We start from the raw sequence: 72089 nt of genomic DNA on the forward strand, positions 1-72089 counted from the left end.
CAAATAGATAGTTTTGTTTATTTTTTATTGAAGATTCCAAAATCGTATACTTCAACCAGTTCAATGCTTTATTTATTTTTTGTAATCAGCCTATGCTTTTTATTCTGGAAGATTAACTATGATGGTTGAATCTTGAAATTGAGTGAGACTTTATTGGTGTGTAGTTTACTAAATATATTGAAATGTATAGAAAATTAACACGGTTATGTCATTAAAGATTAGAGTTCTCTAATTTGTATTTTTTACAATTACTTTTTTGTAGTAAATATTAGATATACATCATTGATCGTTTATTAATCATTTGGATAGTTATTAATAATTTATTAAGTTATGTTAGTGAGTACCATAAACAATAATTATTGCTCGCTACGTTGATGTTAAAACTTCAAAGAAATAACCCCTCGTGAGATCATCACAGTAATGTGTAAGTTTATAGTTGCACTTATCTACCGGATAATACTTGTGAAAACACAATTCTGATTAAAATACCGCGCTAAACCAACACTTTAGAGTCAAGATTACAAGTTAAATAAAACAAATATGAATAAAAGTAATAAAATCAGATATTATCAGAATCAGTAGCTTGTGGAGATAACTAACCACAAAGATGGTTCACTCTCAATGAGCAGACAAATCAAACGGAATTTCCGGTTATATTTTTGTACCGTTTTATCTTTACAATATGTTTTGTTAAACAAAGTGTGGTTGAGTTCCTTGCATTTAATGATTGATCAATTTTACTTTTAGTATATTTTTTGTAAATTTTAGTCAGATAACGAGTTTTTACACGATTTTGGTTACAATTTCCCCCTTTCTAATTTGTTTTCGAACCACGCAATAAAAAAAATACAAAACAATTAATAAAAACCTCAACTACAGCGTTCAAAAAACGCATTGTAAAGACCACAACGGTCTAATTTTATTTTATGGGTAAAAAATACAATTTTATTGAATACAAAATATCAATTAATTTCCCAAATGCAATAACACGAAGGCAGAGCCGGAATATAAATAACACATAAGATGAGTCGCTCTCTTACAGGATATTGGCAATTCCATGGACGTTGCCTTAACTTCTTCATCTCTTTAGAAACTAAAATTACCCACCAGAACACGTATTAAGAGCGACTTTAGGCTTTGTAAGGATTGTAAAGAGGGTTTTTTTCATAACTGGAGACATTTAAGGCTAACCTAATGTAAGTTGACTTAAAGTCTGTTGTTTCATACTTTGCCATGACATAGTGAACAATACTTGGATTTTATTTGGGATTCTTGAACGATTCAGAATATGGAAGAAAAACTATAAAAAAGGCAAATGAGAACATGAATTGTATTTGATATGATTCATCATTAAGTAGAGACAAACATAAAAAGATAAATTTCTGGCTTCCAGAGTTAAAAATATAAAACTATTAGCCCTTACATTGTCTTACATTGTATACATCAGGTTTTCAAATATAGAGGTCCCAATTGCCCAATGTATTTCATCTTAAAAACAATTTTAAAACTAAAAAATTTATAAGAGGGAGGTCCATGAATTATGTAGAGTAAACGTACACAGTATGTGTCCATTAGAAAACAAATAGTTTTATCTTCAACTGCTGAATAACCTGTCAGTTACTTAAATTGAAACACACTAAATAGTTGTATATCAATAGGATTGTATCTAGAAAATCCCCTGTTAAACGAAATGTGATATTCAATTTAAAAACATGTCCGTTACTGGCTAATGACATTTTTATTGCTAACTGATATGATCGCTTTGGCTTTGGTAAGCGATCTCATTGCTTTCTGTATAGTTCCAATACAATACTCGTATTTTGAACGTTTGAAATCGAAATAAATTTAAAATATTTGTATCTAAACGTTATTATCTACTTTTTGTAAAAAAATCATGTATTGTTACCTCCTAAGTACAGGGCGTTTATAAAAGTATCATCAGGTTATAATGGCATGTACCTCACTCAATTCTTGTCCCACATTAATATTTGAAACATAAGGCTTAAAAAGCATGTTTCCAAGTTTTTTAATCAGCTGTTCAATGACCAGTCTTGTTTTTTTTCTTGGACGTGTTTACATTATTTTCAAAATGATTACGATTCAAGAAAGACACATTTAGACGATAATGACTTGATCCTTCTCAAATGGCCCCTTAGATCCCCTGATCTTACGGTGTGTGGGTTTTCTATGGGGCTATGTAAAAGGCAACGTTTATGTACCGCTAATTTCTCAAACGCTTCAAGAGCTCCGTGGACGGATTCGCAATGCCGTAGAATCAATCAACCTTGCGATGCTAGCCGGTGTATGGGGTAATATACGGCATATATTGGACGGCACATTGATCACTCGTGGGGTGTCTATGAAACATTTTAGAGTTCTCCTTTCTGTTTTATATTTTATATCCGTATTTGTATAACAATAACGTCAATAAATGGTTTAAAACCTGATGATTTTTTTTTATAAACGCCCTATTTAAGGCATATTTTATCTGCAGAACGTTATAAGCATAAATAACGGTAAATACATTATTTTATTATAAGTAAAACAGCCCCAACCCAATTTCAATCCAAGCTTAAAAAAGACATCATCATATCATAAGGTTATCAAAAAGTAAATTATTTTGAAAATAAGTGAAATATTGCTATGACCAGAAAGCATTATAGTATACAATTTGTGGATAAAACTCCATTATCCGCCTTTTGACTTGCCGACTACGACATCGGTTCTTCATTCCGTTTTATCTCTAGCCACTAAATACTTTCCCTAATGGATCAAAGAGAACTCTTTAAAACTTTTTTTCAGGTGAGACGTAGTCAAGGAAACTTCCAGAATATTTCGTTCCTAAGCAGTGAAAGCGTTATTCTGTTTTATCCGTACGGCATTGAATAGAAGAATACGCGATTGAATATATATATATTTATATATATTATATATATTTGTTAACGCATATATGTAACAGATTACCGATATTTTTTCCTAACGGTAAATTGTGCAAACTCTGTAGATAATATCACACTCTCAATTCCTAAAAACTTTAAACATATTTGATAACGAGTTATCAATTTCAAATTTAACAGTACAGTAGACAAACTGAATTGATTATTAATCTGCCATATAAATACGATCATATCCGTCAACATACTTGTTGAAGCTGAATTAAGAGCTCTGTAACGTGTAGCTTTTAATTAGGTTTTGTTTGTTTGGGTATTATTTCCACACAAGGCAAACAAATTAGTATTGTTTATACTTCGTCAAAAACGATGTTCATTTTTTGCTCTCACATGAAAAATATCATACACATGTTTTTAGCGAATTTCCCATATAGGGAATAAGCTATTACCGTAGTACTCATGGTAAGACCTGGACCCGAGACCGATCTAATTTTTCATTTTGAGGTCCCTAGAGGCCAAAAACACCATCCGTTCAAATTCATATATATATATATATAAATATATATATATTTATATATATATTTATATATATATATATATATATATATATATGTGTCCGTTAGCGCGATAACTCGAGCAAAAATGATCCGATTTTGATGAAATTTGGTACAAACGTGTAAACCTACGTTTATTCGAACGAGTTCGCGATCCAGCATAATTGGACCATGGGAACGGGGGTTTATGGGGGGTTTTATGGGGTAAAAATGGGTTTTTCCCATTTTTCAACCTAAAAACAAAAAATTTTGCGATTTCTTTCTAAACCGTTTTGTAGAGCTTAAAAAAAGAAATAATTTAGTATATTGAAGCGCTGTTGTATGCCTAACGGTCACGGAGAAAATTCAAAAATAGTGTAATTAAAAATTCCCATGTTATTCTTATGGAGAAAATGAAAATTGTTGTAGTTTACTTGTTTATGGGTATATATTGATAAAATTTGGCAAATTTATTTATTTCATCCTATACTATTGACGTATGGTCAAAAACACTTTTTACCTTCCCCGTAGCAGCAAACCTAAGCACTCGTTAAATCTAATGTTATTTAAATAGGGAATAATATGTCTTATTTATGGAAATATTTTAGTAAAAATGTAATCAGACGAGTTGAAATTCGCTTAGTCTGCAGGTTTGCTGCGGCGGGGGTATTTTTTATTTTTTCATAATTGTACATATTTTCAACTCTGGCTAAAATAAGTGAGTAAATATTTAAAGTAATATTCAATTGTATGCTTAATTTGTCTATAGGCCTACATCTATTTTTGGCGTAATAGCCATAGCGGAAAAATCATAAAAAATTGATGATAATTTATCACACCAAATTATCATCAAGATTCACTCTGAACCACGTTCATTTATTACTTTTAATGCACAGCTATCCAAAGTAGTTTATTTATAAGATTTTTTGACATTGTTAGATTTTATAATTTACGTTCGAAAAAATTTAAGTTAATCATTCTAAGAAAACAAATTGTATTTTTATATTATGATTCAATTTGTGTCCTATGATTCTTTTATGTGATTGTTCAGCATAAGTAACGCAAAAAAACGCCAATAAAAAATTGAAAATTTTTTATTATATCTAGATATATTAAATTGCATTTTGTTTTGAAAAAATAAAGCATTTACGTATGTACCGAATGCTGACTGCTATAATAGCAATAGTTATCGTACTTGACCCGTTGATATTGAGCAAAATCAATGATCTTTGTTTACCTTTCCTTGAAACAAAAAATGCATTTGTCCTTCAGATTGAGATAAATTTTTCCCTATTACCCAAATATCACTTAAGAAATATAGGTAACCAAGGTAAACTAAGGTAAAACCATGAAATATAGGTAGGTAGGTAAACAATGGATATTCCACTCAATAAATACCTCATTTTGCCAAATGAGTAAACTTTATGGCAACACATATTGCTTGTTCAAATACTGAGCAAATCAGGAATGTGTATTTTTAAATGAAAATATTAAATTCAAAACCAAGACCCAATTAGGATGTAGAAGCCGTTAACTGCAGAATCATTAGCTGGCTGAGTCGGTGGTGTGGAAAGTTCACTCCACAACGAGCAAACAAATCACACTGAATTTCCGGTTTTATTCGAGAGCATTGCGGCCGTTACATTGTATTTTGGTCAAATGAAAGTATAAAAAAAACTCAAGAAAAGAGTGGTTGGGTTTTAATTTTGGTATTCTTTAATCGGCAACTCTTATGTTAGTGTAATATGTTTGTGGTTATATTTATAAATATATTGATGAAGAAATTTTAGGATTAAGTAAAGTAATCGGTTACCCTTAAATATTTTCGGGGTTATATTTATATACAGGGTGTCCATAAAAAACGTTTCAGGACTTTAAGAAATGAATCCTCATACTAAAAGGAAGAAAAAAGTTTATGGGTAGGTATGTCCGAAAATCCATATTTACCCAGATATCCGCCATTTTGTTTTTTATACAAAAATATTTTTATCTGTGAAGTTTTTTATTCGATGATTATGAAACTTGGTAAACATGTTACCATACACAAGACATATAATAGAAAAAATAATAAAGTTGTTCCGATTGTAAATTTCAAAATGGCGGCCGTTTGAATTTTTCTAACTTAAATAACTCGAAAACGGCTAATTCTATGAAAATATGTCAAGAATACTTTTTTTTAGCATTTTTAATTTCCTATCAAACAGTACCAAAATCAAAAAGATCGGACAAAAGATAACTGAAATATACCGGTTTTTGTATAAAAATAAGGCAAATTAGTCGGGGAACCCTTAATTTTTGCCTTATTTTTACACAAAAACCGGTATATTTCAGTTATCTTTTGTCTGATCTTTTTGATCTTGGTATCATTTGATAGGAAATTAAAAATGCTAAAAAAAGTATTCTTGACATCTTTTCATAGAATTAGCCGTTTTCGAGTTATTTAAGTTAGAAAAATTCAAACGGCCGCCATTTTGAAATTTACAATCGGAACAACTTTATTATTTTTTCTATTATAGGTCTTGTGTATGGTAACATGTTTACCAAGTTTCATAATCATCGAATAAAAAACTTCACAGATAAAAATATTTTTGTATAAAAAACAAAATGGCGGATATCTGGGTAAATATGGATTTTCGGACATACCTTCCCATAAACTTTTTTCTTCCTTTTAGTATGGGGATTCATTTCCCAAAGTCCTGAAACGTTTTTTATGGACACCCTGTATACTAGAGGTCGTCCAGTGGTTGAAAACTCGACCAAAAATATGTAATTTACAGACTTATTTATTTTCCTACAGTTACCTAACAATGTACATGTTCTCTCACTCATTTGAGAAAGCAAAGTGGCCAATTCGCTCATCAGTGAGACAATGTCAACATTGTCTCACTCTAATTACTTTGTCTCACTCCAGATTTGCAACGTGAAGGCGCGAAATAGTGAGCGCGTAACATGCAGGCAACGTCGTATGCGCGCTATATACGTTGGCAGCACTGGCTGTAAATCAGCTGGTCAGCTGTTGTACTGTTGTATTTGTCACTTCACATTAAATTTTATATTAAAAGTTCACTTCTGTGTAAAAATAGGTTATGTTTCTTCACAAATGTATTTGTTTTATGGTAACTGTAGGAAAAGTATAATGTGCAACTCGAGTTCAAAGTACAATTGCCTCACTCGAGAAACCATTCCTCACTCGCCTACGGCTCGTGAGTAAGGATTTCTCTCGAGTGAGTCAATTGCTCACTTTTCTCACTAGTTGCACAAATAACTATTTTCACCCTACACTTTAAATAAAACATTTGATTGGAATTTCTTCCATTTGTTTAGATTTCATGTTTATATTGCGTTGCCATTTCGGCAACCCATAAAGTTCATGTTATTTTTTAATTTTTTTTAAATCATTTTTTGTGTTTATTTTTCTCAAAGTAATACTTAGGCCTACACATTAAAATAATGTTACAAAGGATGATAATTGCACAAAAATAAGAATCTAGACGAATTTAAAAAGACATTTTATGTTTGTCTTTTAGCTTCATTTTTTACGTAATTTAAAACCCAAAACTTAAATCGTGAATAATGTGTAGTCATTTTACATAATAGTAACATGGGTGGTTTCACTATTTTGTTTAGAATTATAAGGACTATAACGTACTAATTTAAACTAAAATGACTTTTTTTCAAAACCTGATTTTCCCCTAGCCCTATTTGCCAGAAAATAGCATAATCTACAATACCCTATGAAATGTAATTTTACAGAAATGAGATACCATTGTGTTCAGAATTTAATTGCCTATAAAATAAAAATTTTGTTTTGAAATCGTTTGGGTCATTTTCGAGAGAATTAGATTTTTCCGGCATTTTATGAATTTTTATGGAAGAATTACCATTAATAAGCTATTTTATCTACATAAAAGATTTTTTTTCAAAATTAGACCACAGTGATGTGGTCTGTAGCTCTGTACACCTCCACACATACATACAGACAGACAGACACACTCACGGACAGACATCATTTCGAAAACCACTTTTTTGGATCCAGAGCCATTAAAAACTGATCTATCCACTCAAACCTTAAACTAGAAAGTGTTGACAAAAACAATACTTTCTCCATATATGCTAACTATAATAGCCTACAGGGGGGGGGAATAAAAAAATATTTTGTTACTATTTTACAAATAAATTAAAACATGATGACTCATTCTGAGAAACCGTAGTAAAGGGAATAATGCATTACATTTACCCGGACAAGACACTTGGGGGTGTATAAGTTAGTTGAAGTGTAAATTATCATTAACTCAGCCAAGCGGTAGAAAGTGTAACCGTGTTTTGCTCATCAAAACTCACAACTCTCGCTTATCAAGCCAAACTTCAATCCTTAATGCATATCATACTTTTGCTTCAGTGGATTACAAACTTAGTTAGTTTAAGGTATTTCACGCTTTGATGGTTCTGTGTAAACTAATTCACACCTTTTGGTGTTTTACATATGTTTTTTACCTTTTCTTTTCTATTATTGACCAATCTGTTCACTTACACAAATAGCAAAAAGCGAATTATTATGTTTATAGTGCTAAATTAATTTTTCAAAGAAATAAATTATATATACTCTTATTATTGTTGTAATGTTATACTTAGACACGTTAGGTTGTTTTCGCCATACATGTGAAATAGTGTTTGGTTATTTTGTAAGCCTTGCTTGCGGCCATCAATGTATACAATTCAAAAATATTTGCAATACATTATCTATGATTTAAAGGTATACTAATAAAAATTTATACGAAAAAAATCTAGACTAAAATCTAACCAAACAAGATGAGCATATCAAAATGGTCGAAAATACATAAGGAAGATACATTACTACATTATTTTAAAATAATATCACTGTTACCTTTGCCTTTTATCAATTAAACAAAGGTATTGCATTAAAAACTGCCTTTTAAAATCAATAAATGTTATTTCCTACTGATCTTTTGTAATATTGTACATAGCACTACCAATTATTTCATTAAGCTTTGACACTCAAAATCCTCTGATAATCCTCATAGATTACAAAAACAGTAAACGACTGAATTTCAAAACTAATAATTTATTGTTTATATGTTATTTGTATACTCTTAAATTAGTGTATATGTACAGGGTGTTTAAAAAAACCTTAAAACTTCAAACAACTATAAAATCCTTATCTTTCCACTTGAGGCTATGAAATAGTAATTAAAGTTCAGAAAATAATTTCATGTTTTGGAAAATTGTAAGGAGTTTGCCTAACTTCAACGTGTTTTCCATTATTTGCACACAAATAATTAAGTCTTAAATCCAGTTATTAATTTTTACGGATGATAATTTTATTTATTTATTTTAGTTAAATTTAAAGCGGCTTGACAAAGATCTCATGTAAAATAATAACGTAATATTTTATTATACATTTGTTTTTGCTAATTTATTTTTATTATTGCTATTATTTTAATCATAAAAAATATATGTTTTATTTATTAAAAATATAACTAGTCATTTGGCTCACATATAAGTATTTAGAAGAGAAATTGAAGGGTGTGTATTAGGCCTATATAAAAATATATTACTCCCACAGATTTGTAGCTGCAGGCTGATTTGAAATTGGCTTGTGTTAGAATTAAAACTGATAAATTTTATATTTAATTTGACTTAACAATTGAAGATAATAAGCAAATATATTCTTAGGGTGTATAAATTTAATACATAAAATATTGTCCGATCAGACTGCTCATGATCGTAAGCAATAAAGGAAAAAATAATATTTATAAACTTTAGATTCTTATCAAAAACTGAAGATGGACGGAATTGTAATTATTTCAAACAGTTATAAATTAAACATACAAATAACAAGCAACTATACGTGGCTTAATAATACATTATTGATGTATAAAACAAATTAAATGCAAAATTTAAAGTGGCTTAACAAAAATCTCATGTAAAATAATAACGTAATTTTTTATTATATATTTATTTTTGCTTGGGTAATTAGGGAAACTAACAATTTGAAATTATGAAAAGGTTTTTCAAGAAATCATTTGAATGCACGTCCATTCTGCGTACTACGGTATTATTTGTAAACAATTTAAGAACTAAGAACGATCTAAGTTTAAGATGGGGACGCCACTAGGTGCGTAATTTAACCCAAATATGGGTGAAGGATGAGTGGCGCGATCTTGAGTCTTATTAGTCCACTATAAAAGGAATTACTTTGTTAATTGAGTATTTTTTTCCTGCTACAGTAATAAAGGATGTAAAACTATTTCGACACTCGTTTACAATTTGCGTATATTCATATCGCTTTATAATGTGAAATAATACTTTTATTATATAAAAATACAATCATAATTTTTACAAATCTATTTACTTAGGAGTAAGTTTTACATTTTGCACTTATCTGTGTACTCATGTTTATAGCTTTATTAAATTAGTAACAATACAAGTAGGTTTAATATTTACTCATTGACATTTTAATAACTAAACAACAACATTTTCATTTGCAATTTAAGCTAAAAATCGTTTTTATCTAAGTTGACCTAACCTAATCCTTTTAAAGTCTAAAGTAGTCGTTAATACAATGTCTAAAGTGGTGATTTAGTCTCTAAGGGGGATGAAGAGCTCAAAAAGAAGTTGAGGCAACGTCCATGGAATTGCCAATATCCTGCAAGAGAGCGACTCATCTTATGTGTTATTTATTTTCTAGACTCGTCTGTTGGTTTATCACGTTGTAGAGGTTGTTTTGTATTCTACTTAATAACATGTTATGTTTTCCTCAAACTCAAAGTGTAAAAAGGTTAACAATGCATAGGCCTACTCCAATATTTTAAAACATAGTAAAATAAATATATGTTAATATTACATTATAATACTATATCTTGGAATAATATTTTGTCGATAGGGTAAATATTTTGTTGATGGGTATTTTGTTGATAGGGTAGTACCTACATTAGGTTCTGTCAATTACCATAACATATTTTAATAACTAAAGGGTTGAACTTTGACTTTACTACCAAAGAAATTGTTAATTAGGTACTCGACTATGGCTGGTATGAAAGTGTGTTAAAACTGTTTAGGCCAAAATAGTATTATACATTTTTTTATCACGATAAAAACTAACTTTCAAAATATCGCCCTTTCAAGCATTTGGTTGGGACCATGAGCTAGCTGGCGGAAAGCGTGATTATTGAAAGGGTCAAAACTAAACACATTATCACGAAGTAAATAGCCAATCCGTATAATACACAAATTAAGCAGCAAATTGAGCACACATGGAGTATGAAGAGTAAGCTAATACGTTTTATTTGTTCGAAAACACATACTTTTAACAGTGTCCCCAGGATAAAGCATTAGTTGGTGATTTGTTTAAATAAAACTAATTTCCTAGTTGTATATCAATTAGAATCGTAGCGAGAAAATCCTCACTTAAACGAAAATGTATTATTCAATGTCGAAACATGAGACTGATACTGTTGTTGACTAATGTTGTTTTGATTGCCAACCGATGCGATTGCATGGGCGTTCATTTCATATGTGTCATGTATTTCTTTATGTCATTTTACACAGTTTCAACAAAATGAAATTAAGACAATTTCTTACATTAATGTTCAACTATATGTATATTTTGTTTTTGCAAAACTTTCATAATTTATATCTTTTATATCTTTAATTCGTAGAATATTCATCACCGAAGAATAAGGCTGGACAAGTCTTTAACACAAATAACTCAAGTATGAAACTAAAATAAATTCATTACCGGTTACAAAGGTCTGTTACCTTAAACCCAACTTTTGACTTGTCGACAAAGACATCAGCAAACTCATTCCGTTTTCTGCGTAGCCACTAAATACTTTCCTAATGCATCAAAGAGAACTCTTAAAAACTTGTTTCAGTTGAACCAGCCTCTTTGAGATGAAACTTACAGAATATTTTGTCGGTGAAACGCTACTGCATTTCATTAATCCAATATTTAACCGAACCACACACACACACACACACACACATATATATATATATATATATATATATATATATGCATATATGTATATTTGACACATTTATACGGTTCTTTGTAAGTCTATGAATAAATTCTTAATATTAGACGTTTTAAACTTTTAAAAGTCGAAAATCTATGAATCCTATTTTTTTCCCTATAGCACTTAAACAATTGAATAAAATGTTATAGTGTTTTGAATAACTTGTCAGCAAAAGCACCTTGTATAGCTCCAATGCAATAGCTTGTTAAATTACCAACAATATAATAAGACGGTTTAAGAAAATGTGGTTCTTTTAATTTACAGTATACTACTGTATAGTATAACACAAAGACCATTTAGTAGCCATCATGTTTTGCCACTGCACATAAACAATAGAAAAAAAATAAAGTCGTCATCGTGTATCACAGCTTATGGTTTGTAATCGGTAAATAAACTCTAGAAATTGTTGTTAGAGAAAGGTGAAACATTTGATATATTAACGCCAATGCACGAATAGCAAGTGTAGAAGGACCCATAGTCCTACCTTTTTAAAGAGTTGTTTAGGATAAGTAACTCATAAACATTTCTGTGGAGACTATTTTGAGTGTAAAAAATTCTACAAAAGATGGACGTAATATTATAGATAAAACATACTGGTTAGTCTATAGTAATGTGCATATTCTAAGTACGAAATATTTTTTTTACGTAAAAATAACAAATGTTTGCTTTTATTCTTTGCAAATAATGCTGGAGTTGATTCAAACAAATGATGAGATAAGGCGAAGCTGCTACAATTTCATTTCACTTTTCAACTACATTTCATGAGTCTTAAGCCCGAGATTTTTGTCACATTACTTCAAGTGAGAGGCCTAGAGTTTCGACGTTATAACTTGTACATTGGTGAATGGTGGGACTTGAACACGTTACCTCTAGATAAAATTTCGCGCTACTACTAGAACAGTAAAAAAAATATTAATTTTCAATTTTAATTGGTCATCACTTAATTTAAAAGAAAATGTGTTTAATGTATTCAAAATATATTTTGTTGGTCATTATGGACTCTAAGCAACATAATTTATGATAAAATTAGACTTATTATTTATTTATAATTTAAAAAGTAAATTTAAATCTTGTTATGATAATTTACCAGTAAGTGTATAATAATAGGTTTATAACGTATAATTACGCTATAATTATAACTTATGGATACACTATAATTAATTATTCCTAAACTGCTAACTTTAAACAAATTTTGTTCATCAAGTAGTATCAATATATAATAATTTTGTTTGTGTTTTTATATTAATTGTTCAAGTGATGTGTTAACTTTTCTATAAAAAACATTTTTTCACTATTTAGACTGATACGATTTTGTAAGAATAAAATGCAGTGTATTTTTTACATTAGTAAATGTATTCAAGACACTAAATATTTTACCTCCTACATTACTGTGGATCAGTTCAATTTTTAAGCAATAAATTTGTTAACGGATATATTGTAATATAAGTTTGAAATATACAAAAACATTAATGTTATACCTTAATATAATTTAAATAATCACGTTTTTAATTTGTTCAATAGTTTAAAAGTATACAATAAGTAGCAATAGCAAATCTTACTTTTATATAAATTTCAGTAAACCCTTTTTTTTATTAATCTACCATATAATATATTAAATCCTGTTATACATTAAGCTGTTACGGCAGAATTAAGAGCTTTGTAATGTGTGGCTTTTAATTAGGATTTGTTTGTGAGGGTATTATTTTCACCGCTGATAAACCAATTATCCTCGTTCATTTTTGCATCAACGCCCTTTTCTCTTTTTTTTACAAAAACAGTTGTACAACAGACCTAAAAATACACAGCTTACAATAATTGATTATTTTGTTCTATCAACACTTGATACTTTTATCATGGAGTATCAAATTTGTAATTCATATCACTTAAGCCCTAAACAAAATTCATTATAAAATGTATGGTTTTTTTTATTTATCACTACCACCGCTTAAGCATGTCTTGCCCTACGAATTTCCTGTTAACACTCTTGAATAATATTTAGATCTACCTCTACATTTGGTTATTTATCTTTTTACTATTATTGTGTTACCTTATTTATAAACAAATCTTTCACCGCAATCTGATTTTATCTAATTGAGTCTAAATATGAACATTACTTTCGTTTATATATGTTGAAATATTTTTATAAATACTCTTTTATGATATTATCTTTTTTAACGTAATCTTTGCCGATAACAGTTTGTATTTAATTTTTTTTTTATAATACGAGGTTTAATGACCATAGCGAAATATATGGATTGCAAATTAAAAACCATAAGGACTTTTAACCTAAGAAGTCCGAACTTAAAGTTTTTTTACACATTCCTTATCAAGTTAGGTCTGCATTTATAGTAAGCAGGAAAAATGTATCTCTTAGGAAAAAGTGCTGTTTCCCTTATGGTTAATCTTCTCCTCTACAACTCATGGCCAAGATAAACTTATATTATCACATCAACAACTTAACAATACTTATTATTTTCACTAATATGCGAAGAGTCCACTAGGTATTCGTCTGCATGCGATAAAAACATTAAGATGGATTACATTACTAAATAAAAACTAGTATTTTACATTAAAAGTGATGGTAGCATATAAGAAAAGGCTTTTAGATTTTAGGTTTTAAGATTCTTAGGTTTTAAGATATAAAGGCTTCTCTGAATATCAAATGTTTATCTAACATTAGTGGAATATAGAAGACATTTAAAGCCCAATCCCTCAAACGTTTGTGAATGTACCGTGAATTGAACCCGTCTCTCCCTGGAAATTCTGAGACGCCAATCATTAGGTTATACTAGACACTCAAAAGTAAATTCACTTTGTGTTATTTTTACTTGTACAGTATAGTAGTTGACGCAGCTATCACTTAAAGATAATTATGCATATTTGCAATATTTGTAGAGTCCAAGTAATACTATACTATTTTGGATGTACTGGCTATCATGATTAGATCCATAAAAGATAGTCTTACAGTGGTCACTCGGTCACTGTACCCAGCGGACGTAATCAACCTCAAAGACATCTTCTGAAGAATCAAGATGTCTTGTGCTGCAAATGTATGGCCCCAGAGTGATGTCATAGCTGAATGCTATTCAGAGATTACCTACCAACACAAGTCACAATGAAGAGACATTACTGTTTTGAATACTTACAATTTTTAAATGCATGTGTTGAAAGAATGCGTTAAAATTCCAAACAGAGATCCAATTAGTATGTAGAAGTCGTTATCGTTAGAATCATTAGCTGGCGGAGTTGGCGGAGTGGAAAGTTCACTCCACAACGAGCAAACAAATCAGACCGAATTTCCGGTTTTGTTTGCGAACACTGCGGTCGTTACATTGTGTTTTGTTGAACCGAAAATTCAAATATGTCGAGAAAAGTTTGTTTGATGTTTTAGCCTCGTATTCAATAATCATCAACTCGTAAATATAGTTGTAGCTTTTGGTTAGCTTCTTAAAATGTTAAGCTATGTAAAGATGTATGAAAGCAAATTATAAAGTTAAACAAACCAAACGTTTACAAAAAAAATGAATCTCAAGTATTTTTTCAAATGGTTCTTTCTTGTATACCTCTAAATATACACACTAATAGTTATTGCATTGTTGGCTGTATTAAAACTAGTTGCTCTGCTCGTGTTTCGCTACGGGGTGAGAATACAGAAGAATAATGAGGGTTTTGAAAACTATAACTATAAGAAACAGTTAAAACGCACTACCATGGGTCATAGAGGCAAAGCTCAATTAATTGTACTTATTGCTTATTTCAATGAACACCTCTTATGTTTATAAGCTGTAAAATGAGCTGTTTGGCAGGAAAAAAAATGTTTTATTAGCATAGGCAATCTGTAAGAATTACACGTTTAACCAAGGGGAAAATAAAAGAAATGAAAGAAAAAATCTAATGTAACTGCTAAGTTAAATGCAATATTTTAGATGTCATAAAACAACCCTTTAATTATGGTACGTACCCTTAAGAGAAGGTTTATCGAAAAACTTATACATTACGGGAAGGCTTCACATATACAGGAAGGCCTTTCATACAAGTATTTGGTTGATAGCTCTACGGCTTACAGTTTTCTCAAAAGAGCATTGTTAGCTTTATATGGATATATAAATTTGTACCGTGTCATATGTTTAATGGGATATTGTAAAACAAATTTAACAGTATACAGTATTTTATTTCCCTTTAGTATAATCTTACATACATTATATTGCGAAACATTGAAACTTATTCAGCCCGTATTTACAAAATATTTTGATACATTTCAATGATATAACATATTATTTCTCTGTCACAATAAGGAACATGGTTACAAATAACTTATATACATTCTAAATAGATTGCACAATATTAGTCAATGTTTGTCAGTGTTTTGTTTTTAATTTTTGGACAAATACTTTAAGGAACTTTTTCTTTGAAATTTCTTGAAAATGATCCACAAGACTAGGAAATAACTGGGTTAAAAGTAATTAATATTACACAGTTAAGGTTTGTTAATTGGACATCGATGGAGCTTGTTACAGTGAAGTTCTGCGTTAGGCTACAATAGAGTTAGCTAGCACAATAGAGCAGATTTTGATAGGCAAGTTTACTTACAATATTACAATTTATCCTCTATGATTACAAATTAAATCATGTAGTAAACCTAAGTCATAAAACAAATTATATACCCCAAAAAACTACACTTAATATAATATTAAAAACTATATTTCTCAAAACAGGTACATTTCAACTGTTAACCTTTTTTTGAATCTGTACAAGTAAATCCTAACTTTTAACAAAATTGTCCAATATAGGTTAGTATTTTTTTCCAATTTGTTTTTCAATGGCATTTAGGCAATAAAGGATTGGATTCCAAAGCCAAATCTTATTTTTTAAGCTTAATACATTAACTACCTTTAAGGTTATAAAAAGTATATACTATCATAAATATTCAATGTGTACAAATTTTGTACGTGCTTATACAACACAATATTTATAGTTGGAAATAACAATCTGTTTATGTGCATATAGTACTAATCGAGTTATAAATTCAATAAGGTTATACAATTTAAATATTTTATGAGCTTACGTATCTTACATGGGTTGAATATACAGTAGGCTCAAATCTGTGAGAAAGCTTAAAAAAGACGTATAAAATAATACATTAAGTGTCTTTGTACATTCCGGACTTAAATTGGCCACTATTTGGAGAATCTACAAAAAATATAGGCCAAATAATTTATGCATGCATATGTTTAACAATTCAACAACAATTTAAGAACAGGCAAAACGGACAACATTCAGAAAGTTGTTTTTATACAATTTCAGATAAAAAAGAAATCTTTCTTCGCATTTTAATAATGATTAGTCTGAACGTACTTCTGGAAGATAATTATTTTATAGCTAATGTCACGTTGATATCAGGATTGTAGTGAAGACCAGGACAAAGATCTCTGACCTTGAAGCACCAGCACCTGAGAGAATAAGTTGCATGGGTAAAATAGAATTATAATTTTATTTATGTATATGCAAGCTTGAAGTTTTATAGAGTCAATGAGAAAGAAAAAATAAAAATATTGTCCACATATTGTCTATAAGGGTATTTTCAAATAGGTAAAACATTAAAATTAATGTTTAAAATCTCCAACTTATTTGAGCTATGCAACTTAGTCTGAAGTAGGTTTAGTTTTTAAATCATTTTTGACCCTCAATGTTATTTCTTTCTTCTTGTAATTTGACTTTGAATATTGCATTGGTTAAAATGGTTATTGACAGTTAAGGTTATATGAAGATTTTATATTCAGGTCCTGACTCTGATTCTGATTCTGTATGATGTCTTAAGTAATGCCAGGAAGAAAACATAATCTCCTGAATGAAATAAAATTTCAGCCAAAAAACCGCTTATAACGCATTGTACCCTTAGGTATAAGCTATCGAAGGAATTGAAACCTTGTAAACCCCTTTAAGATGCTTAGGTATGTATAAATATCAAAAATACTGTAAAATATCAATAATCTCAAACCCTATTGGACCAGGAGGGTAACATAGTATATAGTTTCTAGTTTTATATGTTGAGGTAAAAATAGGTTATACTGTTTTATACCTGTTTTGTCTGTGTTTACCTGTTTATAGTTTTAGTTTCAGCACTTTAGGCTACACGCCTTAAACAGGGTTAGAAACAGATAAATTTAATCTGAAAAATTAATACTGAAATAACCCTAAATCTAAGAAAAACAACTGCTGATTCCAAACATTTACTCAATCACAAAATTGTGTACAAAATTAATCAGATTAGGCTTATTTGAAATTAAAATGAATTATTATAGAATAAAAAAAATCTAATACTATAAACTTATTATCCCACCCTTACAGTTGTATCTCCAGAGTCTGAAAAGTTAAGCACTTATTCAGAACCTCCTTATTCCACAACTGTACATAATTTAATAAATCCAATGTTTTAAGTTGGCAAAATCTAATAAACAAAAAACGCAGTTATGTAATTTTTTTCTTTTTTCAGGACGCTAGGGACGAGCCCGTAATTGTTTTTCACATTACTTCAGGCTAGACCTAGGGGTTACGGTATTATCACTTAGATAAAGTCCATTGGTGATTTGGCGGGATTTGAAGCTGGGACCCAAGGAACCAGGAATCCCGTGCTCTACCCACTAGACCAGCTCCCTCCCCAACGAGTTATGTACTACAACGCGGTTATGTACTAAACCCTAAGAAACATAGTATGCGTGACTTCTGTCTCACCATCAAATCCCAGCATTGAGTAAATGTCTATCAACACCTTTTTAATCGTGGCGCCAGTTTACCAAACTTAAACATTCCGGCTATTATTGCATTCTTGAAAATAAACTGTATTTTTGAGATTTCAAAATAGTTTTGTAAAGTTTGCATACCAGATTCCCTCTTCTGTTGAGCAAGCATCTCGTTCAGAGCGCCCGGCAGTCGTGCCTCCCTCGTGGTGGACTGTGTCTGTATGTGAGGTGCCTCGGCGTCACACCGGAGAGACAGCAGTTTGCCGGGGCCCAGGAAGTGCTGCCTCTGGAGGACGAACTTGAGAGTGGCCCAGGTTGTAGAGGTGTTGTCAGGATACCTTACTGGATTGTCAGGAGAGTCCACTAGGTAGTCGTCTGCCTGCAAAGAAAATCATTAGAAAGATTAGTTACAAAAAACTAGTATTTTACATACAAGTGATGGTAGCTCATAAGATAAGGCTTTTAGCATAAGTTTTAACATATAAAGTCTCCGAGTAGCAAATTGATATCTTTCTACATCAGTGGTATATATGACATTTGAAGCCAAGCCCCCTAAACGTTTGTGAAGGTGCCGTGAATTGAACGCGTCTCTCCCTACTAAATCTGAGACGCCTATCATTAGGCTAGACTAGACACTTTTAAGTATAGGACGTTTGTTAGTTGTACTTGTACAGTTATTATTTAAAAAGACAAGAGGTCAATATTTATTTATTTTATAAAGACAAGAGCACAATATTGATTTATATTTAAAAGACAATAGGACAATATCCATTTATACTGTAAAAAGGTTATCATAAAGGTTATCGTTTTCGTTCGCACAATGGTTATCATCAAGCCCAATCCGTGATTGATTATCAAATAGCAACTTTGTTTATGCTCTGATCAAAGTACAGTAATCAATATCTATTGTCCAGATACGGTAGGTTGAATGTATTCAATACCTCTTGACCTCTTGCTGATCCTATATAGAGAATACAGTAATGGATAAACAAATATCTGTAACGTTAGTAAAGGAGTAATGTATTTTATGATTTAGTGGAGGTGCATATGTAAAGTAAAGTTAAATGCAAAAAGTGAACTTATATTTTTCTTGATTCTGCTGAATTACGTCAAGGGTTGTTTACGATACTGCTAGTGGACATCAAAGCATTAAGAAAAGAATATTCCCCGTTAAAATATCCAAGTAAAATTTAAAATAAATAACCTACAGTTAACCTTCTGTTAATGTGACATTAAATAGGATAACTGTGAATTAAAGTTTCATACAACATATAATAAAGTTGGATCCATGACAGGCTGATATGAAGACGTTGCTGAAATTGCCAATATCCTTTACCCGCCATCTCATATTTCACAATATCTTCATCTCTTGATATTTTACCAAGGTTCCAGATTGGTTAAATGCCAATCGTGAGGATTAGGTGGCCTCTTTGGTTTTTAAATTCATAAACTAGTAGAAAAACATCATGTTATGTTTTCTTAGTTTTTTTACAGGCAACAACTTATCACAGGATTATAAAAAAATGCTTGATATGACTAAAAAAAACCATTACCATCTTGTATATTTTACAAATTTACCGTCTTGTCAAAACAGTAGTGTAAATAGAGTATGTTTCAAGTGTTATTAGACGTATTTTAACTTACTCTCCGTAAATAAAAGACGCAGGTATATGAATGAATTATCTAATTTATTTATAATATTTTAAACATGTTTTTGTGTATGGCTGGACGTAGTACATTATTATGTATGTATAAACTCTTTGTATTCCTTTACGGTAAGAACCTTTTTTTTCTACAAATAAATATAATAAAAAATCTATTTAGCAATAGGATTATTAAATATAATATTTTGTCATATAGTTCTAGTTAAGTAGGTAATGTACTTTACACGTGTATAAATAAACCATCCACATTGATTTGATAGTAAAATAGGAGATTTAAATGATAATTTACAATCTAATTTAAAATGAGATTATTGTTATATAATCTCACAAAAATAAATAAACAATCTCATTTTCACAAAGATTTATGAATTACGTTTATAACTATTCCGGTTGTCAGCTAACATACTGAAAACAGTAACATTTTGCATTCAACAGAAAGCCAAAATTACATTAATCTTGGTAGATTTGACAGCATGGAAATTTTGCAGTGAACATCGTTGTAACGTTTTCAGGTAAAACATACAATACCTGGCATATACATATTTTCAAAATTATTTACGTATACTCATCATCTCATCATAGAACGGCAGTGTCAAGCCCTGAACTGTTTCACACATTGCTTCAGGATGGTACTAGAGGGTCGTGGCATTATCAAATAACTACACGCCATTTCGTTGTTGGCGGGATTGAACCCGGGACCCTAGTGACAGAAGTTCAGTGCTCTATGCATTTACCTTCTTGCTCCCTTGATATGTTACGATTTATAATAATTCCATGACGTACGTTTATCATGAAACATATTGTTTCATAATATAATTCATGTTTCACTGTATAGTAATAATTATACAATTTAATAATTGTTATCAGGTTGTTAATATACGTTTCAAACTGCTGCACCTTCAAGAATAATTTTGTTTAAGGGGTTTCCATAACCTTAAAAACATTAAGTTTGTTATATGCCTTATTATGTGTCCAAATTGTGTGGGTAAGAGTTTTCAATGATACAAAAGGTTTCCTTCTCTGAGATAACTAATCTTACTTAATTTCTAAATATGCATGCTTGCAGCTTAAATTAGATTCTGAATCACTGCATCAAAGCGTGATCGCTTATCCAAACACACTTGTCCCATAAGCCTATATTTAGTTAGGCAAATATTTACCTTAAGGTTGTTGATGTACCAGTAGACCCTGGGCGTAGGGTTGGAAGGGGCCGCTGTACAGTTGACCGCTACCTCATCGTGTACTGAGTATGTCTCCTCCATCCCCTCTATGATTGGGGTGTGGCGCGGAAACGCTAATGGAATAATGATATTAGAAATGGTAACTTGCAATCAACCTATAGCTTCTAGCACGATGTACATGGAAACGCTGACGGAATAATGCTATTAGAATTGGTAACTTGCAATCAACTTATAGCTTCTAGCACGATGTACATGGAAACGCTAATATAATAATGCTATTAGAATTGGTAACTTGCAATCAACTTATAGCCTCTAAGCCGATGTGGGGCTATATACTAGAACCTATAGCTACATGATGTATTCTATAACCCCGATCATGAGTGCACGGAAAAGATAATAGAATAATATTTTTGTAATAAACCTCTAACCTTTAGTCCGCTTGACTTGATTAAGAAAGTATAAACATTTTTGTTTGTTGGTGGACATATCAGGGAGTAGAACTAATTAACTTAGTTAATTGAAATACAGTGGTATCTGTAATTCGTACCATAAACCAAGATTAAATATTAATTTACTTAATTAGTTTCTAAACTTACAGTAAAAAAATTAGTTTTTATTCCTCCTATCGAAATGTTTAAACCAAATAAGTTTAATGTTTTTTTTTCATACAAAAGATAGGCAAAAAAATCTTATAATCTTTAACTTAATTGTTCGTTGCCAATAAACTTGTCAACAGATGATTTTTTTATTTCATAAATCTTTAGGTATTTCCCTTTTATTTTTTATGTCTATTAGTAAGACCATTAGTGATTTCGTTTCTTGCAGTTTACTTGTGTATATTTGGCCTACCTAGGACGGTCATATTGTGGTTTTGGAAGATAGTCTCGAAGTTTGGAGCTTCTGTGGACACTTCACATCTATAACTGCCGCTGCTGGCGAAAGTTAAGTCTGTTAGCATTACTCGGTCAATCCCCGATCTGCTCTCCTGAAAAAATATAAAAATATTTATTTCTTTAATGGTAAACTTATAAAAAAAACTAAACTTTAAAGGTAAACTTATTAAAAAACTTTATCTACAAAGCCTGAACGTTATTGCAATTTAAGATTCGTTAATATCCAGCTTATGAACGTTGGGCTTTTAGTAAGTTTGCGAATAACTTAATAGAAAGTTTCCATTAATGATTAGCTGCAACCAAACCAAATACTAGTGGATTTCATTTTTAAGCCACTGTCTATTAACAAAAACTACTAACACCTCACTTTGTGCGTAATAAGTAGAATACAATATCATGGAATGTATTATCCTCCGTTGGAAATCAAACTTGCCCCTCAGTATAAAATAGAAAAAATCACCCCACCTTTTTTTGAGAGGAGCTCTCTTCGTCCTAACATAAAATTAAATTTATCACCTACTTGTGGAAACCATCCAAACCTAAATAAATTTAAAGCAGACTATGGGGATTTTTGTATTTATCATAATTCTACTAATATGTAAATTTCCATAGTATAGTTAAATAAATACTTACTTACACGTAGTATTGCACGAAATACCACTATACTTTCATAAAGATTTTTGAAAGAGTTTTAGTATCATTTCAAATTAAATTTTTCAACAAACGGAAAGACAAGCGCACCATATGTAGCAGAAGTGTTCAGCCTCGTTTAACTTGCGATGTTTAGATATCAAGCATTACATTAAAAAATCAAATGTATAAGCCTTGGATGGAATAGTTAAGAATAAGTTGCCAGAACATAACACACAAGTGTTTAGTAGCCTAAATGTGAAAGAAGAACCGGCGATTGGCACTATGCTCTGAGCGTCTGAACAATATCGACCTATTTGTAAGCTATGTATATAGGTGAAACCGGTAAAGAGATTGGGCTGCATTGCATAAAAGTGTATGCATTGCAGAAAAATGTATAATATGTATGTTAATCTGTTTTGGCCTATAAGAGCATGCAAACTAAAGAATTAATCTTAAAGAAATACCATCGGAAAATTTGTACAAAATAATCCACTAGTGGAATATTTATAAAATATACCTCAGGATCAATCACACTTAAGATAACAATTCACAGAGCTTTTATTGTTTAATTAGATTGTCCCAAGCAGAACACTACAGTTTTCATGAGTTGTTTAAAGAAACTTTGTTATTTTATCAGGGCTAATTAAGTTTGACTAGGACTAGTCAATACGACCTGGATTGCATCCACAGTGAATCTACTGGCTGTAGAATCAACTTAATTACACGATGTTTCAATTTAAAGAAGTAGATTAAAAGACAATAGGCTTACTTCTATTTACGGTCTTACAAATAATTCGCATACAACCATTATACATGATTTGCTTTACCCAGTTGTTTTTATACCCAGGTTGATTAATCGACAACTCATATTCAGTACAACTCTAATGCTGACTATAATTTTTTCTATTTTTTCAAATAGGAAAAATTAAACAACAATTTATTTTAGTCAAGCAACAAACATACATGACTGTGTTTAGATTTTTACAAATGTATACAAATAAGGATTACAAATTGGAACATACAAATAGGAAGTTAGAAATATGATTAACTACTCTATTTTTTTGTATTTACAATTAAATTTAATAAAGGTTTCTTAGAAATTTAGCCAAGAAACTTTGTGATGTCTTAACTTTTTAACTTACTTATCTATACTGTATACAACTACAGCTGTATGATATAGTTACACATGTATTATTTACTTTAAATAAACATTCAATTGCTTGATTGCCATAAACTGTAACCAGAAGTTTGGCTGTATCAATTTAATAATATAATAGATCTTTTAAATTATGGTTGCCTAAAGATCAAAGATTATCTACTAGTAGGATATTTATAAATATACCCCAGGTTCAATCACACCTAAGCAAACAATTCACAGAGCTTTTATTATTTAATTAGATTGTCCCAAGCAGCCTACATACACAGCTGATCAAAGAAATTAAAAGGGTAATTGTATTCCATCGGATTTTAAGTTGAAGACACCCGCCTATCATGTCTCATGACGGTTCGAGTGCCCTAACAAGACTGATTACCACTTACCATTTTTTAGAGTTAACAGTATAAATGTAAATATCTGTTTCAAGTGTTGAGAAATATTCTTTCTATAAATTCAATAACATGTTCAATGCTGATCAAGAAGTTATTTAATTTCATTACTTACTTATTTATTTCCTAAACATACTATACGTTATTGCGATACATACAGTAGACTAATTAAATACTTACATCAATTGAGACGCCAGGTACAGGGAACACCTGACTGCTGGGATGGCTGTCCGGCATATATCTGTAGAACTCGAACTCATCTTTGTACCACTTGACAGAATACAGTTTAGCAGCTTCAGTGTCGAACTTGCATTCAAGCTGGGCATTGTCACCACGGTTGGGCCAACTTGGGCCTTGTAGATCTGATAGTCTCAGCCCACTGACTGCTGTAACAAACAAAATAATGAACATTAGTTTTATTTGGTACTTTCTTCTTAAAAAAATATTTGCGTGTCCAGAGATAATATAAGAGCCTAAGGTATTAAAATTATATTTACACGCCCATGATGCTCAAGGCATATGCTTGGAGCATAGCAAAACATTGGGTGAGCTGTTACTTTACAAACATGTAATGTACTGATACATTACAAGTGGAGGAAGTATACAACGCAACTCAAGATTTTGCTGCTATGGTTTTACTGTCTAACAGCCAACTGAGTCACTGACTAACTAAAATGTGTTTTAATTGAAAACCCCACACCTAGAGTTCACTTAATTACAACCATGATTGCAACAATTCAATAACTAAAAAAAAAAAACAAAAAAAAACGGTATGGCTGTCAGTTAACCTAAGTATGACGTTAAAGATAAAAAAGTAGAAAAAAAAGTAAAAAAAGTAAAAAAGTAAAAAAAGTAGGTAATTGGGCATTGATGTACAGGCGAAGTGACTGGAAGTACAGGGGAAGTGTCATAACCATGATATCAGTCAGATGTCTTTTTGACGATCGGACGAAATGATGTGCTTGGCATAATTATCTTGAGGAGTACATACTCTTGTCCTATATATAGGGTGTCCCACGAAGGGGCTTAAACGTTTGATTTTATATTACGCACCCATTCATGCAACGAACTTTTTGAAACTTTACACAGTTTACAAAGTAGGTTCTTAAAATATTCTGGAAAAATTTCGACTCCCTAACCTCAGTAGAAACAAAATGGCGGCATATTAAAAAACGTTACTTTAAAAACATTAAAAAATTTATTTTTGGTTTTATAAAATATTTGTATTGTTCCTTTCCAGGACAATATGACTTTAAAATAAAAAAAAAACTAGAACATAGCCTAATGGAAAACTAAAAATAACTAATAAATAAATAACTAATAATAAATCATGAAAGTGGTTTTTATAGAAAGCACATTGGTAAATATGTCAATATGCCACCATTTTGTTTCTACTATGGTTAGGGAGTTGAAATTTTTCCAGAATATTTTTAGAACCTACTTTGTGAACTGTGTAAACTTTCAAAAGATTCGGTGCATGAATGGGCGCGTAATATAAATTCAAACGTTTAAACCCCTTCGTGGGACACCCGGTACTTATCTATTGAAATTGCTTTTCCATTGACTTAACACAGAAAGTATCGAGCTAATGCCGCTTTTATGCATATCCTATGTATTCAAACTGCGCATATCGATTGCATTCACCCAATTGTAATAGGTCAAATATTTCTTGGTACCACACAGCATTACTAATACATTCTGCTACATGTGCAAAATACACAATGTAAGTATGTAAATTATTTTAAGAAATTTACAAAACAGTATTTTACTAAAATTATATTTATGAACGAAACTGTTAAGGGAGGTCCTGAAAGTTTTGAATGATTCAAAAGTAATCAGGAAAGGAAAAGTTAGAATCCCAATTGTGGTCGAATAAAAGCATTAACATAAAGAAGCCTTTGGCTTGTCTGTAAAGACATCAAAACTTCCCTTCATTTGCTTTATATCAACTGGACGCTTTTCTAATGGATCAAAAGGAATTTTCTCAGACTCTTTCTCGTGGAATTGTTTTCCCGAATGTTTTCACATCATATTATGTTTAAAAAAATAATCTTATGTCAGGTTAAGTAAAATATTTCAGTAATTTGATGTTACCAAACGCATTTAGTATTGGATGGCATAGTTTAATTGACAAGAATGGCTGAGCTGTTATTTTCCCATAAACCCTTTAATGCTGAATACACTTTTATTCGCATCAAAATGAGAATATATTTAAAAAAAAAACTTAACCGTAAGACTAATCCCTGTGGTAAATTCTGTCTCATTTCTTTTTTAGAGTTACGAGGATATTTGAAATCCAACCATACAATACCCCACAATAGGAAGAAAATCTTCAGACTGAAACAATTTGAATTTGTCTGGCTAGATTTTAACTCTAAACACACCAAAATGAAAAAGTAAATCAGTACAAAGTTTAGGCCAATCTATGCCACCTACGGTAATATCCTTTTCCCTATAAGGACATTCGCTTATAGGGAACGCCCTATAGACATTCGCACAAGGACTGGTGGTGTTATTTAATTACTTGATACGACATTTCAGCCGTACGCATTCATAGTACTTATCAAAGACAACTATTTTAGCGGTCACTGTCAGGAGAAATTTAAATCTCATTTCAAAATGTCATAGAAGGATATTTTCTTTGTATATTGGATTCAAACGACAAGAAGGGGATTCTCCAATATCTGAACGAGGTACAGACGAATATTGCATTATTCAGCAACGATACACGAGATGAGAGCCCGACACTAGCTAATGTCATTTTGATTGCCAACTAAATGGCATACATTACGGGAAAATTATACACGGGCTTATTCATAATACTGTACAACATTTGATATTAACATCAACAAACTATACGTATATAACAGTTCAACATTGTCAAATTCCTTAGGTATTATTGTGTTTTTTTTTTTTTTATCTTCTACGGCAGAAATAAAAATGTAATTCGCAGAATGCTGTTTGAATTTCTCAATTTATTGGATTATAATACTTAGTGCACAACAGCATGACTCATGAAATGTGACCAAAATATATATGTTTCTTCATAGTTTGAAAGGCAGGCTAATATAGAGAAAAAATCGTGAAACCAATGATATTTTACACACTATTTTATTTTAGGTTTGGGGGAATATCTCCTCTTATGTTATTTTATCATAGCTGATATGATATTTTATAAATATGAATTTGTATTTAAAGTTGTGCATTTTTTTGTTATAAATAGCTTCTTGATCAGCATCGTACGTTTTATAAAATTACCCGAAAGAACATAAATATGTCATTAACTATACACAGGACAACTCATTAAATGTGACCAAATAGGTTTTTCTTAATAATTAAAAAACCAGGCTTATCTAGAAAAAATTCATGTAACCAATGTTATTTCACACGTCATTTTATTTTAGGTTTGGGGGAATATCTCATCTAATGTTATTTTATCATAGCATATTTTAAAACTAAATTGGTATTTAAAGTTGTACATATTTTGTTATAAATAGCTTCTTGATCAGCATCGTAAGTGTTATAAAATTACCCGAAAGTACAAAATTACGTCAAATAGATTGGCCTATTGGGTCTGATGATGATTGGATTGTCAATAGAAATCGATCAACACTTACCATATTTTATATTTATTTACCGTATTGTGAGCACAGTACAAGTGTAATTAGCACAAGTGTTATTTGACGTATATTTGTACTTTCATATATTTTTTGTATGTAAAGGACCTCAGTTTAGTCATAAATTATAGCACAAAATTTATTGTAGTGTCGATGACACAGTGCCTATGTAAATACCTCTTTATCTCGTGTCTTTAGTAACTTGTAGTAGTATTTGTTAATAGTATGATTGATGTAAAAACTGTTGTATGAATGCTATATTTTTCCTTATATTTTAATTAAAAAATTCAAGCAAGAAACTAACAGATAGTTTAACATTGATAAAACTTTTAATAAAAAAATAACACTAAACAAAAATGTCTTTATTGCATCAATGAGGAATGAATCAGTAGTATTATCTGAATATAAAATAAAAAATCGTAAAAGAGAGGTGGTTACAAAAGAACTGTCATTATTTAAGAAGTAGAACTCATATTTTCAATACATTTTACTATCATTTTAGAATGTAAATGTGATTTTAAGACATTAAGATTCACCTGCAGCATTTATTCTCCAAACTTATTCGTATAGAAGGAACAGGATGCAGAATGTAAACAGCGAGCTACGTTTTTCCAAGAAGTAGCACAATGCAGCTCCTTAAATAGACCATTAGAAAAAAAATCTAAGAATAAAAACCATTTAGATTACATATAAATTCTTAAAAAAAATCATGAAATACAAGGTGTCTTATGAGAAATGTTAAAATACATTCAGAAATAGCAGCCCTTTTTTAAAAGTAGAATATGCATTGCTTAATTTCATGAAAATTAGTTAATGTTCTCCATTTGAAGTGTTCTCTAAATATTATAGTTTCTGAGATGCCATTGTTGGCACATTTAAGCTCTGCCTGTCTTTCAAATGACTAGTAAATATTTTTTTATCGACTTAAGTCGGTATGCATATCACGAAAATGTACTTTAGGTTGACATTACCGATATACCAAACATTGCTAATGACTCATCAAACCTCATACAATCATGTTATTACGTAATACACTGGAAGAATTGCAAAGGAACAAAGTAATAAATCGTGTTATCGGAGAAATATAGTTTCGAGGTAAATATCGATTCAAATAACCTTTTTTATCTATATTGTATATTTTAAAAACTTTAAATTATATTAGCCCAAATAAATCGATCTTGCCATAAAAAATCTACCATTTTCCACAATGGCAGAAGAAATAACAAAGAATTCACTATATTTTCTTAAACTATTAAAGTTTCTATCATAATAACCAATAACTAAGACTAAATTACTCTAAATGTTGTACCAAGGGAAATAACCACAGTTTTTAATTAGAACAAACAAAAGCTTTTCCAGAAAGCTACCCCTTTGGCTCTCTGATAAAGACCGCAAAACCTCATTTCATTTACTTTAACGCAGCGAAATGCCATTCCGCTCTGGGTGATCAAAGGTACAATTTAAAAGATTGTTTTTGACTTGTTGCTTTGTTACAAGGGATTGGATTCGGTACTAAAGCAATCGACGCCAATCGAAATTTCAATAATTACCAGGTAGGCTACTAACTATATTAAATTTTTGAACAAAATATCTTTTGGTATGAATGCAGAAAACGTTTTACTAAAACAGTTATGGGTATTCATCCTGCCCACCAAGTTACACGGTTATTTACATACACATTATGAAACTGTATGTAATTGCCTTAATAAATAAAAAAATAATATACGCCTGCAATTTTGTCAATGGAGTAAGCATTAAACGTAACCAAATTACATAGACAAACACAAGAAGTGCGGACTTTGTCTAGTTAAAGTTTAAATATTGCTATCAAGACCCCAGACCACTTGAACTATTTTCATTGACCTTTATTAAAGTGGTTGGCTAAGTGACCCTCCCGTCTGTATAATACTGCACTCCATATTCAATGTCAGCTAGTCACAGCATTGAGTATCAAATATCACTAAATTTCTTAGTTATTAGGTTCCGCAGTAGTAAAGTTGTATAAACTGATCTATAAACACAAGATCAAATCGATTTACATTATTTTTATGTTTTAAAAATTGTTGAAAATAAATAGGCTTTTTATTTGTTTGACATTTTTATGGGTAGTGGCTGACGAGACAATCACAGGAAAAGAATTAGAAATGTAAATCGATTCTAACACAGCAAGCTGACTTGTTTAGAGTGACTGTCTGCACGAAAGTAAAATGAAGGGCTGAAAAATAGGTCCTGTAAAATGGTGCTGCTATAATTGATTTAAGTAGTTAATTTGTATATAAAACTTAGAGATGAGGGTGTCCATAAGGGTTTATATTAATCAAATGTCTACCCTCTTATTTTTGTCTAACATATTGTGACTGAAAAAGTGTTAGAGCTTGGGACTTTGTTCTCGGAGGTCCCGGGTTCAAATACCGCCAAATCACCTATTTATTATATTTAAGTGATAATACTGCAACCCCTAGGTCTATCCTGAAGTAATTTCTAAAGCAATCCCAGGTAAGGTCTAGTGTCCTATAACAAATAGTTATTTAGTAAATAATAATAAATAGCTCAGATATGTAATACAGTATTTTGTACTAAAACATTTTAAATAAGAAATTAAAGTTTTAAACGCTTTATATTCATTTAATTTTTATTTTTATTAACCATTTAAGGTAATAGATACGATAATAGATGTATTAACAAGTCATAGGCTTTATGCTAAACATTTTCTCGTACAACACTGTTTATGTTTTTTAGCTAGAAAACAAATTAAATATCTACAATGCATTCCTTATATGAGAAGAAGAATATATGTATACTAATTATTAAATACCTTTTTAACTTAGAGACCAATATGAATTAATATACCAATTAATTTGAACATTTAAATAACAAATATTTATAATCGAGTTTTAAAATCGAGATTATTAGGTATTGCCAATAGAATAACATATTGAAATGTATCAATGCTGTCTAAACGTAAAAAACAATAAATAATTCAATGTTAAAGCTGGATTAAGTCTTCCACGAAATAACAGCTCAATTGCAATACTTGTATCAGATGAATGAAAATCCGCTTAGTTGAAACAAAAAATACTCCACTTTAAAGTGCAAAGCACCGTATTTTCCCATAGGTGCAACGGGTTTTCTATAAATAAAATATCAGGGTGCGGTACATTACTGTATTTTAATGGTTGTAACAAATCTATTTTATATACGTTTAGTAAAGTAATAAAAATGTGTTATTTAATAAAATCTAAAACGTGTCACGTTTGTCATTTTATTCCGATGTGTTCTTTTTACAAAGATTGCAGTACTAATAGTTTTGTAATTTAAATCAAACTTTCGCTACACTCGAATTTACAGAGCTTACTCATACAAAAACTTACTTTGGAACAAAACACTTTCCTAGGCAAAATATAAACTTTAACGTTAGCTGTATAAAGTTTATTTTTGAAAATAAAAGGCTATATTCTTCTTAGCAATTGGTTTACTGGACGTATAAACTAGTTACAATTTATTAACACGTATTTAATATAAAATTATAACACGAAAAATCTTTGCACCCTGTAACTTCTGTAACACAGTCGTTTTTAAAATCTTTATCATTTTAACCAGCAAGTTTGTAACAGATGCATTATTTGATAGGCCTAATTATGTTTTGGAACTAAATTAATGTAATATTTTTGTAAATAACTTTTCAATAAAAAGCGTTTTGGCGAATTTCCCTATTTAAAAACGTAATTTAACCATCTCAAACGTTTATATGCCTGATTTACCAGGCAACAACTACTGTAGTGAAAATATGCACGTGATTGAACTATGAATATTTAAATATTAAATCTTAAAAAACGTTTAGTTACTTGATTAAATGTTATCTTGACATAAAGTGGGTTGGCATCAAAAGTAGGTAAAGCTGATTATATTGCATTATTCAAGCAAATACATGAGTATAGGTGAAATCTGAGGTAGACTGATATTTTGATATGCATATTTTGTTTATAAACTTGGAGACATTTACACCTGGAATATAACGCATCGATAGGAAAGATATATTATTATCATTGATGAGAATACATATCCAAATTGATGGTTGCAAAATCCATAGTGTCTACACTGGTGTAAAATGCACCATTGCTTACGAAGATGTTATCTTAAAATAAAAAGGTAGGTCGAGTTTTGCAAGTCATTGTGCAGAAAATAACATAAAACGTACATAAGAAAATCATGTCTATTAATATTTTTACCGATCTTAGATACCAGAACTTGTTATAACTGTTAAACGGGTAAAACTTCTGCTTTTTCAAACTTGTTCCACTAAATTGTACTTGAATTACAGTCCAATTGAATGTTGGCCTAAAATACAAAATCTTTGTAACACCTATAATGTAAATTATACTAAAACCTATCTAACTACTGTACTATTGCTAATATTCCCATTTCAGTGGTTTACAAATTGTATTTATTGTAAATCATGACATTTTAACTATATCATCAAATGATTATACACCTTGTAAAAGGACAATGAATTACAAACAAACCCATGTTCACAAGCATTTATTTATGTATTGCAATCAACACCTAAATGTTGCTGAAGCCATTAACGTTTTAAAGCTCTATGTATGAAATGGAAGTGTATCCAGGCAGACATGTTGGATGCAGACCTGAAATATACATGAGTTGGTGAACATCCATTATGTTCCTGACATACACATGTATCGACAGCTGATAATGGGATACATTCCTGTTTCGGTTCCACCAACACATCCAGCATTTCCTACTACCGCATACTCTAGGAGTATATTTTATATGTATATATTTTTAGTTTTATGCAGATTACTACGTCAAAAAAATATTTTCTAGTAATTCGATTACTTCCCTGGCGTTTGTAGTAAGATTATTTAAATTTTTCGTAAATTTGTTCATTTCCTCAGTGAATGAAACGTTTATATCTAAATTTCAAGCAATCTAATTTGTCATTATTTTTTATAAATATTAATTGGTGTATATTTTTGTAAAGTTCAGATTATGTGAACAAAATCAATTGTCCAATTTTAGCCTAAAACGAATTTTTTTATCGGGATATTACTAGAACAATTCACCATCAAAACTCGAGACCAGTGAAGCTAAGTGGTGGATCGGTAATGATTTTGAATTTCCAATTTCACGTACTCTAACTTGTATTTTACTTTTGCTTCTCGAATTAGATTTTAACTGATATGATACATTACTTACTCCTCGTTATTCTTTCTCCTGTTTTAATATACGTGACGTATATTCGTTCAAGTATATTATGTATATGAGAAGCTTTTTGATGGCTTGAAACTGTCCCTTATCATTGGGCTTTAATAAATTACACTTACTGATAAAACAGATGTTCTTAGCCAATAATACAGCAGCACAGATAATCTTACCCAATTATAACTTCAGCTACCTTTGTTTCATATTTAGCTTAGCTAATATTTAGCTAATATGTACCTAAATGTAAGTTAATGTCTCCAGAAATTCATAATTTATATTACTGTGTAACCCTACAACAATGTATAATTTCGTGTTTACGGTATGTTAATAAGTCCCAAAAAGGTGAAATATTGAAACTTTATAACTAATGTGTAAAATTCTAATAAATCATATGTATGAAAATAAATGAATACAACAAAACCATTCATTTAATTTATTCATTTTTGTAACTCATATTTATTTATTTAAAACTAATATAAAATTATGCCATTTATTTTAATTTCCACATATTTAAGATCTTATAAGCAACTAGAGCAAAGGTTTAGAAAACGTATTTCTGAATGTAACATCCATAAAGGAAAACATCCACATTTTTAATTACAAGAAACAAAAGCTGTCTAGAAAGCTACTCTTTTGGCTCACTGTATACCGCAAAACCTCATTTCTTTTTATTTATCACCACGGAATAGCATGCCACTCAATCCGAATGATCAAAGGTACAATTCGGAAGATTGTTTTGACTTTTTAATTACAAATAAAAAGTTGTTTTATTTTTCTATGTTTGACCTTGGAAGCGATTTGAATCACAAGAAATCGCTCTACACATTGTTATTGTGAACTCAATTGCATCTGTAATAAATATAGGATTTATTTACGGTTTAAAGCCATACATTTTCTTAAGTATCTATTAAAAGTTTCAGCGGCCACAAAGAAAATGAAAATGAGCTTGAAAAAACGAAATTGGCCCTTACTCATTTCTAGTCTTTATAGACATGTAGGTACTTTTAAAGGCATTAGTAACCGCAGTAGTGGTTGGAGGCAAACAAATAGTAATATGTGGTGTATGCTCTTTAGAAGTTTATTATACCTAAGAAAGTAAAACAGTTTGTTTAGTTACCGGTAGTCGTGTTGCTCGGTAAAAATGTTATTTAATTTGAGCTAGATGGAGATTGAAAGAGTCGTCCCTCAAACATAATTAGAGATTATTTTACTTGTCCTTTTTTTAATTTATCTTTACAATGGATCTCAGGAAGGTAAATATAATCTAACTGTCAATAGTGAATAGACGAAAAGAACATACTGGTACGCATGTTTAATAGTTCACAAGATGGTATTTTCCGAGGAGGCAAGTTAGTTAAATGCAATACTATAACATTAAATAACAACCAATAAGCTAAGAGTGCCAAACAATGATCATTTGGAAAATGTTACCTTATAAGTCAAGTTGTGAAAGATTTTAATGTCGAAATAAACGTACGCCGCTCTGCATATGTTATAACAATATTAACTATGTTTAGTAGAATGATAATTGAATATTGAACTGTATTAAAAATAAATGATCCTATAAAGTACTCTATCTATAATTAGTATCAATAATTTTAACCGGTCAATATTCCACAAGTCCTGTGTGACACACATGCAAAAGTAGAACACAAAGCTTTATAACCAAGGGAAATATACATGAGCCAGTGATCATCAATTGCAACACATTCTCGTCGACCCAACCATATATATACAACAAGTTATACGCTCACAGTGGTCCGTTCTATCTCGTTCAATATGTATATGGGTTAATATGAATGGTTGTTTGGAAGTCATGGGTTATTTATTAATTTACCACGCAGTGCATGGTGGCATATATTTTTTTAATTCCCTAATTTTATTTATTTATTATTTGTTTCTCCATCCACATGGAGCTAAGACATATACCCGAAACATAAGACAATCAATTATGTTTTTTGCTACAGTAAAAGAATGAAATGTCCAGCATTCAAATTTAGTAACTTCTCTCTTGTACACTATATATATTTGGGTTAAATCAATTCGTCATCACAACTTTTTACTATACCAAATGATAAAATAATAAGATTAAATCCATTATTGTAAAACAAACCATGGAAATGAAATCAATTGTAAAAATCATGACCTAATGTTACTTGAGAAATAATGACAATCATTCTTTGGCATGAAGTTTTTTTTTAGACAACTTCTCAAGAATAACAGGTGAAGGTTTTTAATATAACAGGTTTAAGCTTTCGTGTAATCCAAGCTGATATTCTAAAAAAAAACTGTTGGGGTTATTTTTAGTTACAGTATTTTTATATAAAGACTCTTTAGATGTATCGGTTTATTAATATATCTGTAAACTACGACTTTATAAGTCCAGGTCTATTTGATGAGGTGCCTTTTAGTCATCATTAGAATATTTAATTTTATGAATAAAAAATAAGAAAAACAGTACATCTAAATAAATAATGTACAACAATGACCAACAGAAGAGCCTTGATTTATATCTACTTAGAATATTTCCACTTGTAGTTTCTAAATGGAAAAAAATGAAATAAAGAACCACATGATATCAGTTGTGGTATTGTCAGTCAAAGATTACCACAGAAAATTACATTCCCAAACCAGATTGGATAATGCATTATAAATGTAAATACGACCTGGTTTAGTAATACAGAGCAAAAAATTGCACGGTGATTCGGTCCTCTAAGTCTCGGGTTCAAATCTTGCCAATCTCTTTGGCCTTAGCCATGATAACGCAACTACCCTCTAGGTGCAGGCTTAAGTAATGTGTATGTAACTCAAAAGAAGGAAATAAAGAAATATGAAAACCCAAGAAACATTTCACTAAGCATAATGCAGCCCAACTTTGCTAATCATATTCGTATTTACCAAAAATACTCATATTTATGACAAATATACTTATATTTATGATAAAAAAAGTTTCCAAATGAAAATGTCCAACAATACATTGTATCACAGGACATTAATCAGCGGCAGTATTGTCCGTGGGCGACGTAGTGTAAACCCCGGTTGACAACAGTACAACAAATCAGACCCGTAACTTCCGCTTTCACAGAACAAATACGCTTGTTTCGGCCCTCCCAATTAAACTAAATTGAAACGCACCGGCCAATGTCTTTTTGATTACTGTGTTAATGTTTGTTTCAAATCCTATTGTGGTACGTTTTTTTGTGCCATCTATTAGTATTAAAATGTTAAATTTAAATGTATTACAGTGGAAGGTTCAAGAGATTAATTAAAATGCATACTTTTAAAAATGTATATGATTGTTGTAATAATTGATAACTGTAAAACGGATGATACATTATTTATGTGTTTATAGTTTTGTATGTATTTTGTTTATGGCTATTAAGAAACTGTTTGTTTACGATCCTATTTTCGTATGTTTATTATGTTTTAAATAAGTCCTATTTTATAAATTTCTTAAATTAATTATAGTCACAGACTTAAAATCTAATATAATAACCATTAAAATCATGATAATGTATTACCTTAACAATTACCGATTGCCAATTAAAAAAGAAACAATAATACATGATAACACATTGTTGTATTTATTTACTGTATTTGTGATAACTGGGTTTTATACGTTACTGTTGGTACTTAATTCTTTTGCGTTATTTTCAATTGCTAATCGTGTTTTTATTTATTATTTTTTTAATATTATTTTATCAAGTTATCATGTGACTTAAAATATTCATCATACGGTATAAGCCATAACTCAAAACTAAACAGTTTTTTTTGTTAAGGCAACAAATTAATGTAACATTGTCTGAATAACGTAACACAAAGATAAATAACAAAATTATTTGTGTAGAAGCGTTTGGCATCATAATTAATTCCACTTCTTGTATAAACAAGTTAAATAGATAACAAAACATTGCTGATCTCAGTTAAATTTTAAAGCGAAAAGCGTGTAGCAACGACCCAAAAAACTGTTATTCAGTGTTGTTTACATGATGTTTTACGCAAAAAGTCGTGTTTGTGTTTATTCATAAAACATATCACCTTTAACAAAATAAATAAATAATACCAACAGTTTTATAAAAAAATCCTTCTCTTTGTGTTATACAATTATAAAAAAAAAACTTAAAACTAAGGCTAACACAACATCATTTTTTATCCGACAGGTTGTTCTTAGAATATGAGCCAAAGGTGAATTTCATCTCATAACTCATACTTCAAGGCCAAAAATGTTAATTTCCAGTGAACATTTACCAATACGGATTGCAACTGTGTATCCAAACCGTTTTTAGGTCAATTGAGTGTACTGTATTTTGGCGGAGTTAAAAATTCAATTCCAAAAAAATACCTGCATCACAAGATTGTAATAAGCTAGTAGGTTTTGCAAGCTTTAAAACTAAATGAGAATGCTGAAGACTTATATCGCAGTATGGTTCTCTAATTCTGTTGTAGTTAACAGCTATTGTAACAAATATTTGGTTTAAAAAAATGAAAAACTGAATAGTACGAAAACATAAGTATTGGAAAAATATTTTAGTTGATCGGTTGTTACTCTAGTTTTCCTGATGCAAGCAGCATACGTTTTCATCGTATGCATCACCCACAGACAATAAAGCAACTGGCTCCATCTACTGTTTATCGTTAACACATACAAAATTATGAAGCACATTTTTACAGCTTTTTATGTAGGCCTAGGCCTAGATAAAAAACCAACAACAGCACAGCTTAGCAATGTGTAGAAAACAAAGACCAATTCAGAAAATTCCAGACCAATTGAATGTTTTGGCTGTTTCTTAATTTTTATCACAACAGCTGTCTCCGCCTTGAATTCATTGGCACAACGAGCCTGATGAAACAGCTGCATCCTCAAGTTAACTCTTCCAGTTCACACAATTACTACTGCCTCAAACATGATTCACCAACACAATGTAGAATTTGCTCTATTCGTTAAATGTGTAACGGAATAATAGTTGTTTTCTTTTAAAGTAAAAAAAAAAAAAAAAAATTATGCCTAGGAGTAATATAATGTGTGTTATAAATATAAGAAAGAAGTAATTTATAATGTGTCTAATCAATTATGACAAAACATTCTAGCGTTAACAGATTTTAGTTGAATTGTTTTAAGTAATAAACGAGTACTACAAAAGATACACATAACGTTTCGATAATGACAATGCCACCCTGCAATTAACTAAGGACTGATTAAAATTTAAACATACGTTCGAGTAAGAAACACATTTGTATATTAATAAAAAAAAAAAACATAACAATAGAGTATAAAATAATATAAACAAAAAGAGTTTCAATTAATTTTATTAATATCATTCGACAAACAAAAACTATATCAACTAACAAAAACACTAAAATGCACCTTTTATAAAAAAGAATCAAGCATTAGAATCAACTACATACATATAATCACCCATAAGTTGTTTAGTACAAATGAATATGCAAGATCATAAACAGTTTCCAGCAATATTATAAAAATCTGTATTTAGAAATAGTTAAACCAAACGATATTTCATTTAAACAATTATATGAAGCGGACATAATGTAATTGTCATTTGCCTTACTCGTTTATTCAGGCTAAACTTAATTAAATAATAGTTATGAAAGTTTGAACAAGCTATTAATGTTGCTTTTCATAATTAAAAACGTTTCAGCCACTAAAATAAAAATATTTGCATTTAGTAATGCAATTCTGATTAAAACAAAAGTGTTTTTGATAGTTGTATAAATGTTGCGAATATCCAATTAAACAGTATAGTAGTTGGGTGGAAATCTATTCAATGGTAATTCAAATTACCTCTATTTATTTTACCCTTCAAACTCAAATCCTAGATAGCAAATTTGATTATTTAAATGTCGGTTTAATTATGGTAATTTGAGTGAGAGAAATATCCTAAAGTGCCGGGGAAAACCTTGCCAGTTGGTCTATAGCCTTTTTATAGTGTCAAATTCATTGGTTCGAACCCCAGCTTCAGCCGTTGTTTTAGTTACTAAAAAAAACGCCATCAAGGACAGAAGACTTTCCTCCATATTGGAACATTCAAATAAAAGTATATAATTAGTTAAATAGCGTTGATTAGCAATTTTACTTGTTGAAAATGTCATAGTGAATCAAACAAAATATTGGCCTAGATAAAATAAAAATGTGTAACGTTAATTTTGTTGAAAGACGTATCTATTTTATCGGTAGGGCCTATTATGGTTTTATGAAGAATGTTTTGATTATCTAGTATTCCAAAAATATATACATAAACCTGTAGGGTGTTTTTAGGTGTTTTTATTCCCGTTACATAGGCCAATCATAGGCCTATCATAAGATTAATTGGATAATATAGGTTTCATTTTGATTTAATTATATTATTTTCCGTGACATTCAAGTGCAGATTTGCTAGCGACATGTAAACAAGAAATTCAATTTGCCAATGCAAACTTTCCCACATGAAAACAAAGCGCTGGGATGAGTGAACGAAATAAGTTTCCAGTCTTGCAGAAACAGTTTATCGTTTTCTTTTGTTGGAAGAAGCGTTATCGTCAAACCATATCTTTTAAGGGTTGTCAAAATAACACATACAAAACCATATATTTCAATTCATGTATGAGGAAGTAGCTATTTCATAGTCTCCAATAAATTAGAAAATAAATATATATACAGCTACTACGGCTGTTTTACGTTCTTCAAATGGTAATACATTTTATGTAGATTCATGAATAAAATATTACGCTGACAAGGTTCCGAACCAACTAGATCCAATAATTGGAAGTAATTGTGAAACCCTCTGGGTTATTATACTACTATTTAAATTTTCAAAATTTTAATAGTAGATCAAAAATCTCAGCGTTGTGTTTTTTTTATAGCAGCAACTCCTAGAACTAATCAAGCCTAATGCTATATTGAACTCACTGCAAGTGAGTTTATTTGTTAATTGTTTTTCTTTTTTAGCCCACTAAAATAAATATACCAAAACAGACAAATATTAGATTTAGCTGTGTTTTTAAGTTATAATGTGAATTGTATTTTATGATAACTATTAGTTTATTAGTAGTAAAAACATTTTGCTACTTTTTAGTGTGACAATGGTTTAAATGACATAGACTATAAGCGTAACGCTTTAAAATAAATCCAAAATGTTAAGAGGGCATCGCTAAGAGAAAAACTTCATTTTCCCTAAAACTTTGTCTCGATGTTTTAATAGAAATATTAATTGATAAAATAAAAAATACATTTGAAACCTGGATTTGGGAAGTGATTAAAAATGTGTACTATTGTCAAACCTATTTTTGAATTATACTGGTGTAACCAATAAATCCTGATTTTCAAATTTGCACTTAACTAATTACCTAGAGAGTTTTAAGTTCGGAAATGAGATAGGGGAGCTTTAGAAACTTACCACTACGAGGATATGTCCGAGAAATGTGTATACTCAATGGCCCAAGACATAATTTGGAAAAAATAAGTTTCTTGAGTAATACGTTGGAGAACTAGTTAGCTATTATTATACTAAATAAGTTGTAATATAGTCAGATACTCATAAATGTGTTATTATCTACTAATACCACCCAACTCAAGCTGGTATAAATAGGTCCGGAATACGGAAATAACTTGGTTTGTAAGCAAACTTATAACATCATTAAAATAACTGAAGCAGAAACATCTCACCTCAGGTAAAAGTAACCGGAAATATCCAAGAGAAATAAATGCGAGAGAGGTAACTATCAGAAGAGATGAGGCTGTAAACCTCCCTCCCCCATCAACAACCCCCCACCATCAACAACCCCCCCCCCCTCACCACAACGATCAGCGAGACCACAGAGTTACTCTGAAAAAGCTTTTGTGAAACAACGGACAGCATTTGAACTGAATAAATCCAATATGAAATTACATCAAACAGAATTTGAAATAATTTCCACTTTGCGGACCACAATTGTTGAAAAGGCAACATCCATTTTGTATTTTGGTTTATTAATTTTTGTAATACATTATTTAAATACTTTTCTGCTAAAACGTAACTGTACGGTTTTTAGGAGTACTTTGCTAATGATTCATTAAAAAATTATTTTAAATTTTTTATTTGTATTGTTTTACGAATTTTCTTGACAAGTAGTGTTTATAATTAGTAGTACTCTACATACATGTCACATATCTATTTGTTTTTTTATATCCATCGTGTCATAGAAAGATAAGCAGAACAATACTTTTTCGTACTACGCAAGTAAAATTTATTGGCATGTTTTAAAGGGAACGGTCCAATTCTTGGTCTGGTTATTTCAACCTGTAGTTAGTAAGCATCATTCATTACCATCCCAAAATGATCCTGGCATCTGGACTGGGTTTTGTTTATTACACACAAATATTCACTATTATAATATAAGTAATGCTATTACAATTAATTGGTAATTAATTAGAGTAATTACGTTAATTTCTCATTGTGTATATCCACGGATAAGGTTAAATCCCTTGGAAAAGATTACTGCTTAAAAACCTAATTTTTGCGATTTTGACCTAAAATATAATTATGAAAGTTCAAACATACCGATTGTATTAGGCTTTTGAGCATTAAATATGGATTAAGTTTTCTTACCAGGACATACTATTATTATACGTTGTATTTGTGGTATTGTTAAATATTTATCAAATATACCTACGCTTGACATAGCAGACACAGTTTCTTCAACCACAGTCAATGATGGGACTTCTGTTGAATAACTAATAAAGCGAAAGATTTTAAAGTTATCAATAAAGAAATAAAAGGCCTACAGTGTCGTGTTCTGTCGGATATAATCTTTTGGCAAATAAGACCCGGGCCAATACTACAATTAATTGTCTATAGGTTCTAATTGTGACCAAACTTCATTGTTTAAGCTACGACCATTAGCAAATTATTCTGACAGAAAAATGCAGTAAAGATTTAGAGTTTTTTGTATTAGAAAAGTAGAAAATTTAAACAATTTTCAACCTGTGAAAAATGTTATCTACATTGCACTCATATGATCGTACAATTTCAAACATTAAAATGATCAGCAAACCATAGTCGAAATGTTTTAGAGGTTTTATTTTTAGGTCCAAATAAATTAGTTTGTTCAAATGGAATATCCTTTAACTAAGCCATGCTGAAATAAAACCTATTGTGTGAATTCCACAACATCATACACAACATATATATAACTAGATTTTAAAAGGAGTTTTACCTAAATAGAACACCACATTTCCACATAATTTCATCGCTAAAATGTTATGTTAATATGTTGTGCCAATTTTATAGTTTTTAGGTTTTATAATTTGATATTTTTAATAACTATTCCTATTTCTTTGTTATTCATCTCTTTTATACCTTTACCTAAAATTATGTTAAAAGAGACACAAACTTCAATTCAAAGTTTCCGTAAGTCAACTTTTCACTTTGTTTCTCCGTCAAATTAGCAGAACCTCCAATCGTTCAGATATTTTATTCCAACCAAAAGCTATTGTCTTGACGTGTTAAAACGTAAGTTTTAATAATCGAAGTTACCCAAATAACGACCAAACTTTTGGCTTTACATAAACCCCTTATTGAAAAGAGTACTAACTTTTTATATCACCTCCATATTTTGTTGTTACTTAAAATATTTTCTATAGATTGGATTTATAAATTTCAACTACATTGCTTTTAGAAAAACTAAAATTAAACTACTAAATTATATGTATACAGCATAATAATTTGAACTCGGGTATAATAATCAACATTACAGATTTTAACAGATTATTTCATATGGTAATTGGTCGTAATTCATTTGGAAAAATACATTTCAGGAAGAGAGTTTTCCATTATGTGTAAAACAGCTAGTTAATTATAAAGTTAACTTATTAGCATAATTTTACCTCATAGGCTATTACTATCGTTCCATTTCTACATGATTCTCATTTAAATAGTTATTTGTGTAACTAGTGGGTGAATGCACACGAGATAAATGTTAACTCACGAGTCGTAGGCGAGTGTGGAAAGTTTATCGAGTGCAGCAAAGGAAGTTTACATTCGCGATACACGTTACATTTTTTTCTAGAGTTACTATAAAGCATATAAATAATTAATCTTTTAATACTCTACACCACTTAGGTTAAAAAAAACCAAATGGGACACGCTGCATCAGCTGATCGTAGTCGTAATATCTTTTAGTGTTGCCTACTTATTTTCAAGCGGACACGTATTACGTGCCTAATAAAAGCACGCTATTTTGTGTTGTTTGGTTGGAATACTGGTGTGTGAAAAAGTAAAACTGTGCGGCAAAGTAAACGTAGCAATTACCATCTGTCTGTACTATGATCGGTAGGAAGCCCACTTTGTCGGGTGACTGTAGGGGGAAAATATTTGTTTCTCTTAAGACAATGAGATTTATCATACGTCACCTAACTTTTTTCAGCCAGAGTCCACTTAGTTTTTACAAGTTTCACATTCAAATTGGAAACTGCAGCTTTGTGATTTGTATTTCCCATTATTTTAAGACAAATTTGGTTTTAAACTTATGTTTAGCATTATCAAAAAGGTTAGTAGTTGACTCATCAGTCGTAAAAACAATGTTAAAAGCAACGATTTCTAGAAATTGCGTATCTGATCCGTGATGCCTCAAAATTCAGTAGGGTTTCTTCATGTACTGTAGCGACTCACCCCTTACTTTGCTGTCTACTATGTGTTGCACACATGTAACATGTGGACACTCTAGTTCAAGGTTAAGCAGGCCACGAGTATATTAAAATCACTTAAAACGTGTGTAATATGTAAAAAAATTTCTAAAAAAGGATGTGTAATACTGATACGTGAGAAAATAAAAAAATAAAACAATATAATAGGAAATAATAGATATAGCTTCAAATAACAAAAAGTAAAACCACATTGGTAATGATATTTTTTGTCAAACTGCAGCAAAACTTTTGTTTCTGTTACATGCGTGTGTAGCTGTAAGTAGCTCTTTTCTCTTCTCAGTAAAAATCAACAACTGCTCATTTTGTTTACTTGTAAACTTAGGTAAGCTTGTAGCAAAAAGATATATAATTGTTTTTAAATGTATTCGATGTATCCAATTCTCGTTTACAGTGTTCTAATTTGTTCACTTCCATTCGAGTCTCAGAAGATCGAGAACACGAGAACCAAGTTTGTTTCACTTACGAGCCCATCAACTCCAAGAGAATTACTACCAACAGTGTCAATAAATGTTTAGGTACAAAGTCTAATTCGTTATTTGTGGTTAGGCTATTTGTATTTTACCAATTATTTACTCACAGTTCGGTGATGATAGTGAATAACAAAATTTCAATTGTGTGTCATCAATGTTCAACTTCACAGGAAATAGAGTAACAAATAGGAAAAATTAATAACACGAAACTTACTGTTCCCCGGAACAATAACGAAATATTTAATTTCGTTCCAAGGACGTATTATTAAGTATTATTCAAGAAAATTGTGCTGATTGTCTGTAGGTAGAGTAGCAAAGCTATTTTTTTAGTTTACTAGTTGTAGTGCAATGACGTTTAATAGTAGGCCTTGTGTTTGTTTTATTAAACTCATTCCAGAATACTTAAAACCCATTCTTTGGTAAGCGTTTGAGATATTAAGACCACCATGTTGCTGTGACTAGGAATGATATTTGGATAACCTAACAGCCTACTAACCTATAATTAAACCTACAACCCATGCCTACTTATTAAACCTACGCGTACTGCGATTAAAGTACGTTTTAAAAACTAATGACAAACATAGGTATAGCTTTGATTTATAATTGATCTGTTAGTCCGATATCTGAAAATAAATATTTTATTCATGTAATAATTTGTTTAAGTATCTGCTTTTCAATCTGTGATTAAAAACAAAATTATACACCAGTTAATATAGAGCTTGACTTATTGATTGCTATCAATCATACATTGCACACTGACATAATTTTTTTTTGTCCTAGGACGCTAGGCATGAGCCAGGGATTGTTTTCACATTACTTCAGGCTAGACCTAGGGGTTGTGGCATTTTCACTTAGATAAAGTCCATTGGTGATTTGGCGGGATTTGAACCCGGGACCATATGCACTGACAATACCCACTACACCAGCTCGCTCCCCGCACACTGACATGATAGGAATTAGGAATAGATGAAATTATTAAATGCTTTGCTAATAAGTTACCGTTTTACAATAGCAACATAAAAAAGATAAGTCGTTTTGGGAGCTTGGTATTACATGCAAATTATTTCTTGTTGAAGCTTGGACTGCTTTCGCAATAATGCACTATTTCGGGAAATATAGTTCATCATTTAGGGAAAGTGAATTTTTAATCCTCACTCTTATAGGTAGAGATCAGTGAAAAAAACTATGCAACTAAAACAATGTGCTATAAACATGTTCGATTATATGTTTTTACCAAGGGGGTTGTAGAAAAGACTTTGGAATAACGATTTCAAAAGTGAATATGTATGTGAATTTAAAAACCACGTCATACGGTTATTAATAAATGTGCCTTTATATCATAAACTTGACTGTGGCTCAAAATGCTATTTAGATCAATCTATTTTCATCGTACAGTCCAGTATAACAAGTATCTGGTGATTTCAACTTTCGTGTTTATGTCTGTTGTGAAAGATATATGAAATTTTTTTCGTGGATACCATACCATAAACTTCCTACTTTTCTATTAATAAATAGTTAAACTATATAATACATTAATATATAAGGAATTTTAATTTGTTCTAAACCACCGTTAAACATGTTTTTTTTCGGATTATACTAGTATAACAATGCAATAGAATTAATCAGTAAACTTGACTCATTGGGCAATATTTAAGAGCCACTAGTAGCATCTGTATGTTTGTCATCAATTGGCGATAAATGGGTTACACTAAAATGTTTACTACGTTCAGCTATAATGAAGGTCAGAGTTCAACCATGTAGTTTTGCATAGCAGTAAAATTGAAAAAAATAATGAATAAATTACATTTATCGTTAAAATTTAAAACTATACCTAATATAGTTTTAATAATAACAAATTTTACTGGCAATAAATATTATCCGCCACAATTACTATGCGGACTGTTAAATGTATGGTTAAAAGACCTATTTAATGCCTTACGCCCCTGTAACACTATCTCCATATAAAAATACAAATTAATTGTATTGAAAACATTCTCTTTATCGTAGTCGATTTTATGGGAAATCAGCTGGTTTACAACACCATTTCAGCTATCACCATAACTATGGGACATTCTTATGTACTCAAGATATTGTCTAGCTTAAACATATTCCTAAGTCTATTTCCTTTGATTTAAATCAAAAGAATACATTTTCCAAAGTACAATCACAGGTTGGAATGATGATATGGATTTTATCAATGTCAACACAAATAATTAAATTGAAATGAACAACATTATGCTAACTAATGTATATCCCTTAACACCTTAAGCAAATTCTTCTCACAGTGAGTAATAATTAAATTGTCATCATTTTGGAACCTATTTATTATATTAATTTAAATCTTCTTGATATCAATTAAGTTAAATTCATACATAAATTACTTTAAAAATTATTAACCTTAGGCCCTATTTACCGGACACAATCATACTAACTATATTTATTTCTCTTGCATTAGGAAAAAAAATTGTTTTAAACCTTTTATACCTATTAACACGATGCTACGCACAATCAGGGAATAAAAACACCTCTGACCTTTTACAAGGAGAGCTACAACGCCCAGGACCGTTGCCGCGGGTAATCCACAAGTCTTCATGCTGAAAAATGCACTCAGCATCCTCACGATCCTAGGGCAGGGTGGACCGGGACCACGGAAAACAACACCATTACAACCTAGACGTCGTGGCGGCGGGCTAGCTACTGGCGAGGACGACGGGGTGGCGGCCCCCCTCACACGCACGCGCACCGCGCACACACACACACACGTTAGTGGTCCGTTCCGCCCGCAGGCTGATAATTGTCGCACGATATGCCATCTGGTCCCGCCACAACTTGGTTAATAAATAGATCAGATCTGGGGCGGTTAGGGAGAGAGATTTGGTTTTGATTATGCTCTAAGATGTAATCAATGAATTCATGGGAAGACACATAGATTTTCTAAATATTTAGTTGGCTTACACACTTTTTTATCTGGGAATATATATTTTGCATCTGGTTATTAGAAGTAGCAGTTTAAGAAAATTAAATGGCTTTTCGACGGTTTAAAACTGTGGACTTAAGAATTGGGCTATCATTTAATGTGCCTTAAGAAACAGCCAACCTTAGTGAGCAAATATGCTATGCACAAGGCATCTTACGCCCCTACACTCATTCTTTGAGGTCAATAATCTAAGTGCATCCTAATCGATAAAAATAATAAATGTAATGTCCAGTAAATGATTACCGGATCACTGGAATGATTAAAAACTATATTTAATCAATACCGTAAGTTATTAATCGACTGTGAAGAAATTGTCCAACATCTTTGTCACGAGAAGTACATTTATGTAAATTTTAGTAATGCAACAGCTCGTTTTCGTCACCCCAGCCTATTTTTCCTGCTAAAACATTCCAATTTTGAATCAAATAATATGTATTGTGATCAACGATTTCGCTGCATGATACGAAACCTGTTTATACTTACTTAGGTTTCTAGAACTTTCATGTACTACTGATACCAGGTTATGAAAATATTTCTTTACACAATAATATTCACTAATTGCTGCCAGTAGATATCTTGATCTCAATACCTAATATTTTTTGTCTTAAATGTTAAATTGATCAATGTAAAGGGGTTTATTTGTTGATTTTGCAGCATTTACAGGGAATAAACAGTACATTTTAAAATTTACTAATATCAAATTCAACAAACTTCACTGAATTCGGCTGTACCGCTGCTTATAATATTATTATAATTAATTAACAATATTTATGAGCTTAGTAACTAGGTAAACATTTGCTTAATGCAAAACAAAAACATCACGCTTTTTACATCCTCAGTGGCTTAGAAAGTAAACAGAATTTTAACATAACAACCTCATTACAAATTGTATTCACTAATACTGTACTTTGTAAAGTTTGGACATTGTTTTATTATTTCTATTCGAAAACAAAAACACATTTTTTGTAAAATGACATTTACTACAGTTACATTACAATGTACAAAAACATTACTTTGGTTTAAAACATCATAAAGGTTTTATACGAAAATAACATACCACATCGTTTTACTTTCCGTAGCACAAACCTATTACTTTTATAAAAAATACTTTAACAAATGTCACTTAGGCCCACTTAAAAGTTAAATTTACGATGTACATTTGTTTACAATACTAACCAGTTTGAATCATTCTTTTGAAAAATCCCTCTTTTAGAATAGATAATTTTTACTTCCACATACAATATTTTTTTGACATTGCAGTCTCGGTTGTTATTGGATCTACTCATCATTACGGGCCTAGGACCTGTGCATATAACGTATCAAGAAAAACAAGGTTAGGTTAGATTAGGTCGGGTTAGGTTTGATTAACTTAGGTTTTCAAAATAATATTAATTGATTTCTACGTTCCGTGTTTGTTTTATTTTTTTACAAACTAAGTGTCGGGACATCTAAGTGCTATTTTCAAAGCCGTTCCGGTCACTGCACAAGAGAGGTCCCAGTGTACATGATGGCCCACGTAATGCACCATAGCTCCGGACATTTCCCTAGGGTGTGGATACAATGTTTTGTTCCATCATCTAATCCAGAAAATAGTTTTTTTTTTTCAAACACGGACAAAATGTCAAACTGATAATCACAAAATGTAAATCCTCTATCCTTAGGCCTAATCCTTCTGACAAATTGAAATTAATTTCAAGTTTATATAGCTTTATTTCTTAAACTAAAATTTCGTTAACGTGCAATGAGATACTATCTACCGAGTGTTGTTGGTATACAATGTTTCTTTACAAATTAAAATGGATAATAATTTAATAGTTTAAAAATAATACGATCTGCACTTTAAAATATCATCAAAAGTCCTATTCGAAAATATTCTAAGGAAAGAATTACAGTTGTAAATAATAAAGAAGGAGGTAAAATGCTTTTGGGTTAAGAAAGGTGATTCTAAGAAAGATGCTTAAAGGCTCAGAACATCGTCTATCTCCGAAACCGATTTATTTTTATAGCATTTGTAAATTCAACTTACATATTTTCTTAATGTATCAATTTTTATTGAAGTATTATTGATTTAAAAGAAATACAGTAACTACATAACAATTCATTTTGAGATTTCTTCATCATACACATTGTGTATCTTAACCATGTAACTTTTTTGTACCTAAAACTGACGTTTACAATAAAAACAAGTATGCTTAATACCTTTAACTAGGTAAAATACACTTATTAATTTCAAATTAAATTGTATTCCCATTAAAAGGGAATATGAAGAGAAAATGTTATCATATGCTTTTATTTTATACGTTAACCATAAATGTCTAAGCAGTGCTTCGTACATTACAAGCCTATGAGAAAATATTTTATGAATCTTTTACAAGAAATCGACCACTATTCGATTTCAAAAATATTGTAAAAGGTATTTAGCTCTAACAAGGGTTATAGCTGAAATTTAAATGTTATTATTTAGAAACAATTGTTTGATTTTAAATCAAAATTGCCAGGTTTGGAAACATTTAAATTAAACAATTAGTACCTGGTGATCAAGCTTTGTTCGGATTGTATTGAACATTAATTTTTTTTAGCTAAGTTATTTTGCTACGTTAAAGATATTTATTATGTACGGTAATCAATGGGAAAAAGTTTATGATAAAACAAATATATAAATACACCTTTATAAATACATAGATTGCAATAAAAACTGTCTGTATCAGCTTTTTTTATCAACTGCAGCTACAAAAAGTTATTGACGATAACATGGACTCTTTCAAGAGCTGTAGGGCGCAAACTGGATTTTTCCCAGCCTTGTGACCAACTCCAATCTGTTTCTCGTGGCCAAATATCACATAGTAAACAAAAATATGTTAAATCTTTGGACGGAATAAACGTTTGTCCGTACACGCACTTGTTTTAGAGTATAGGATAAGGTAAAATGTATAAACTTATTCAGTCGTTTTTAAGTAACTGTTTTTGTAACTCTAAAATTCAGACGATAAACGAAATGTGTAGAACGTAATTTGTACTAGGTTTCGAACAGATTAAATGTAAGTCAAATGAAAATAAATGTAATTAGCAATGTGCATAAAAGACTAGTAGGGTCATTCCGTCCACATTATTTTTTCAGATAACAATATGGCTATTTGAATCTTTAAATAATTATCATCATTATACTATTGTGATCATAGTTTTAATACATGGCCGATAAAGTTGTGTTGTTTATACAACCAATAGTTTAGTTGATTTAAAACTTACTTGAATGTAAAAATAAGGAAAAAAAAAATTTTAAATATTTAAACTATTTTTGTTTGAAGAGTATATGCAGGTGTAAAGTTTTCAGTGAGAGACAAACACAAATCGCTCTATATTCCTTGCTCATCCCTCCGATCAACCTTCATCGTTTCCAATATTTCCTTCCGTTTTCTTATTTATTTTACTTTACCATATTTGAAAGAAAAGTGTTTTTCGTGCAAAATGTAAAGCATTGGTTTTACATAAACTAATTAAACATTTCACCTTACTTTACAGCAAGGCCTAAATGTTTTAATTATTAAAACACCGGAGTGATTTAAGTCATGTTCGCTATTGGTAAAATATAAGCCTCTTGTACTGTATTTGTTTTTAAAGTGGATTAAGATCCACTCGAAAATGTAATCATATTAAATGATAATTAAAATTGTGGCAATATTAGGCCTAACACTGTGTTATAATTTAGTAACAATACCTATTTACAAATAACTACAGTGTTTAATAAGCCGATTTGTACATTAGTTTTTACGCGTAGAAAAATGTATTGATGATCTCTTATCATACTTTTTGTGATACACTGATATTTTTACTACACCAAATAAATTTATGGAATAAGAATACCTTAATTTTGATGAAATTGCAACATCATGGATGATGTTTACATACCACATTCGGGTATAAATGTTAGAATAAGAAAATTTCGAAGCAGTACATTAGAGAGGTATGATTGGTGCAGTAAAATTGGTTGTTTAAGGTAAATTTAACGGTTTAATTTTTAATTTACCAATCAATTGCCATGTTCAATTACTTAAATTTAATATCAAGTCATACATTCGATGTTGATATTAAACTACTATGCACTGTAAGTAAATTAATACTTCCATTTACAAATCCTTAAAATTTTCTCATACATCACATTCTAGCCGTGGCTATAGTTAACCTTACTTTACAACTATCACATAGCTTGCAGCTGAATCATTCAATGTTAACCTTACCACTAGAGTGAAGTTGCCTGGGGCAGTTTAAAAGATTCAATTCGCCTGCTTTTGATATAATAGCTAAGTTTACTCTCACTAATTGATAAGCCCTTCGGCAGTACAGTATTGTTGATCGAGAACTTGTTTGCTTTAGGTAATTTTAAAATCTGTATCACACGGTAGTGAAACGATACTGTAACGATAAAAAGGCTGAAAATTCTATTGTTAATATTATTTAAAGTTATTAAAGTTTTTTAGTAAAACTTTTACTTGTATATTTAAACCAATAAATGTAATTGTCAATTAAAATACCTCCGACGATTCGCAGTTCAAACTCAATTCATGGATTACAATTAAACACTATCTTAGCTGTCTATCCATTTGATCAAGTAGTCAGTGAATCTCTAAATTAATTGATAATGGCCTGTCACATAATGATTTGGTCAATGCAATATGGTTGTCTGTGACAATATGGCACAGCTACCATAATTACTGTGTTAATTAACTGTGTAAACATTAACTGTGTTGGTGGCAGATTGAGGTAGATAGAATGAGTTAAACTTAATTCTGCTTACTTCAACAAATACATGAAATCGGTGACGACTGATTGGAACCAGAAAGTACTCTCACTTTATCGCATAGGTCTACCCTAATATCGCTATTGATTATGTTTATTGTCACTATTACATGTATCTATTAACAATGCAAGTTATATGGTTTGAAAAGCTTCTAGCTGTCAACGTTGTATGAGTTTTCCTTTTATAGTAGGAGTACTAAACAAAATATCCGGACAGGAGTGAAAAGTATTTCCTGTATATGCTGTGTGTACATTGTCACCTTCGTGTAATGAAGTAGATCTTGCAAATATGGCAAGTACGTCGCAAAGAAATAAATGTATTCAATTAATAACTTAACAAATCCAATAAAGTGAATAATTTGAAAATTATGTGAGGCTGTGATTATTTCAGCAGTAACTCAGTAACTAGTACAGTTTGAATAGCTTACTCAGTTTATTACCAACATAAAATAGTTGAACGCAAATATTTGTCACTTGCATCTTTGCAAAAAACCAACTTTGCACAAAACATTTTTGTTAATGATCCGCAAGATCTTTACAATAATATTGATACAATTATATTTCTTTCATATCACAAGTAACTACGATACACATTTTTGAATACACGTATCACATAAAGTTGACAATTTTGCAAGACCTTGACGATTCCTACAAACACATATCACGTACGTACGCAGATCAACAAAGATATTGCGAAGTTTCCTCAACCGAACTGGAAGCCGCGCATTCTTCCCATCGTTCGCTCCCAGCTTTTTATTGGTTCTGTTTCGTCTTCGAGAAAATAGAAACAAAGAATCGTTTTGTCGGCTTCCCAGCTTGTATCGTGTATATTGTGAACTATTTTTTGTACAAGTTTGGGTATTTGTTGTAGTGTACGATTTTTCATGGTGAGAAACCTCGAAATGCAATAGAGTCTTCTAATCAGGTGAAAATTGTGGCTAATATTGATTCCAAACCCCTTTTTGACAACAAAATCATATGAAAAATTAATTGTCTTTGTTTTTTCCTGTCAACTTAAGACACTCTATTGTATTCAGAGGAGCTTAAAGAGCTTACAGAGTTTAAAAGTGATGTTAATTTCTCTCCGTTTCAAGGTTATGAATTCCATTATGATTGAAAGCATAAGATTTTCTAACATGAAGCAACAATAAATTGGAGCTTGAATAGCATAAAAATATTTATATTGGATGAAGTTTAAACCTGTATTAAACATATTTGAAAGTGTATGAAAGATAGAGCGGGAAAAAGTACATAAATGGGCAAAGTTGGCTATAACTGAAACGTAATTATAGGTATTTCCAACTCAAAGGCGTCACATTCATATATCATATGAACATGTTTGTTGAGATCTCTTTTCATGATGTTGGAAAATCACCATAGGGAAATAATTACACAAATGTCACATTTCTTTCCCTTTTTTTATCTTGCTGGATTATAAATAAAAATCGTAAATTACACTATATTCCTTTAAATTGAATTTAATACCATCTCATTACAAATAGATGGAAATATTCACCTTAACTCACCACCTACTAGCCCACTTAATTCCCAGGTTACTCTTAATTTTATAGCGGCCTCTTAATTCAGAACGCAAAAACCTGCATGTCAAGAATATTAATACTGTATTACATTTTACGTTTTCTAGCGAGTTTGTTTAGTCGATGGATCTTTTGTATAGTCAATTAGCTTAATAATATTTATAGATTTTTGAAGATAGTTCATTTAAAAAAATGTTTTTTTTTAACTAAGATGTCGAAACCTGTATAAATACTATAATAGACATCGTAGCTTGTTTGGTTATTAATTTACGCGGAAAATAAGAAAACTACAGGCTTTTAGTATGTACATTTTTAGTACATAATTTTTTACCCCAATACACTTATTTTTTATTGTAATTTTTCGATATTATATGATCATATTAACCTTCATTACAAACGAAGAAAATCTAATAATATTTGAATCTTTTAAAACATCCTTATTAAGGAAGGATTTTCTAAACATAGGGAAATCAATTCATACAAAACATCACAAAACACGTTTTCTTTACTTTAAATCTATATACAAAATTTAAATAAAAAGTGGTGATGTTCGTCATGATATTTTAATATATATTCGATGTTGACACTATTCATATCACTGTTACATGTCGATGATCAATCGGATTGTTTGTTTGAACTGCATACACATATTGATGATATGCTAACAAGATGTTGGATATAATAGTTTGGTTTGGTACTCTCTATTTTGGCTTTCCTAAAATAAATATTTTTAGCATTGCCTAAAATAAATATTACAAACATCCAGAATTACAAAGTTAACAATAAAGTTGTTGTGTACGATATTGAATTGAATGCAGCTAAATTTCTCAAGTAGACTAAAGAATTTTCCTTTAAATATTCAAAGATATTCCTTTCGCTTATGACATTATATCTTAAAAAAAACTTAAAATACATTTAATTAAGATTTAATTTTTTTCAACTGTGGAATACTTTACAGTTTTGATATTAATTCAATGTTACGAGAAGACTGTAAGGTATTTACATCAACATAAAAAATATAACGGTTAAGTGGCTTATTTTGGAAACCGTAATATATTTCACCCAACAAAATAAATACCTGGAAACTAGTAATTTAAGTTGCATATTATTTTTGACAATTAATATGTTATATAAATAATGAATAATTCTTTTAAGAGTCGTATAGCTTTTAATAAACAATTTTACGAACACAGAGATAGCTAGGGATTTTTTGAAGTGGAATTACAGCTAATATGTACTTAAATCCACTGAGAAAGTATATAATAATTACAGGTAAGAACTATAGTACATCCGACCAATTAAATACTAGCTGATGCTTAGGCCTCGTTACAGAAACCCATCATTGTAGCAGGTATCTGGCACTACTACTTGCACTCCAAATGCCAACCCGTAGCTATAAGTTAATGTTTGTGAAGCTTTTAGACCATGAAGACCATGAGCCATAAAGAGGTTGTGGTGCTAGTGTTAGTGAGCTAGTGTTAGTAGAAGTCCTAGCCTTAGTTCTTATATTCTCACATATTCAAAACTTCTTTATGGTAATGTTCTTTATATTTTTCCCTAAAAAAAAAAAAAAATATTTAATTGTGGATATTTATAGGCATGCACTGTGGATATATACTCCCTGGTGTGAATTAACGTCCGCACGAGTGAGTACTACGACTATCCGCAGTACTATCATGATAATTAGACCAATTCGTATAAACCAAGGAAAAAATGTGGTTCGGATTCCACTATGAACTGTAGGTCCCTTAGTTGTCATTAGCTGTATAGGCTATTAATCAACAGCTGTGTCTAAGGAATGTCGGCCTTAGTCACTAACAAGACTTCAAGATCGCGCCACTCATTATTCACTCATCTCCATTCATACTTGGCTTAAAATACCTACTATGTATGGTCGCCATTTCATCGAACAGTATTAACAGTATGAGTCATGGCATTTAATAAATTAAAAAGCCTTTAGAGTTTGACGACTTTTAGTTAAAGAAAAGTCTAGCAAATAAACCACTTACTATCATGATTCAAGTTATACTGTTTTATTGACGTACGCAAACCCTTATGAAGCCTGCAAGCTTCAACGTAACGATATGTTATGCAAATAATTTCACTTACTTAGAAGAAGTTAACATGGTTTTTTGGTGTACACTAACTAAACTTAATATTTAATTAAACAAACGTAGTATTTTTTGGATGTCATTTACATTTATTGATTTAGGCTCGTTTACTTCCTGTTTCTTGTAGACTTTGGACTTGTTTTTAGTAAATATCTACTCACAATTTTCATTCATCAAAATCATCAAAGACAACTAACCCTTTACTTAAAAATAAAAGAATCACGATTTATCAATAGTTTCTCAGAGCAAAAACAACACCAGTTTACAATTGTAAGCAATACATCTTACAACATGCTGGTAGTTGGGTAACAAATCAATGTACAACAAGGAGTTTAAGGCATTAACTACAATGCGGGCGACATCTACAATCGTTATTAAAATCGATTTGTTGTCCTTGTTTCTACATCGTTTTATCGCAATATAAATGTCAGTGTTTTAAAATTTTTAGAATATTCTTTGCTATTTAGCACCACTTTTACTATATGGAATATACGTAAAGTAATCCAGAAAGTTCTTTAAAAAATGACCATTGTCTGTATTGATTTATGTATACTCCTTATACTAGGAAATGTAAGGGTTATGTTTTTCTGCGCATATTTAAATTCTACGTTAATTTATTTTATGACCACCACTTTTTATATTATTTCCCATTATGTATTGGGTGAAATTGTATAAGTTAAGTAATGTGACGTTCTTAACCTGGAAAACTAGAATTTGCGACCAACACAAGGAATAAAATTCTCTTTTCGTAATATTGTAACTAAAATACAAAATTTTAAAGAGTGTGTACGTGTTTCATAGCTTATGTTTACTTCCAATCTATCATGTTTATTATAATGCATCTTTAGAAATGCAAACTTAGAATAGTATTTAACATAACTTTACTGCAAACTAAGAACGAGAATCCCTATGGTTCTTTTAAATTATCAAAAAACAACTAATCAACAATTCGCAATATGGTGAAATGACATTGTGGTTAGCTATGTGCATGACTTAATATCGCGTGTTTATCTGTATTCTAAGGGGTTCTCATCAATTATGGTAGCTTTGAGAGGGTTAAACGTCAACTAGATATTAACGGATACAATTAAGTGTGACTAGAACCATCGTGAAGGACGCTGGGGGTGACTAAGTTGGGGGGGGGGGGAGAATGCGGGTAATGTCATACAAAAGACACTTCACTAACCCTAATAAAGCGATGTGCGCATTTTAGCTAACAATAATACGACTTCATGAGTTTAGTGCGTTTTGTGTGTTAGTGAGTTTAGGGAAATAGATACCTTACATTTATCTATATTATTTACGACAACAGTATTAGGGATTGTCATTAAATAAATAATACTAACTAACTTATTTGAATGATTATAACTATGTTATTTCAATTATTTGCTGAAAATCTTATAAAAGTGGTTAGTAAAAATTGTATTTTGTACTCCATAAACAACTGAAACCAAATAAAATTTAATAATGAAAACAGGAATCGAGAAAAAGCATTTTTTGTATGTTAAGACAATTTTTCGACGATAAAGGTTTTTGAGTAAGGATAAGCCGTTCAACAAGTCATTGTTGTTTTTACTTTACGCTACAAGCTTCAAGATAGTTCAACGTAATTAGAACAGGTTTACAATAGTATTAAATAGGACAATAACACTTAAGTTTTATTGTGAAATGAGTGGCTTAAAGATGAATATTTCATCTAGAATGGGTCTGCTAATGGTCGGGGTTTAAAAGAGCCCCATTAAAAGTCTGAAGGAGCTTGAAGTGTTTGGTTGGTTCAAATTCTTCCTTATCAACTTAATTGCTCTGTGCTCTATAAAAATGTTATGGGTTATTGTTGAATATTTTGGTTATAACAACGTTTAATTGATCCTATATTAATTGATACACACATAACATTTTTTAGCAACTCAGTAGGTACGAATGAATACAACTAAAACTATTACAAATTTTTTAACACTTTTAACTTACTTCAATTAGTCTTTTTTGTATGGAAAATAAATAAATACTTAATGTATCGGTATATATTATTAATATTAGTTCTTTAAAAAAACTGAAGCTACTAAATAAATATTTATGTTCACTAAATACTGATGAAACAGATACTAACTTAGAGTCGACCTCAAAGACAAATTCATCCCTACCAGTTAGTAAGAATTTTTTTTTTTTAATTTAGTCCACAATTTTGAAAGATTATTTATTTATTTATTTTATTTATTTATTACTTAGATGAACTCTAGTAATTTTGATAAACAAATTAAACGGAAATATGTGCCAACATTTTTACATGTTAATTTTATTTGCAGGCCTATTTCCAAAAATACCGGACGATATTTATTGCCAAAGGCTCTCTTCAAAAATTATCTACAGTGTCAAAGTGTATAGACTATTTGTCTTTGTGTTATTTGGGGTACAGTACCTAAACATTTTTGTAAGATATACAGGAACGATTGTGTTCACCAAGAATGTATATACACACGCCCATAATTAAACCACCACAATATCAATAAATACAAAACTTCTGATAATAAAAACTATTTGTTCGTGTTCAAGTATTGTTTTTATAAAAACGTATTACATTTGTATTAGCCTAAGCATTGCGTTTTGAGACTGCAAAAAATTGTTAAGTACACATTGTTAAAATTAGCTTGTAAAATATTCTGCTCTTCAAGAACGACGACGGTAGAGATCGTGGCAAGGTGGTATTATGTATTCATGAGATCTCTTGGGATCTTCTTACGTTCTACTTGATGACATCTTTCTACAAACTCCTCTTTTTAGTTGCTCTTTATTTACGTTTAAAGAATTTCCAACACAAAACTATGCATCCTAATGAAATAATATCATTTTGTTTTAATATAGTGTTCCCATTTATTTAAATAGCTTGTTAAAAATATCAGTATTAACATATTTTTAAAAGGAAAATTCTGAGTGAAATTAAAATATGACAAATTGTAAATGTAAAGGTTTAGTTGTTATTGTGAAAATAGTGGGTTGAAGATGAATATTTCAACTAGAATGGCCTTGCTAATGATCGGTTTCTAAAAGAGCCACATTAAAAATCTGAAGACGTCTGAAGTGTTTGGTTGTAATCTTTACTTACTATCCCAATTGTTCTCTTCTTGATTGCATTGTTTTTTTTTACCTTTAGGTAAAAATTTAATAATTAAAGTACACAAATATTTGGTAGAGTGGTAAAGTACACCAAATTAAAACAGGTTATGTATAATGTTCAATATATTGTGAGCGTTACTATTGACATTACAGAATCAAATCGTCTAATGTTATTCAAATACCTAAAAGACCCCAACCTTAAATACTATTACCTAGTATTTGTTTAGTATCGTAATCAAATACAGTATATTAATAACAAGGGTCATTTTCGTTGTGTCCAAAAATTATATTTTTTACTGTTTGGTTTTAGCCTTAGATTTCGACAACAGTAGTCGTTACATTAAAACTGTGAGGATATCAGAAAAGTACTACAACAATTCACTTGTATTATTATAGTTATTTTTTATTTGCCTATCTTTTTAACAAAATATTGTTTAAGAGAATTAAAATTAAAATCATTAGCTGCATTAATAGCTGAGTAGTTGTTACCAACGGGAAAATGAATGCATATGGTTTTATTTTTTTTTCGAAGAAAACTTAGTAAATTCTAACGTTGTTTCATAAGGTTGTCATAGTTCGTCACAGCCACTAAACATACTTCAAATATCGGCAAGGAGGATGATTTAAATATGGAGTTTAACTGCCAGGACATACCATGGATCGCTGACACCAAACGCAATTGTACCAATTAGACAAATAAGTCATCTCTCACCATCTGCCGGCTCTACGACGAGTCCACTATAAGTTCTAAAATATCACAAAGTTGTTGTGAAATGTTTACTTGTTTGTGTAATGGAAGGTTAACACTTTTTATAATCCCAGTTATAACGAGGTTTTTTTTCAAATACTTGTCAATGGACTTGAAGATGAAACTTTTGGTTCGAATCTTTTTATGCCTGAGAAAAACCGTATCATTTTACTTTTTAATTATAAATAAACTTAATCTAAAGGCTTAAAAATATTACAAAATTATATTATTTTAAGTTAAATGAATCTACACACTAAAAGCTCATGACTTTGTGTAGACAAAGTAAATTTTTGAAAGCTAAAAATTTGTAACTTTTTATTCATAGTAGTTATTAATTGGGCATAACTCATAAAGCTCCACCATGGACGTCCAATGGACGTCCAAAGTTCTAACCTAGTTTATAACCTACCTAAATTAACACATTGGCATATAAAACACCGCATTAAAAAATTAACTTAATAATAATAAATACAAATTCTCAAACTGATTGTATCTCGTTTTTATAAAACCCTTTAGTTACTCACACGTTGTATAAGCGTCTATGATTAAATGACATAGTGGAAAACTCTGTAATTTAAAAAAGGGTTTCGATTAAAATTTCTGTTAAAATTAGCTTGTAAAATATTCTGCTCTTCAAGAACGACGACGGTAGAGATCGTGGCAAGGTGGTATTATGTATTCATGAGATCTCTTGGGATCTTCTTACGTTCTACTTGATGACATCTTTCTACAAACTCCTCTCTTAATATAATTGTACAATTACCTCGTCACAGCTCCGTAGTTTCCGTATATATTACGGCCGTTTCGGCATCAAAATGCCATCCTCAGATACATACATCCACCGGATTTGTCTATTGATCCTCTCTTAAGTTGCTCTTTATTTAAGTTTAAAGAATTTCCAATGCAAAACTATGCATCCTTATGAAATAATGTCATTTTGTTTTAATATAGTGTTCCCATTTATTTAAATAGCTTGTTAAAAATATCAGTATTAACATATTTTTAAAAGGAAAATTTTGAGTGAAATTAATATATGGCAAATTGTAATTCACTTGGTTTGCAGGTTTGCTGCGTTGGGGATATTTTTGGTTTATTTATACAGTAAATGACTCTTGGATATTTGTAAACCTATAATACAGGGACTATAACATATTCACAGAAATATGAATCCCGATTAAAAAGCAAAATCGTATATACAGGATGCGTTTTGGATCACTTCGAAACTTGGTGCACTTAAAAAATATAGTTTGTTAACCTATACAACAGTATTAAGATGTAAAAGACTTGATCAGATATTTATGTGGGTATTTTTTGTGACAGTTTTTTTGCATAGATAGTCTATAACGAAATTGTTGTCATTGTTTTATAGTAATAATTGTTGGTACTGCATTGTAATTTGTTCCTCATTGCTGCAAGATATTACGACCCAACTAAAGAGAACTGTTTTACAATCAAACTAAATAAAACAATAGAAAGGTTTAGTTTTCATTGTGAAAAGAGTGGGTTAAAGATGAATATTTCAACTAGAATGGCTTTGCTAATGATCGGTTTCTAAAAGAGCCACATTAAAAATCTGAAGACGTCTGAAGTGTTTGGTTGTAATCTTTACTTACTATCCCAATTGTTCTGTTCTCCACCACATTGTAATTTATAATACTTTAGGTAAGTTTAATGCTATAATTTAACAATTGAGGTACATAAATATTTGGTAGAGTAGTAGAGTGCATCAAGTTAAAACAGTTTAGGTATATATTGTGTAATACACTGTTGAGTGTGTTACTATTGACATTACGGAATTGAATCGTGTAATGTTGTTCAAATACCTAAAAAACTAACCTTAAATACTATTACCTAGTATTTGTTTAGTATCATCCACGTAATAAAATATAGTAACTTTAAGGGTGACTTATATTTGTTTTGTTCAAGTGGTTATATTTTACAAGGTTCCTTAGTTTTAGCCTTAGATTTTGACCACAGTAATTGTTACATAGTTATTTTATTTGCCCATCTTTTTGACGAAAAAGTGATTAGGAGACTTGAAATTCAAACTATTAGTTGCATACTTTAGTAGTTGAGTAGTTTTTACCAACGAGAAAATACATACATACGGTTTATATCTGCCCGTCTCTACGACGAGTCCACTATCAGTTCTAAAATATCACAAAGTTGTTGTGAAATGTTTACTTGTTCGTGTAAGGGAAGGTTAAAACTATTTATAATCCCAGTTATAACGAGGTTTTTTCAAATACTTGTCAATGGACTTGAAGATGAAACTTTTTGTTCAAATCTTTTTAGGCCTGAAAAAACCCGTATCACCCGGGAGTAAAACAGGTATTTTACTTTTTAATAATATATAAACGTAATCTAAGGGCTTAAAAATATTACATAATTATATTATCTTAAAAATAAATCTACACACTAAAAGCTCATGACTTTGTGTAAACAAAGTCAATTTTTGAAAGCTAAAAATTTGTAACTTTTTTATTTATAGTAGTTATTAATTCGGCATAACTCATAGAGCTCCACCATGGACGTCCAAGGGTCTAACCTAGTTTATAGCCCTAAATTAACATATTGGCATATAAAACACCGCAATAAAAAATTTACTTAATAATAATAAATATAAATTCTCAAATTGATTGTATCTCGTTTTTGTGAGACCCTTTAGTTACTCACACGTTGTATAAGCGAGTATTATTAAATGACATAGTGGAAAACTCTGTAATTTAAAAAAGGTTTCGATAAAAATTTTTCGTTAAAATTAGCTTGTAAAATATTCTGCTCTTCAAGAACGACGACGGTAGAGATCGTGGCAAGGTGGTATTATGTATTCATGAGATCTCTTGGGATCTTCTTACGTTCTACTTGATGACATCTTTCTACAAACTCCTCTTTTAAGTTGCTCTTTATTTACGTTTTAAAAACTTCCACTATAAAACTGTCTATGCTGATCGAACTGAAACAGTATTTCCTACTCTTTCGGTATAATACATGTGTAAAAACATTTGCTTAGATTCTACAGGGTCACTCTGTTTGGTGTTTTATAATACAGTTAACTCTCTTGAATAATTTGTTTTGCAGTTTTTTTGATCTGAGTAGTTAAAAATTGAGTAAGGATTTTTATTTATTTATTGATACCTTTAATACTAAAAAAGTTTATAAATCAATGACAGAACTCTTTTATTTATCATTCATCAAAATCCATTCTTATATTGTGTATTTATAAAAAAATTATTGTCTAAATAGGAACTAATGTAAGCAGCTGTAGAAAGTTTATTAAAACTATGCTTTTAAATTAAGCTATTATTTAAGCTATGCAGTTATATTAAGAAATCTACATATCAAACTTTAAAATATCATTGTTCAAATCTTTTGTATTTTCAGTTTTTTTATATTGTTAAAAGATGTTCTTGTGCCAATTTCGATATGAATCCATAACATACAGTATTGTAAAAACACAAAACTCGATTTAAACGCAACCAAGCTTATTTATTGGGTTTATCTGTGAATCACATTTCCCAAAACAATATTTACACGATTATCCTGTAAAAAACAAGTAATGTGTAAAAGGAATGTTTATTAAAAAAAAAAAACCCATTGAAGGAATTTCAGGTTTTTCGGAATTTTGAATTCAGATACTTTATACGTGTTTTAAAAACTAATCCCCTAGATTTGATTCAAGGTATTAAAGACATCCTTTCACCAAAAAAACTTCACCAAGTTTTAAATTTATGAATGGTATTTTCCACAACATTATATAATGTAATGCTTTTTTATCGTTGAGCAAATCCCACAACAAGTATCCTTCTACCACCATAAAATGCTGTGTTAAGTAATAGAGCCTCCTAAACCCTCATGTAATCTACCCCCCACTGTGACCACACGCTGCCACATATAATTATATCACTTGGCCTAACGGTAACACATACCACCCTGCTTGTGACAGCTGAGCCTTGCTATAACATGTGCTTTGGTTTCAAGTTCATGTTTAGTGATAGTGAATTTTTGGATGTTTAGTTTTTTTTATTTTTTTTCAAATTCCATTGAAGAATCGTGAATTCTGCAACGTTAAGTACAAAATATGGATGAAAAATGGGTGGATTGATATATCTTTAACGGCATATACTTCAGGATTGCAATTGTTGTATCTGCAACATTTTATTAACTTTTCCTTTACTTTATATTTAAAAACGAAAAAAACTTTCATGCAAGCATCTTGAATGCCTCAATCACTTAAGTAAAGTGGTCCCGAAACATCACCGCTAACTTAACATTTAAGTAAAATAAAATTAAATAAATAAATGAATTACCCTTAACATTGGGTTTACTGTTAGAAAAATGGTGTAAGTGATTTTTTGTAAAATCGAAAAATATATCTAATACAAATTGTCTATATATGTCCGTAGATATATTTACATTCACTTTAGCTGACTGAGTACCTATGTTTGGAAGGGAACAGTGTATAATCTAAAATCATACGTTGTGCTATGAATGGATATTTATTCATAGAAGTGTTTTGGTGTAATATTATACTCTAAAGACCATCTGACGTCCATTATTACACAGCTTGAGACATATTGTATGTTAATACACAGTTGGTTGACATTTGGTTGTTTGTTTAGGTCGCATATCTTGCACCATGTTTGTTTTTATACATTTAGTGATACTATTGAACACTCAGTGTGTACGATTCAGTGCATAAACAGACATACTGTAACATTTGTGTTAGCATTATTTATATTCATACAGGGTGACGATTAAGTCTTAGGACGACTTTATAACTTTAAAACGAAAAGAGATATTATAACCAAATTTGGCACGTTATTACTGGCAATAGTAAGCTACTTTTCCGTGTACAATCATCACGTATAGAGGACGGTCAACAGGGTGTAAGTTGAAAATCTTCAAGGTAAGCATATGTTGATATGTAAATAAAATCAAAGGTCTTGTTGAACTAAAAACAATGCCGCAAACCAGACTTTAAATAGACGACTGAGTCAAAAATGGCTACCATTCAAATATTTGTTGAATATGCCATTGTGAGTCTTTAAACGGCTGCCGATTTTAACTAAGTTTTTATTTTGACCTCAAATTTGTGGCATTGTATTCTACAAACAAAGAACTTTAATTTGATGTGCATATCGACCTATGCTTACGTTTATGATTTTCTTTCGTCTTCTGGCTGGTGCCCCCGAGGAGATAGCGTATAATATAATACCATTGCAAATTCAATGAATCTCTGAACAGCTGTAATTTTTTCATCGATTGTTAATTCGAGGTCCGGTTTGCAGCATTGTTTTTAGTTTAACAGGGCCTTTTAATTTTATGTACATTTCAACCTAAGCCTTAAGATTTTCAACTTACTTACCATGGGCCATGACATCTTATAACCATGTACACAAAAAAGTAGCTTACTATTACCAGTAATAATATTCCGAATTTGGTTGAGCTGTCCAATTTGTATTAAAGTTATTAAGTCTTCCTAAGACTTAATTGTCACTTTGTTTATTTACATGTTGTGTCATATAACCCCCATTTTTTACACCTGTTCAAAGGTGTATTTGTGTCAACAATATTTAGCCATATATTTGCCATAATATTAATATTGTTTACACAATGCTTTGTTGCTGATTGTAGGTGGGACTAAAATAAAACATACCTCGTCTTGCAGTTCAAATAGTGTGTTTTTTTAATCCACTACATGTTTCGCCATGTTACATGTGTACATTGTGTTACATTGTGTTGTATGTGTAGGTGGGACATAAAAATATATATTTACGTATTTCGTTGTAAGGTATGTAACTTTTGGTTTTAATTTGTGTACTTACGTATTATACCGATATCACCTAATATTATAACCTAAACTAACCTAAGCTAAGGGTGGAATATATTTTAGTTTGATTAGGTTAGGTTAGAAAGATTTTGATATTTAAACGAATTAATTTAAATCTTATTTGGAAGTTGAATTATAGTTGTGTTCGGTACAGTACGTTAGTAGTGTGATTTACTAGTAATTTAAGACAAAAGCTTGAGCATTCTTTTTGGACGAAATGGTTACATTATGGCCTTTATTATTTTAACGTACATAATCTTATTTTGATATTATTTGTTTAAATTGTAACATGAATGACAAAAAAAAAAAAAAACAAGTACGAGATTTTGTCAGAATATCCTTACATTTTAGTAAGTATTCACAAAGATTGAATTAAATAGTCGCACATACAAAATATATTTTACTTTAACATAAAAAAATATGTAAATCTATCAGTGCGTAACAAATCTTCAACTGTTTGGACAAGAGTGATATTGCTTCCAAATAAATATATAAGCAACGCAAGTCATACATAACAAATACACTTCCAACTGTTTAAACCATCGAGAAAGCGATACACTTAATGGATCAAGATCTTGAGATTAATGGACATTATTGATCGTAGCAATGTCTATTAATTTGCTGGATTGATGGATAGGCTTATCGTTTATATCCCTTACAATGCCTGTATGTATTGTCTTGTTTTGCCTCAGCTTGTTTAAGAGTTATAGTTGTTGATTTATTTTTGAAAAAATTAATCATACCTATATATTGTTTAACTATTATTTTATAATATATACAGTTTAATAAAGTGTTATTTTACAAGCATAGTCACAAGGTATTTTAACTTAAAAAGGCATAATGTTAAAATAATTGATGACAATATTATCTAAGTAAACAAAATCTAATAAATGGTATCAGCAATCTGACAAATACTTTCTACATTAGCTTGCCAACAACCTGGACAGGCGGTGGGAGTAACTATCATATTTGATGGTATAAAATCACCAAATATGCAATAACCTTCGATCCGTAATTCTTACAGCAATGGGGGTTATACCATCTCGTTCAGAGACTAACTGAGTATAACATTCAAAATTTTAATCAAAATCGTTCGGACCAATTTTGAGATTATTAAATTTTTGTTATCTTATATATTTCAAGTGAATTAAAAATAAAAAGTTTAAATAATAAAAGAATCCCTGGTGATATTATGGATTAGTATCCACATTCCAAATTTAATCAAAGACGGACTACATGTGTGGTCTGGTGCGTAGATATGTACACACTCACACATATTGACAGACAGACAGACATACACACATACACCACTTCAAAAACCTGGGTTCGGGGGGACCCAAAACAGATACATCCACCCAAAACTCGAACTGGAACATTTTCAGGAAAATAATTAAACTTTCTCCATATATTTACTATCACCCCATAGAGGAAGAAAGAAAATAATAAATAATTAAATTATTTATAACAACACCATCACTATAAAAATAACTCTATTAAGTAATTATGATAATCGTCGATCGCAACATATTTTTCTATCTTATATTATAAATTATATAATTCCACTGTCACTGCTTACATTAATTCTGAATTAATTGCAATCCGCGTACCAAGAAGAATGAATGTGTAAATGGATGAATGTCCGCCACAATCTGGTTCTAACAGAGACAAGTATTATGCGACTTTAGAATGTAAATCAAGGAAGACAAGATTCTCATCCCTTGGAGTATTATGTGATGCATGATAGACGTGCTTGGCTGCAGGGTGGTCTCGAAACACTTACTTCCCTTAGGCGACGTGAATATCATTCTTCAAGCTGCAATAAAGCCTTTGCTTAGTAAAGGAAATAATCATGTTTAAAGGGAAAATAAGTTCAAAGAATAGTTATTAAGCATCAACCAATGATAAGCCCACAACAAAATATACACTTCGTACCTAAGCTTACTTTTAGTATTTGAAGGAACCACTAAGGGAGCTATCAAATGATCGTAATTTAGGGGTTTGTTTGAGATCTGAAACCATATATTTTACTATTAGGGAATAAAGACAGAAACAACAAAAGCCCAATGAGTCAGATAAATTATTATATTAATCTGCATATAATGTAAAAGAAGACATGTTATGACATACCATAACCTATTTAATTGAAAACTACCATAAAAGACATAAGTTTCAAACACTTTAGATACAAAACGTCGTGCCTAGTTTGAAGAAACTAGTAGCTTATAGTAAAGTGTGAAGGATATCTAGTAAAATGTATTAGTAAGTGATTTAAAGAAACGTTATATTTAATAAGTACAAGTGACATGGCGCATTCTTTTGTTTAGGGTTTAGAATTTTAGCTTGGAAAACTTCTAAAAACAAAATAAACAATATTTTTCTATAAGCTAGATTGTTTAGCTATATTTTTACAAGAATAAAAATAAACAAACTAAGCATTGTTTCTCAGAAGCAAGATTCGTCAGCCCAAGAAGAAGCTATATTTAAATATAAAACAAAAATTTTTACTGTGATTTAACTTGGCTGTAAGTGCTGCTAAGTTAGAGAAATAATCGTAAATACATTGGTATCTAGTTAATAATTGCTGAAATATGGAATATTTTTGCACTTATTTTTCTTTTGGGTTTACGGATAGGTCAAGCCGCTACCCAGGAAAATAATTGAGGGTGCTTAAATCGATAATTTCCTATCAATCTCGAAAGTGATCACTTAGATTGGCTCTCTTGATACTCTTAATAAGTCAAGCGTGGTTAAAAAGCTTAGATGTATCTCTTACTTGTAACTACTCAAAATCGTTACATACATTTTTAGATAAGATTGTATTAAGGTATAAAAGAAATACATTAAACTAAGAACAGAGTAGATAAATGGCAAGCTCAATTTTCTGTTCGAATATAGTGCAATAAACTTGGCACACACTTTACTTATAAGTGCTATATTTATTTATTTAAGGAAAACCCAATTTGAATTTGTAATCTGGTTATAATAGTAAATAATGTAGTTAAATTGTATTTAACCTAAAACAATTTATGGCCATCGTTTTTGTAAAATTCCCTGAAAAAAAATAAAAAGATATACGTCTAATAACACTTGTAATAATATATTTACACGCATATTGTTGACTCTTCAAACAGTAAAGACATATAAAAGGTACGTAAGGTAAGTGGTTAAAAATCTCTGACCTAACAAAGTATATATTGTTCATATATTAATGCCACAGCACGTTGGGGCGTTAGTGAAAAATATAGTATAAAATCATAGTGTAAATGCGTTGGCACAAATTATATTTCAGTTTATAATTAACATACTATTTAGTACTTAAATAACACAGTTTCTCGGATTTTTGTTTAAACAACTAACAGAACAGTTATAATTGGCTGTTTTCTACCGTTTTTGTGTTAATCCTACGGGACACAGGGGTAAATTCAATTGTTATCTCTTTGTATTCATTGTAATCCTCATTAAATTAATTTTAAGGGATTCAGCTTAGCTTTGTCAGGAATTATACGTAAAATGATGTGGTGATGGATATTATTGTATTGTTTAAATATTGTCAACGTTTTAAAGCTTAACAGCTTACAAACGTCTAATATAAATTTCTCAAAATGTACAATGCTGTCTTATTTTTTAAATTTAGTAATATTTTGGTAAGGGTTAACCAAAATTTTAAGTATAATTGACAAAAAAGCCTAAAATAAATATTTATTATTATTTATACAAACGGTATTAAAATAAAACGATTTTTGTAGAGTAATTAAAGATCAGTTATATTTAAAGGAAATAGTAATTTGTAGGAATACAATCGTAGGTCAACGCAATTCTATAAATATTTTAAGTAAACATTAGATTTAGTTTTTTGCTAGTTTGGTGGATAATTCTACATTACTTTAGTATTGAACGAATCATTAATTTTCTGTAATTATACTAAGGCAAATCACGGTAAATTTAGTAATAGTTATTATTTTATTCATTGAAGAACCATACAAACAGTAGTGATCAAAATTTATCCATGATTTAAAAAAAATAGGTTAATTCAAGATTACTAAATATTTATATTTATTTTAATTTTCATACTGTACTGTATTGTGCTGTATTATAAAATGTTTTCAATGCAATCCTCAAGAAATCAACGTAATAGTATTCTGTAATCCCTTCATTGTAAACGGTCAACTGAAAGGCCTATACGAACGAATTAAATCCATGTGTTTGCGTAGTTTAGCTTTACTCATGAAGGTATTCGGAAGTAAAGATAATTTTCAGTAAATAATAATGAACATGTATACATCTTAAAACTACTTCTAAGAGCACATGTAAAGTTAGGATTATGATGCCTTTAACAACAGGATATAAAGAAGTCATTCAAAATTGAATTTGCGAATAAAAATAACTTTTCAAATATAAAGTTATGTTTAACCCTGAGTGAGTTGTAAGTTTAGAAATCGTTAGTGTTCAGGTCACGAGTAGAGATCACCTATTCTGGTTGTATTTGACCGGCAACTTGGCTGAAATGGAGTTTCCTTTGTCCTCTTATCTGACGTGAAAATGACCAGAGACAGTAATTGTGTCCGTGACTCCAACTTTGTCATTTAACTCTGCAATTGATATTTCAGTTAAAGTGAATGCATTTTAAGCTACAGATACATGGATCAATTTTAATGCTATGGTTACTTTAATATTGTAAATAAGCGAAAAATAAACTATTTAATAATCTTTGAAAAAATGATAAGCAAAATGTTTGCATTTATTGAATAACTGAATTGGTTAGGATAAATGAACTAACATTATAGTTATAAATATTTATGTAAAACAAAAGCAGTAATTTTGTTTGCTATATTAATATTTAAATAGTTTCTCTTTTAACTAAAACTTTTTATGTAGCCTAAATAATCTCAGCACTAGAACTTTACTGATATTTCAAAATAGTTCATATTTAATTCATTTAAAAGTCATGTGTGTGATAATTTCTATTTCGATAACAAAACAGAACCCAGAGCAGTCTTTTTATTCTTTTTTAAATAATAAGTAATAAATAATTCATTCTGATTAACTATTTTAGTATATGAAATAAACAGTAGTGTTACATTTCAAAATTGTTGAAATTTGTGTTTAAATAAGCATATTTTGTGGTTTTGAAAGTCAAAGCTAAATATGTTTAATCTTTTTTAAACAACTATATTCATATTCGTGCAGTATACCAAATATCTCTAAGTATTCTGATATTAAAATTAGGTTTAAAAGTCAAAATAAAGTACAATAATTTGACAGATAGTCGTGTAAATTTTATTTTTTATTTTTGCGATCATAGGAAGGACAACAAAGTGTCTAATATTCTACAAAAATGAAGAATCTTTAAAGAAACTGCTATTTTTTTAAAGCAAAATATGGTTTTTGTTAAATTCTTTTTTATTGAGAATTCTTCGTACTCTTAGTAAAAGAAATTCCTCTAAAAAGCAATTGAAGTTAATAAAAGGCCTAGAAACATTTTGGGTAGTGGCCCTACCTATTAGACTTTTAAAAAGCATCGTTTTTGGAGAGGGGATGAACTTGCTTGAGTGAACGCGTGTTCAGTTCCGCTCCGTGATTTTTGATGCTACATTTGTTTTAAATTGACAGTTATTTATTGTTTTAGTGTATATACAAGAAGTTCCATAGTTTATCTTCGTATTGTTTTACTTAATTTATTGGTCTATTTAATATTAGTGAATATAAAGTTGTTTAAAGTTTTCTAACCTCAAAGAAAATTTCATGTTTCGTTCGCCACAGAAGTTGCGATCCGGTACCAAAGGCAAGTCGGTGCTGCTGTCCAGTGGCGGTAAAGAAAAACTCCAGCGCTCGTTATCAGACCCGGCTGCAGCTCCAGCGACGAGTACCGGTACTGCCAAAACAACAACAATGCCAGCCGGCCGCACTGACAACGTCGACGCGGCTCTACTCGCGGCAATACAGACGGCAGTGGAGAAGGCTGTACGAGTAGCAGTGGAAGCAGCATTAGCAACATTTAATGAAGTCATCGGCAAGCTACAAGATGATGTTAGTTATTTAAAAAATAAGCTAAAGGTGGCCAACGAGAGGCTGGAGGACAGGACTGATGAGTTGGAGCAATAACAGCGACGGGACAATATTCGAGTGTTTGGCATTGAAGAGAGGAAGGATGAAGACACGGATGCTCTGGTGGTTGAGTTATGCCGCAAAAAACTCGGAATAGATGTTCCCAGGGACGCCATCTCACGGTCGCATCGCGTCGGTCCACATCAGGAGTTGGAGGATGGTGAGTTGGTGCGACACCGACCGATAATAGTTCGATTTACATCCTACAGAACACGTCGTGCAGTCTTTGAGTCGAAGAAGAAGCTGAAAGGATCTGGCATAATCATCAGGGAGGACCTGACACATCGTCGACTTCAGGTGTATCGGAGGGTCGTGTCAAAATACGGCGCCAAAAATGTATGGACACTCGACGGCAGGGTGCTGTGGGTGAACAAAGGGGAGAAGCACGTGGCAACGAGTATGGCAGACCTTCCGCCCGAGGTGCGAAACACGACGCCGCCCGAGGTGCGAAACACGACGCCGCCCGAGGTGCGAAACACGACGCCGACTGGCTCCAGGACCAACTCACCCAGATAAGATTTTAGTCTTGATTAGTTTTCATTTAATTAATGCTAACAAATTGTCTTTCGCATCAGCTTTTTATTTTTCTAACAGTATATGTTTTCTTTTTTATACAAAAGCAATATTTTAAGTTAGTTACTGTAAATCATTACAAGACGATTATTCTTTTTTTACTGTAATATGCTCCTGGTTAACTATTACTATATCTGTTTAATTTATAGGACTAATAAGTTTCGTTTCATCTATGTTATGTCTACAGTTAGT

The 72089-nt window shown here is 30.6% G+C and overlaps 1 protein-coding gene across 1 annotated transcript; it reads right to left on the bottom strand.

The window, feature by feature from the left end:
* Positions 1 to 15623: 15623 nt before the first annotated feature.
* On the bottom strand, positions 15624 to 46816 carry LOC128994553 (uncharacterized). The gene is made up of 6 exons (XM_054419176.1): positions 46640 to 46816; positions 24300 to 24505; positions 21898 to 22033; positions 21028 to 21161; positions 18345 to 18582; positions 15624 to 16913 (listed from the first exon to the last, which is right to left on the bottom strand). Exons 1-6 carry the CDS (start codon positions 46719 to 46721, stop codon positions 16849 to 16851), a joined length of 861 nt encoding a protein of 286 aa, XP_054275151.1. The 5' UTR covers positions 46722 to 46816; the 3' UTR covers positions 15624 to 16848.
* Between the last annotated feature and the right edge of the window lie 25273 nt (positions 46817 to 72089).

Source organism: Macrosteles quadrilineatus, unplaced genomic scaffold, assembly GCF_028750875.1.
Source record: "Macrosteles quadrilineatus isolate MER2022 unplaced genomic scaffold, UCM_ALF_1.0 Scaffold_5__1_contigs__length_97177068, whole genome shotgun sequence".
In the NCBI taxonomy this organism is placed as follows: Eukaryota; Metazoa; Arthropoda; class Insecta; order Hemiptera; family Cicadellidae; genus Macrosteles; species Macrosteles quadrilineatus.

Bases quoted from the DNA above. Each gene is read 5' to 3' on its own strand.
- LOC128994553 (XM_054419176.1), bottom strand. From the start codon at position 46,721: ATGCTGAGTGCATTTTTCAGCATGAAGACTTGTGGATTACCCGCGGCA. The intron at 22,034-24,299 runs GTAAGTATTTAA...ATATTTTTTCAG, and splicing joins TACCTGGCGTCTCAATTGAT to GAGAGCAGATCGGGGATTGA. The intron at 18,583-21,027 runs GTAAATATTTGC...TTTTCTTTGCAG, and splicing joins GGTACATCAACAACCTTAAG to GCAGACGACTACCTAGTGGA.